The 55,782-nt window shown below is 58.6% G+C and overlaps 1 protein-coding gene across 1 annotated transcript; it reads left to right on the top strand.

Annotated features, from left to right (window-relative positions):
• The first annotated feature begins 10,421 nt into the window (after positions 1 to 10,421).
• Positions 10,422 to 53,428, top strand: EFNA2 (ephrin A2). Its single transcript, XM_064396163.1, has 4 exons — positions 10,422 to 11,082; positions 45,056 to 45,345; positions 49,493 to 49,558; positions 50,690 to 53,428. The coding sequence occupies exons 1-4, from the start codon at positions 10,961 to 10,963 to the stop codon at positions 50,809 to 50,811; spliced, it is 600 nt and encodes a 199-aa protein (XP_064252233.1). The 5' UTR covers positions 10,422 to 10,960; the 3' UTR covers positions 50,812 to 53,428.
• The last annotated feature ends 2,354 nt before the right edge of the window (positions 53,429 to 55,782 follow it).

Raw genomic sequence — 55,782 nt, 5'->3', positions numbered from 1 at the left:
CAGACGGGGTGAGTCGTCTCTACAAGAGCAAAACAAGCTCCTGCCCAGCCCCTGCCTCTTCATTAAGTCGATTTGCATTCCTAATCTCCATTTTCCGTTATTATTTTCCCCCTTGTGCGGAGTGCGGGAGATTTGCATAAAGTTCCTTTTTTCTTGTTTTTGTTCACGCTCAAGGTCAGAGACTCGGTGAGACACTGACGAAAACAATCCCCTCCTCACCCTCCTTTAATTCTTTGCAGAAACATGTCCTGGGGATTTTAACATAACAATTGCTGGGGAAGGAAGGGGGGACCCTGCACGCAGCCCGTGGTGGGGGGAACCTAAATTCAATCCTTGGAAGGGGGAGACCCCAACAGAGCCCTTTCTGTGCTGGAAATGAGCTGCCCAAAGGAGAGATGCAAATCCATGACAAGGGAAGGGGGAGATAGATCTGGGAGCAGCACCAGTCGTGCCTCACCCTGCTGAAATGGGAGAGCTGGTCCAGATCTCTGAGCCGTGGCTGGAGCAGAGCCTGTGCCAAACCCTCTCTGAGCTGGGGGCACCCACCAGCACACCCAGCTCCTGTGCCCTGGCCAGGGCACCTTGGTTCCTCTGACTCCATGTGGTCACAGGGAATGGTGCTTCCCTGGGATACTTCTCCAGCTCATCCCATTTCTTGTCTGGAATCCTTGGAGTTGAGGGGTGCCCTGTTTGGGGATGCTTGGGACACCCTGGGCCCTTGCAGTGGGAGCTCTGGGATTGATTTCTGAGCTCTGAAGGGATGGTTGTCTCTCAGAGGGAGCCCAAATCATCTCGTTCCTGCTGTGATGCTTCACAATGTTCCTCATGGTTCCCACAGGGAGCAGGGCTGGGTGATGGGGCTCAGGCATCGCTCCCACCTCCAGGTGTTGAGACAAGGACAGCAGCCCCTCCCAAGGAATCTGGTTTCCCTGTGGCTGGTTAAAGAAAGAAGGAAAAACTCTCAGCCAGCTGCTGAGGGGCTCGTGGAGCAGCCCTTTCCCCTCCATAGAACAGTCAGCTTTCTGATTTCCAGATTTTCCTGATTTTCCTGGAGCTGCATTCAGGGCCTGGGATGGGGCACAGGGGATGCCTGAGCTCTGCGTGTGCCCAGTGGGTTCTGAACCCCTTAAAAGGGGGAAAATCCCTTTTTAGCCCTGGGGTGTTTGCAGGTTTCTGCTGGATATGGGAAGGAGGGAGTGAGGAATTGGCTCCTTTTCATGTGATGGTTTTAACGTGTCTAAATCATGCAAATCCCGGGGTTTGGGCATGTCTGAGGCATCCTGGGGGGCTGCTGAGTGACTGCATGGTGGCAGATGGTGGCCTGGGAGGGTGGTGGCCCAGCTGCTCCCAAGTGACCTGGATGGGAACGGGGAGGGATTGACTTCAGGAGCAGAGGAATGTCGGACGGCCGGGCTGGCAAGAGCTGGGTTTTGTCTGGTGCTGTGAGCACAGAAATATGTCTTATTTCCCAGAACTGGGAGGTGCTTTTTTTTTTTCCCGAGGATGCTCCAGGGCTCTCAGCTCCCGTGATGTGAGTGTTTTCATGCCCCTTTAATGCTTCACTAAACAGTTTGAGCTGCCGCCTCTTAATGCCCCAGCAAAGCACTGAATGCTCCGGAGCGGAAAGAGCAGCAAGGAAGGAGGGTGATGGAAAAGAGAAGAAACGAGGCTGTGAGGAGGCACAAAACCAGGGAAAAGTCACCTTTTCTCTTTCATATTCCTGGTCCTGGCTGTTGTGAAGGCAGCTGGATGTTGAGGGTCCCCCCAGCTTCTGCTGCTCCCCCAGGGAAGAGCTGGGCTTTGCTCGCCCTCTCCCTGCCCTTCCTGGGCTCTGTCCCACACCAGTGGGCACATGGGGGGATAAGGATGGTCCCTGGGCCACTGGAGGGGACCCTGAGGGGGTTTGTCAGGATTCTCCTGACCTCTGTCTCCCCTGGGCCGACATCCATGGGATTGGATGACCACCACGCTGGTGATCCCAGCCTGCTATCCTCACCGGGTGTGTGCTTCCCAAAGCTTGGGAGAGGCCAAGGACCGGGGGAAAAATTAAAAAAAATCAAGTTTTAACCCACCCAGGGAAAGTTTGGCCCTGCTCGGAGGGGAGCTGCCGGCTCTCCTGCTCTTAATTCAAGTCACTGCACTCCCTGCACTCCGTGTCCCCTCCCCGGCACCGCTTGCCCTGCGGTTTGATCCGTGAGTAGCAAAGGTACCGCCTCGGGCTGCGACATCGGCATCCTCGGTCGCCATAGGAACGGGAGCTGGGGGTCCCGTCCCCCCGGGGGCTGAGCTCCAGCGAGCCTCTGAAGCTGGGCTGTGCCAGCCCGGGAGGGAGCTGTGCCGAGCCCCGGAGCACAAAGACAGAGGTTATTGGTGTCAAAGAACTCGCGGCTCCGGAGGCTGAGCCGTGGATGCAGCTGCTCTTAGCAGAGGGGAGTGAAAACCGGGAGGAGGGAAGGGGAGAGCTGGGAGCCAGAGCCAATTATTGCCAGCGGGGTGGGAGGAAGAGGAGGAAGGTGATGGAGATGTCAGCGGTGGGGAGGATGAGGGTCAGGGCTCGGTTCATTACTGATCATGCAATCATTGAATATCCTGGGGGAAGGGATCCACAAGGATCATCGAGGCCAGGTCCTGGGGATGTGTTGGAGGACCTATTGCAGTAGGACAGGGGTGGTGGTTTTAATTAAAATAGGGTGGATTTAGACAAGGTATAAGGATGAAATCTGTCCCTGTGAGGGTGGGGAGGCCCTGGCACAGGTTTCCCAGAGCAGCTGTGGCTGCCCCATCCCTGGAAGTGTCCAAGGCCAGGTTGGACATTGGGGCTTGGAGCAACCTGGGACAGTGGAAGGTGTCCCTGCCATGGCAGGGGGGTGGGACTGGGTGATCTTTAAGGTCCTTCCATCCCAAACCATCCTGGCATTTTGTGACTCATGGAATCAATTAGGTCAGAAACGACCCTTAGCATCTGTGCCCCTGCCCACACAGCTGCTGTCCCCGATGAGTGGGAATTCAGCAGGCCTGGGGGTTTGAGCCTTGGCTGGGGGCAAAGGCAGCTCCTCCCTGAGGGGACACAGCCCTGGGGCCGCTGCCGGTGGTCCCCACTCCCCCACCCCGGTGAGTGACGTGCAGAGCTGCCCGCCTCCCTCCAACCACCTCCACTTCCTAATTGCTGACAGTTATTTACTGTAAAGACAGGAGCACACGCACCACCGGCTCTGACAACCCGTGTCAAAGCCCCGCCAGAAACTATCGCTTTACAGCTTTATTTATTGCCCCTTTTTTTTCCCTTTTCCCAAACAGATCTATTCCCTCTCCCCTCCGGGCGCCGCGCTCCTGCCGGCGGCCGTGCCGCGCCGTGGGGCTTCCTGCCCAGAGCCATCCCAGAGCCCCCCCTTTCCCGGTCCATGCCTGGCTGGGCGCTGACAGACGGGTGCAAACGGAGGCTGGCGGAGCCCCCCGCACGCTGCCGTGTTTATTTGCTGTCTCTCAGCCCCTCGATGTTCAAACATAATTGGTTCTGCTCGGCGCAGTAAACACTGATGTGTCGCATCAGCGAGCCGGAAGGGCACCTACACGCAATTAAAATAATTGGGCGCGTACCTGGCTCTGATCCCCCCCTCCCCGACGCTGCTCTCCCTTCATCTCCTCCTCTCCGTCCTTTGTTCAATCCTGCCAGCCCATCCCACTCCTCTTGGTGCCCATTCTCTGCCAGTGCGGGGTGAGGGGGTGCCCCACGGAGTCCCGCACTGCTGGCCTTGGCCTTGGCACGAGTGCAGGATGAGTTCTCCGATGAGGGAGATGAGATTCCAGCCCAGACCCATGAAATATAATGAAGGCCCAAGGGACTGTACCAGCTCCTCAGTTAAAAATGATGCTGTTATATTTAGACAAGGTAACTGGAGGCCCCTCCGGACAGCGCCGAGTACAATTTTTTGTTTAATGATTCCATAATCTGATATAATATCGGGCCTGTAAGACATAATGAAGACCTGGGGGAGTTTACATCTTCGCAGCTTTAAAGGGTCCCTGCTCGGGGACGCGGCCAGGTGGAGGTTTGAACTTTGATGCAGTCAAACGTGTTTTTCTCTGGGTTTGTTTGACATGATTGAGGGAATCCAGCAGCCACGGGGAGAGGGAGTGGAGCAAGTGCAGCCGTGCTCACACCAACCCTCAGCTGGTGCTTGTGCTGAGGAGGGGCACTGGAAGAGTTTGGGGGGCTGGATTTGCTGGGATCTGCACAGAGGTCACGGTGGTGGGGGCTTCAGGAGATCACGGTGGTCTTTGGGAGGTTGTGGTGGTCTTTGGGAGGTTGTGGTGGTCTTCAGGAGGAGGTTGTGGTGGTCTTTAGGGGCAGTGATGCCTCCAGAGTGGAGCAGCCAAGCCCCGCTGTGGGCAGGGCAGAGTGAGGGTGCTTCCACCCCAACTCAGCCTCTGCTTTTGCCAACCCCTGGGATGGAGCTTTTGGTGCTTTGAGCTGTTTTGGGGATTCCTGCTCCTGCAGCAGCTCACGGTGGGTCCTCTGGGAGCAGCACCAGCAGTGCCAGGCTGGGCACAGCCATGCTCCCTCTGCTTCTCCCACCTCTCCCAGGGTGAAGCCCAGCTCAGCCCCACTCCCTGTGCCATGATCCATAATCCAGAACTGAGAGCAGCATCAGGGCTGCTGGCCCCAAAACTGGCAGAACAGGGCTGGCAGAGCCTGTGCCACGCTTTGCTGAGCAGTTGATCACAGGCTGATCACAGGATGAGGGTCAGGATTAGGGTGAGGGTCCTTTGGTGGCGGCCACACAATGGAGTGACTTTTCCCCCAAAACACACAGCGGCACCAAACACCTCCAGGATCAGCATCACCAGTAAATCTCCCGGCTGTGTCCATTTGGGAGCAGATCATGGATCCTCACCTGGAGGAGCTGGTAGTGATACCTCCATCGTGTGCTGAGTCCCGAGCTGGATGCTCCGGGACTGCTCCTGGTGTGTTTGTCTGGGTATCCGTGCCGGGAGATAACCTAATCCCATTTAGCCTCGGAGAGAGCCGGCAGATCCCTCCCCTGGGAGCCAGCCCGCGGCGGGGGGTGGTCTGTAATGAATTCCCATCATTCCAGCACAAAGGGAGCTTACAGGAGCGCTCGCCGCAGAAAATATGAGGGTCGCTGCCCTATCATCCCTCCGAGACATCCGTCGTAGTTCAGTGATTCCCGGCTGCTGACAGGCAGCAGCCCTGGGAGGCAGAGCCGGGCCTCGCCTTCCCGGCTCTTTCCCGCCTGGAAAATGCCTTTTTCTGCCAAACGAAGGGATTTAACACCCTGCCTGGGGCTGTGCTCGCCTGTCACCCACCCGAGCAGGTGTGGCTCTGAGGACATCACCCCACGGTGCCCATTCTCCTTCACCCCGGCTTGTTATTCATCTGTATTCCAGCAGCTCCTGGAGGATCCCGATGGGAAAACCCTGCCCCAAGTCCTGTGGGAGCTGAGAGGTGCTTCAGCCACTGGGTGGAAGCTGGGGGGCGATGCTGTGGTGGTCTCTGGAGCCACCGGGGGTCTCAGTGACAGGGAGGCTCCAGGGAACCATTCCCCTTGCCAGGGCCTGTTCCAGCTCCCTGCTCTCCCTTCCTTCTCACCTTTATTTATTTAATTTATAATTTTTCTCCCCCCCCTTGTGGAAAACCACACGGTGGAACCTGCCACCTTCCAAGCCGGGTTTTCCTGCGGCTCCGTGGCTCGGCCGGGATGTCTCACCTCGGGAGCTGCCAATCCTTCTCTGTCAAGCTGTCAACCCGGAGCGCGGGCTGGAGCCGCTGCAATTCAAAGTGGATTAACTCCTCGGGCTGCCCTCCCTCCCCCCGCCCCTCCCCATTCCACTTGGGTGGGTTTTGGCCGAACAGAAAACGCTTTTCCCCAGCGCTTTCCATATTCAAAAAGCTCCCGGAGCGCAGCCGGATGGCAGCGGGGGCCGCGGGGCCGGTGGCCGTGGGAGGGGGACAAGGTGGCCGTGGGAGGGGGACACGGTGACACCGCGTTTTGTCCCTTTAGCGCCGTTAATGGCACTGGGAACGGTCTGTGCAGGGACCCCAGAGGGGCGAGGGGCTGCAGACCCCCCCCACAACTCCCGGCTGTTCGGCTGCTTGTCCCCAGCGGGCTGAGGGGCTGCGGGACTTGGGGGGGCTGCGATCTGCGGGGGGCTTTGTTCTCCCGGGTGTTTTCCCCGATCCGAGCAGGGCTCGGGGCTGTGTCGCATCAGCGGCCACCCGAGTGCGCGGTGACAACCCCGGGGGGCCGCGAGGGGCACCGGCACTAGAGGGGGGTATTGCCTAAGCAATGCGGTGCTGCCGCTCCGCCGCCGCCGCCTCAGCTTTGGGCCGAAACCGCAGGATTTTGGCCCTTGACGGTTTCCCGGCTGGTTTTCCAGGTGTCGACCGCGCCGCTATGCAGGTGCCATCCTGCAGCGTTCCCGCCCCCTTCGCCGGGGGACTGTGGGTTAATTCCTGCTGGGAAATTGCTCTGTGGACGCTGCTGGGCTCCGGTGCCACCGATGGCCGAGGGACAGCGGTCACCAAGTGCCACCGAGCCGAGGGGAGCCGCTCTCTCTCGTGGCAGCGCGGCTCCGGCGTGGGAAGGATTTATCCGCGGCTGGAATTTGGGGCTGGGTGTTTTAACGAGCATCAGATGAGGCGGCGGAACGCGCCCGGTGCTGCTGGAAGGTGTGAACGGCCCCGGGCGAGGCGTGTCCGTGCCCAGGCTGCGGGAGGGGTTTGGGTGTTCCCGGTTCCCACCCTGAGCCGCGGGCTCTGGCTCACTCCCACCCCCCTGAATGGGAGACACTGCCCGAAGTCCCGGGGGCCAGGCAGGAGCTCCAGGTGTGCCCACATTTGGGGTATGATTGTGGGGTTTTGGGGTTTTGCACGTCTGTGGCAGCTTACTTGGTATCCTGAATAAACTGGGAGCTCAAGGAACGTGGGAGGATCCAGGGAGCAAAACCTGGGAGCCAGAGCTGTGCCAGTCTGGCCACACGGATGGGTGTCCCCAGCGCTGCCCCCCAGCCCCTCCAGCCAGGGATGGGCCCCTCCCTGGCCTTTGGGGGGTCGGTGCCTTTGGATGGGATCGGAGTCCATGGATGGGGACTGGAGCCTGTGGGTGCCAACAATGCCAAGGATCCCTTGGCTGGGGCATCAGCACCACCCTCTTGTGTCCACGCCGGGCATCTGGATCCTGCTGCCAGCTGGGATTTCCCATCACACCGATCCCTTCCAGTTCAGGAAGTTCAGGGACCCGCCCAGGCCCCTTTTTTTTCCTGTTGCAGCTCCATTCCCAGCAGCCTGGCTCTGCTCTGTGCTGGTGCTTCCTGGCCCTTTCCCTGCAACGCCTCACCTTTTTAATGGGAAGGGTTTTTCTATCAGTAGCAAATATTTTCCATAATTTCCTGGCCGATCCAATTAATGCAGAGGAAAGCGGGTGTGAATTATCCCTCCCTGCATCCAGCCTTGCCCCCTGCATGGAGCTGGGGGCTGGAAATTGCAGGATTTACAGTAATTAAGGCAAATCGTTGGTTTTCTTTGGTTAGAAAAACAACCTGGTGCTGTTTGGAGAAGCCAGAAAAATCCTGGAAAAGGTTTTCCTTCCCGTTAACCAGGAGTGGGGAAGGAGAAGTCGTTCCATGCAAAGCAGGGCTGGGCTCTCCCTCAGGCTGGGACTGATCCTGGCTGGGAGGGAAGGCACTGGAGTGAGCGTGGGGCTGCTCCTGCCTGATCCCAATGGATCACCCTGTTTTCCAGGGAATTTCATCTGGGATCCCACGCAGCTCCAGTAGAGCTGGGCTGGGATGCACTGGGATGCCCTGGGCAGAACTGGGATGCACTGGGCTGAGCTGGGAAGAACTGGGATGCACTGGGTTGAACTGGGACGAGCTAGGATGCACTGGGCTTAGCTGGGATGCACTGGGCTGAGCTGGGCTGAGCTGGGATGCACTGGGTTGTGCTCAGCTAAACTGGGATGCACTGAGCTGAGCTGGGATATGCTGGGTTGAACTGGGCCAAGGTGGGATGTACTGGGCTGATCTGAGCTGAGCTGGGATGCACTGGGCTGAGCTGGGATGCACTGGGATGCACTCAGCTAAACTGGGATGCACTGGGCTGAGCTGGGATGCACTGGGATGCACTCAGCTAAACTGGGATGTACTGGGCTGAGCTGGGATGAACTGGGAATCTCCATCCAGCCAGTGCCCATTGGTGACCTGGCACCCCAAGGCGTGGCTGACCCCTCGGCCAGCACGGTGCCCTTTGGATCATCCCCGTTCCCCAAACCACAGACACTGACAGGATTTCTCTGTGGGGTGCACCTACAGATTTTGCCACGACCCTGGAGCTGCCCCTGGAATGTGGCTCTGCCAGAGCTCACACCGCTGTCCCCGAGCTGGGAGAAACCATGGGAACCACGGCCGAGCCTCCTGGAGAGCCCAGAAAGGCTTTTAGTGGCTTGGCTGGAGAAATGGAAACAAATGAAGTTGACAGACAAGTGTCCGGGTTTACGGCAGCGTCCGCTGACAGGAGGGAGATTGGCTGTCGGGGGCTTGATGGAGACGGATCCTGATGGGAGCAGGGTGGGGAGATGGATAACCTTGATGGAGCTGCGGCGCGGGAGGATGCGCCGGCAGCATTATTCCGAAATAATTTGGTTTTTGTTTGTTTTGGTTTGGGGTGGGAGGAGGGATGCTGAGCCCCGCAGTCCGTGGAGTTTTTCCTAAACAGATTTGCTAAATAAATAATGAGGAGGATCCATATTTTATTTATATCCCACCTCTCCGTGTGGCGCTGGAGGTGTTTTACACTGGGCCGCTCCCTCCCTTTTAGCACGGACAAACTCCTAAGAGCTCGTGAGACGGAGATGGATTTGCAGGGATATTTGGATGCTGAGCAGAAGGACAGGCAGCGGGATGTGCTGGAACTGCTCCTCCTGATGGACTTAATGGGCACCTTGGTGCTCTGTGAATCCAACTGGAAGTGCCTTTGCATATGGAGGCACCTGAGGAATTCTGGTGGCAGCCAGCTCTGGCTCCGAGGGGCTCAGGGGGGACCTGGGAGATCACTCCAGGACACCCAGGGGGACATTCCAGGGTCCCTGGGGAGGAGGGTCAGGAGTCTCTCTGTGTTCACTCATCCTTCTGAAAGAGTTTTTGGAACTTGGGGGGACTCTGGGAGCAGAGCAGGTCCTGCCCAGCAAGGACCAGCTCCCCTGGACAGCCCGAGAGGAGCGTCCTTGCTCAGGGATGTGACTCCAGGACCGTGGGGTGTCCAACCTTGGCGATGTGGCTCTGGCTCCGTGGGGTGTCCTTGTTCAGGGACGTGGCTGGGTGGTACACCTGTGACCAAAAATCCCACTGGGTTTTCCGTGTACTCCCCAAAGTCTGTCCTCCCCAGCGCTGGACATGGCCCCGCAGCAGCTTCAGGGCTCTGTGCTATTCCCATCGCTGTTTTCCAAGATTTCGACAAAGCAGAGTGATCCCTTAATGCAAATTATTGTTTAATTTATCCTTATGTCAGAGGTGAAAAAATGTCCCTGCAGAGGGTGGGACTCTCCTGTCACCGTCTGTCTGTCTGTCTGGCACCTGTGGGTCGCAGGACATGTCCCTGTCCCTGTCCCCATCCCCATCCCTGTCCCCTCCAGTGCGAGCCCCTTCCTAACATTTCCTGCCCCCCGGGCACCCCAAACCCCCCCATCAACCCCCCCATTCTCAGGGTAATGGACCCCCCGACCTTCCTCCCGCTCCCAAAGCCCCCCACCCAACCTTGTGACCCCCCCCCTTAAAAAACCCCAATCCCCTGCCAGTGCACCGCTCCCCTTTCCAAAGCCCCCCTGCTTTGTGTGACCCATCCCCTTCCAAAGACCCCCCTCCCCGGCTGCTGTGACCCCCCCATTCCAGAGCCCCCAGCTCCACCCCATTCCAGAGCCCCCCAGCCTCCCCCTTTTCCAAAGCCCCCCTAGCCCCCCCTTTTCCAAAGCCCCCCAGCTCCCCCCATTCCAGAGCCCCCCCAGCTCCCCCTTTTCCAAAGCCCCCCAGCTCCCCCCCATTCTAGAGCCCCCCAGGTCCCCCTATTCCAAAGCCCCCCCAGATCCCCCCTTTTCCAAAGCCCCCCCATTCCAAAGCCCCCCCAGCCCCCCCGGGTGCGACCCCCGCCCCTCCCAGAGCCCCCCCAGGCTGTCTGTGCCCCCCCCCATGCAGATCCCCGGTACCGCTCCGTTCCCCCCCCACCCCCGGTGTGACCCCCCCCCCCCCACCCCCGCAGGGGCGTGGCCGCGGGGGCGCGCGGGAGCCCCGCCCTGGGCCCGCACCGGGCGCGCGCGCGGCCGCCGGTGGCAACAATGTGTGAGGGGCGGGGCGCGGGCGGGGCGCGGGGCGGGCCCGGTACCGGGGGCGGGCCCGGCGCGGGGGCGGGCCCGGGGCGGGGGGCGCGGGGGGCGCGGGCGGCGGGCGCAGCATGGCGCGGCGGCACTGAGCGAGCGGCGGCCTCCCGGCCCGGCCTTTGTCTCTCCGCTGTCCCCGGGGCGGAGCAGCCCGCGGCGGGGCCCGGGGCTGAGCCCGTAGGTGCGGCGGCAGCACCGGGGGCTCGGCACCGGGCGGCGGCGGCGGCGCCGCGGGGCTCGGAGGAACTTGGCCGAAGTTGGGCGCGGGAGGAGGTGCTGGTGGTGGTGGTGGTGGGGGGGGAAGGTTCCCGGTACCGGGGCGATCCCGGGGCGCCGCGGGAACCGGGCCGGTCCCCGCCGCCCCAGCGCGGGATGCGGCTGCCCCGGCGCCGCCGCACCGCGGCCGCCCCCGAGTCCCCCCGCTGACGGCGCCCGGGGCCGCGGGCGATGGTGAGGGCTGGGCGCCCGCCCGCCGCCGCCGCCGCCCGCCGCCCGCCCGCCGTCCCCGGCCGGCCCCAGGGCCCCGCCGCCCCCTGAAGCGGCCGGAGCCGCGCCCGCCGCCCGCCGGGACGATGGTGCGCTGCGGGGCGGCCGCGCTGCTCGCCGCGCTGCTCGGCGTCTGCGTCTGGACCGACGAGACCGGGAAAGTTATCTCGGACCGGTTCGCCGTCTACTGGAACCGGAGCAATCCCAGGTGAGGCGGGGGGCGGCGGGGGCGGCCTCGGCGCCCGAGTTCCAGTCGGTGTTTTTTCCCCCCGTGTACACACCCGCCGAGCGCCCGCTGCCGCCCGGTGACAGCGGCCGCCGCTGTCGGGGCCCCCTCGAGCCCCCGGTGGGGTCCGGTGAACGGGCTGGGCGGCCCCGGGGAGGGGGGTGGTCCCCGGGGCTCCCCCCCCCCGAAAGCTCCCGCGGGGCCCCGGGCGGAGCGTCCCCGGGGGCTGCGGCAGCGCCGGGAGCATCGCCGGGCGCGGGGCGCGTTCCCGGGGGCGGCGGCGGCTGCGGCTCGGCCCCCCCGGCCCCTCCGCGCCCAACTTCGGGGAAGTTCGAGTTCCTCCCCCCGGTCCCTCTCCGGGGGTGAAGGTTCTGCGAAAAAAAACCCGAAATCCTCCCAAAGCGGCGGGTGCGGCTGCGGGGGAGTCGGGAAGAACGATTTGGGGGGGAAATGGTAAAAACGGGCCTGAGGGGGGCACGGGGCGTGCGGAGCCGGGGGTGGCCGGCCCTGCTGCTCCCGGGTCATTCCCATCCTGGAAGTGCAATCCCCACAGCTGGGTTCGTTTCCAGACTCCAGTTGGAATTTCAATTTTTCTGTGTGTTTTTTTTTCTCCCCACCAAGTGTTTTTTTTCTTTGGGGGCAAGAGTTTTGTTTCTGTCGTATTTCTTTGTTCATGATTTTAAGGAACCCAAAACTGCTGGTGAGTTGGAAGCAGGAGGAATTCTGCTCTGGGAATGCTCAGGTGGTTGGGACCCTTGGGACCCCCCGCTCTCCCTGTTGGGGACACTCTTTGGGGTTTATTTGTGGGGGTTCCTGTAAAAACAAACACCAGCCATCAAATCCCCGTTTCCCCCCAAATTCCTCAAAGTTCTCCCAAGCCTGGCAGTGTCTGTGAGTGGTGAGGGACGAGCTTGGCCGGTGCAGCCCCTGTGGCCCCCGGCTTTGGGCTCTCCTCTTTTCTGGGTCAAGCAGGGGGTTCTTTGTCCCCCTCAATCCCTGCGTGACAAGTGGCCTTGTGGGGCACGGCGTGGCCTGCTCCTCGTCCCCAAGGCTGCCAGGGACATGAGGCAGCTCCGGGTGCCTCATCCCCTGCTGCCATCCACGAGGGGACCCTCGGTGCCACCTCCTCTCCCTCGGTGACACCAGTGCAGCTGGGTGAAGTTCCTGGCGGCGTTTCGGCGCTGGGACGTGCGTGGGGCCAAGGACCCCCAGCAGCACCTGGTGTCCATCCAACCCCCACACGTCCCTTTGGGGGGACCCACCCGTGCCCCTCTGCCCGCCCCAAAATCGGGCGAGCCCGTGCCTTTGTGCCTTGTGGTGGTTCCTTGGCGGTGGTGCCTGCGTCGTGGGCCGCCTGCGGTGCATATGGATTTTATTATCTCCCTCACATTTTTGTGGGGGATTGTAAGAGCCAGGGAATTATATTTTTTTTCTCCTAATTTTTTTTTTTTTTTTTTTTTTTTTTTTGGTTTTTGCCCACTGCGAAGTTTTTGATTTCAGCTCTTGGTGCTCCCCCCCAAGCTGCCTCACTCTGTATTTTTGTTCTCCCAAATACCAAACGTGTGCGGGGTGTCCCCCCAGTCCAACTCTGACATCCTGGAAATGAGGGTGGCTGGGGCGGTGGCTGGGATTTGGCACCCAAAGGTTCTGACGTTTGGGGTTTGGCGCCCAGGGGTTCCTGGGCATGGGATTTGGCACCCAAGGGTTCCAACGGTGGTGCCAAGAGGCAAAAGCAGCCCCTTGGCCACTGGTGACGGGCGTCCCGGGACCCAGCACCGCTGATGGCGTCGGCTCCATCCCCTTCGCCCCCTCGTAAGAACCCGCCGAGAATTTCTCCTCGACAAATCCACGGTGGATCATTATTCCATATATATTTATACATTTCTAAATCTGCTGTTGGCAGGGAAAATATTTTCGAGGAGTGGGGGGAAAATAAAAATGGAGTGGAGGGAAGCGCGAGGGGCTGGGAGGGGAGAGCAGACAATGGCTGGTGGGTTCAGCAGGCACGTCCGCAGCGCCTGGCTCCGGGATGTGACCCAAATTTCCCCAATGTGGGAGCGCCCCGTGTCGCCAGCGCTCCCCGCCTGCGCCTTCGGCTCTCGGAATTCGAGGCAATTTATTAGGGGTTGCAAAGATTGAAATTGCCATTGAGTTTCCTGCTTATTCCCTTTTTGAACCCAGCGGTGGGTTTATTTTTTCTCTGGAGTTACTACAAGACCGCCTCATTCTTAAAAATGAAGGGAAAAATGTATTTCTGTGTGTTCTGGTCGCTTGTTTTCATTCTTTTCTCCCCCCACCAACACCTCATTTAGTAAAGGGGAAATAAAAAGGGGTTTAAAAAAAAAAAGGGGGAAAGACCCAAGGTTAAAATGTCCTGTTTGAACCCACAGACCTTCTCTGCCGCTAAATATTTTTTCTCAGGTTTATACAGCAATCTATATTTTATAAAAGACAGGAATAAATCTCCTGGTCGATATGATTTGCCCAGATTAGAATAATTCTATATTTCATAATTGGGGCTAAATTAAAAATAAGTGGTACCTCGGGATGCTGCAATTTCCCTGTTCTGTGGAGAGATTTAACCACTCGCTGTGGATTTACAAGGTTTATTTTTATTTTTAAATGATTTTGTAAGGATGCGCTAGGAAAACGTTTGGCAGGATGGAACTCCTGGCTTATCCAGGAAAAAAAAAATGAAGGATGATGAAGGTAGAATTATATAATAATGGGCAGTTTTGTTACCATGTGGAAGTGTGGGTTTTTGCTCCGTGGCACGTACGGGCGCTGCCGACGGTCGCTCGCCGGGTGTGGATCTGTTGGCCATGGCTGGGCCGGTCATGGGTGGATCCATTGGTCTTGTCCGGGTGATGTGCCCGTGGATGGGGACCTTGGGGCTCCTCCCTGGTCTGGCACTGCGGGCAGGGGTCTGCCACGACACCCAGGGCTCTTCCCGCCGTCACTCCGTGTTTTCTGGTGGTGCGGGAGCTGCTCACCCGTAGGATTCCAGGGTGGATTTTCCTTGGGAGCCAGCCAGGTGGATTTGGGTGTGCTGGAGTGTCCAGCATCACCAGCGGGTTGGGGTGTCCAGTTTTGGCCCCCATTCCCCCCCACCACCACAGTGGGTTTAGGGTGAACGTTTCGGCACGCGGCACCGTGCGACAAAAAATCAGGGATCTGGGAAAACCTCCCTGCTATGGGGGAAAGGGTCTGTGGGAAGGAGTGACCTGTCCTCAGAAGGTCCCCAGGCCTGTGATCCTGCCCCGTGGTCTCGTGGCCATGCTGGAAACCCCTGGGAGGCCAAGGAAGGATGAAGGGTTTGGGATTTGTTGCCGTCCCCCGCTCTGCCGACAGCCGGGTGGCGGGCAGGGAATCGTTGTTCCTGAATGCTGGTCGGTGTTCCTGCAGCAATCCCGTGGTCACTGCCGTGTGCCTGGATCCACGGCAGGAATGTGCAGAGTGACAGGGGTTCTCCTCCCTCCGTTCGTGGCCCAGATCCCCGGGTCCGGGCGGGATCGTGCCCGTGGCCTGGTTTAACGTCGAGGTCACGGCGCTGCCTCCGAGCGGTTCTTTTGCTGATTTCTGTATTATTTTTCGGTGTGGTTTGTGAGCACAGCTGGGATTTCTGTTCTGCTCCTCTGCACTCCCCAATCCCGGGATCGAGAACCAGAGAAATGGTTTCTGGCTGGGGGATTTACAGAGCCAGGTGATGCTCAGGGCCGGCGGTGGTGACAGAGCAGGACTTTAGGGGGGAAAGGTGCCTCTGCCATAGTGGTGCTGGAGTTGAGGTGAGTGGGGCACAGCTTGGAGGTGATTTAGATCATGTTCCCAATCCCATTGGATTTTGTGCCCCTTTTTCCTGCATTCCCATCTCCTGGAGCTGCAGCCCCGGCGCCTGCCGGTCGCTGGTGCTTTGTCCAAGAGCCACGGTGGCCGTGGCCAGGAAAGTATGGCTGTGACTGTGACCCACTGACCACCCAAGCCAGGGCCAACTTGCCCACCTGTGTGTCACGAGGGGCTGTGGCCAGGCCGCTGGTGGCTGCATGTCCCACTTCTCCATCAAGGGAGTGACGAGGATGCCACATCTGTTTTTTCCAGGGGAATTTGGTGCTGCAGAGGGGTGGCTGAGTGAGAGGGCTCAGCTTGGGCGATCCCACCCAATGTCTCCATGTTGGATTGGGGCTGGATCCCAAAACCTCTGTGTCCTGGCTTTGGTTGAGACTTTTGGGGTCACCCTCATTGCTACGTGTCCCCAGTTCTCTGCGTCTCCCCTCCCTGCTCCCATGGACATCATACTGGGGCCCACATCAGCCCCTGAAACAAACCTGCCCTGTTTCCCCCTTGGAGCTGTTTTAATGTGAATTTTCACCCTGGCACTCGGGTTGTTCCTGTATCACCATCAGCCCGAGTCCCCTCTCGGGGTGTTTGGGTGTGCCAGCGCTCGGCCTCGTCCTGTGCAATTGCTGCTCTTTTAGTTTTCCTCCTTCTGTTCTCCCTTTGTGCCGAGATCACTCCCAGCCCTTCCCACCCCTCTTTTCCAGCCCGTTAAGCCGTGTTAGCAATTCCTCACCAGCCCAGGGCTGCGGCGAGTGGTTAATGGAGAGCAGACACCACCGGGCCGGCGTCGCTGACAGGATTCTCTCTCCGTGCCCGTCTCCGTCTCCGCCTGTCCCTTTCCAGGGACCGCAATTACATTCCCTGCTGGTTGCACATTTGGTATCCAAATGCCGGCCATGCGCCGCATCCTAATGCGAGGATGGGCTGGGGGCGTGCGGAGCTGCAGGAGGGTCACACGGCGCCCAGGATCCCCCCTGGATCCTGGGGTGTCCTGGGCGGGGGGGACACGCAGAGGGTGGGCAGTGGGAGCAGTCCAGGGGGTGAGAGATGCCCTGGGGTACCTTGGAAAGCTTTGGAGGTGCTGCTGTATAAAGAAAGACGCGTGTATTTATATATATATATATATATTTACATACAAATATGTTTATATCTATTATATAAATTATCTGTTTATTTACATATGTGGGTGTTTATTCACACACACACGCCCCCCCCACAAAAATACACTTTACACACACAAATAATCCAATGCCAAAACCTCCCCTGTCTGGCAGTGCTGTGCCACCCCTGTGTGACATTCCCCTGGAATTCCTACCTGGGGGCTCCAGGATCTTCCTGGCTGTGGGTTTACCTGGCTCCAGGGCTGTCTGGCTGTGTCCATCCCAGTGCCACATCAGGAGCTGGCTGGAGCCATACCTGCTTGTGCCTGACAAGGTTCAGCTGCTGGGTTGGCTGGAAAATTGCAGCAATTGTTCCTTAAATAGCTCCTCGTTCCTGATGGTGACAATTTCGGTTCTTTTGTGTTAGGTATTAATCGTGATTTCTGAGGCTCCGTTTTGATCCAAGCTGGTTTTCCCCACTTGGGGCAGAGATCCTGCCCCGCTTCCTTGGATTTAATGGGATTTATGGAAGCCGAGCAGCTCGGAGCACTGTTACCTGCAGCCCCTCAGAGGTGTTTCAATCCCTTCTCCCCCTTTGCCATGACCCAGTGCTCATCCCGATACCCGGTCGCTTCCCTCTGCTTGGAGATCCAACCCAAAACCAGGACCAGGCCCTGTTTGGTCTCTGCAAATCCAGGAGGAAGCACCGTGCTTCCAAGGCTGGATTATGGCTGGGAATCAAGATCTTGGAGCCCTTTCCCAATCCAAGCAATTCCATGATTCTCCAGAGCTGCAGAAGTGCTGGGATTAGCCAGCGGCCACTGTGGCCTTTGCCAGATGAATTCCAGAGGTGTTTTTGAATCCCTCCCCAAAACCAGGGCTGTGTTTAGGGGTATCTGTGGTTCCAAACTCTTTGCCACCAGCCCAACCCTTCTGGATTTGGGGACCCCATGGCTGTCCCCACGGGCTGGCCGGGAGCCGTGTTGGGGGAATGGCGCCCATGGGGTGTGGGATGCTCCAGGGCTGGTTTGATCCCGGCAGGAAAAGCGGGAAGGGATGAAACTGAGGGCAGGGCAGTCGGATGGAGCCCGTCCGGCAGCTCCAGCCGTGTCCCTGCTCCGTCCTGGCTCCTTCCCGGGTGGTCACAGTGTTGTTATTTATTTATTTCTCCTCCCTCTTTCCCCCTTGGCTTGTTGCTGCCGCTGTGCCTGGGCTGCTAAAGAGCTTCCCATTGTTCCGGAGCTAATTACCTCCTAATGAGGCTCCCGGCTCAAAAGAGCGGAGCGGGGGCTGTGGGGGGATGTGAGTGGGCTGTGCTGGGAGGGGGAGAGGGCAGGGCTGGGGTCACCGCCGGGGTCACCCGAGCTGTGCTGCCCGACCGTGTGAATTGGGGCTGCTGCTGGGGAGATCCACGGCCATGGAGCTGCCAGCCTGAAGCTTCATCCTAAAGGGCGGCTGGGAAGTGGTTCTGCAAAAATTTTCTTGTTGAGCCCCAAACCCGTGGAGAAATCAAAGCCCTGTGGATTTTGGCAGGGCGGGGTGATGCTGGTGCTCGGAGCCTGGGAGCATTCCCAGCATTTCCCTTGGTGTGACACCTCCCTGCCAGCCCTGTCTGGGACAGGTGTCACCTTCATTTTGAGCCGGGATGATGGGAGAGGTATTCAGAAACAGGGATTTAGATTATTATTTTTTTTAATTTCTCCCCTTTTCAATTTTTTCCCTCTTCCCGTGTTTGCTTCCCAAGGCCCAGCGGAGCAGCGAGTGATGCTGCTGGGAGAGGAATGGCCACAGGGCTGAACCTGTCCTGGTGGGGCTGGGCTATGGAGGGATACACACGTGCTGTGGTGGGATCCTTTGGGATACACCTGTCCTGGGGTGGGATCCCATGGGATAAACTTGTGATATGGTGGGATCCTGTAGGATACATCCCTACGCTCCCTCAGCGCATCGCCTCTTCCCGACCTCCCAGTTTTCCTCTTTCCTTGATGTTTCCAGCTTCTCCGGCCTTGTTTTGTGGGATTTTCCCGTTTTCCCTGCAGCTGTGAACCTCCAAGCACACGCGTGTGTCTGTGCAAACGCCGGAGCTGCCCGTGCCACGTCGATCCCACCAAACACCATCGCGGTGCTGGACCCGGAGCCACTGCTCCCTGTGGGTGCCAGTACCTATTCCCAGCCCTGGTATTCCCACACCAGTATTCCCACCACCTGTATTCCCAGCCCTGGTATTCCCACACCAGTATTCCCACCCCTGGTATTCCCACTGTGCTGCCGAAGCGTTCCCAGGATCCGCAGAGTTTTACACCATCACTCGATATCTTTTTTTTTTGTTTGACCCAGGAATGGACTTTTTGTTTCAGCTCCTTCTCCCCAAACCCCGAAGTCCCCCAGGAATCCAGCTCTGGATTTTGGATCTTTTGTGCCAAACCCAAACCTCTCTCGGCTTAAATTCCCAGCGCTGCTGACTTTGGGGAAAAAGGGGAATAAATGACTATGGGGTTTTTAATGACTGGGAATGGGGAAGCCCCATTCCATCCCCAGCTTCCTCCTCCCACCACATCCCAATTGCCTCCTCCATCTATTTCCTTGGCGTTCAGCCGAATTTCCCTGGAAATATTTTGCTGTTTCCCCCAGTGCAACCAAGTTTTGTCGGATTTTTCTTTTTCTGTCTGCAGAAGAGGAGGAATTATCCGTCTCGGTTTATTTTTCCTTGAACATTACACGGGAGCAAAACTCACCCATGTGCTGGGAAAGAGATAAAGTGTTTAGACAGCAAATACAAATATTCCAGAGCACTCAGCCCGGCTACAGCTATTCCTGCCAGGATTCCGGATTCCGTGCCATGTCTTCCAGGGGGGTTTTATTTAGACTGTCTTTTTTTTTTTTATTATTATTTATCAAAACCCCTATTTATATTTGCAGTAAAATAAAATCAGCCTGACCCTGTAGAGAACTCGAAAAATCCCAATTCTTTCCTTTTCCAATCCTGTTTCCACTGAGGAAAGAAAGCCCCTGGACCTCGTGCCCTGCACAAAATTCAACCGCGACGGGATTATTTCAGCGGCTGAGTTTCTCTGCAGGTGCTGGGATGGTGCCGGCTCCGTGTGTTCCCCCCAAAAATCGGGATGCAGGGAAGCTCCTGCAGAGGTGGGGACGGAGCTGGGGGCCCCAAGTTCTTCCCAAAAATTTTTGGGGGGCACAGGCTCCTTGTGCCGCAGGGTCTGACTGCGCATGGAGCCCTCAAAAAGAGGTGTATTATTTTGATTTTATTTTGATTTTATTTTAATATTCAGCGATGGATGGGCTTCCGCTGCTCCTCAGGAACATCCCAGTCTCCCATCAATGTCCCAGCTCCACTGGGGACCCCGCGGGTGTCATTGTCACCCGGGTGCCGGGCGCGGGTGCCGTCAGGAGCTGAGGAAGCTCTTTCCCAGCCAGCTCGATAATCCCAATTATTATCTGGATTCTCGATCAGGGTTGCTTATTAAACTTGGCACCGCTGGCTTTGCCGTTCCGGCCGCCTGCCTCAGCAGAGGGATTTATCTCCTGCCGACGCGGGAAGGAAATTGAGTGGAAAAACGCGGGGCAGAGCCCCCCGGGACGGCGGGGAGGGCCGGGGGTACCCGGCTTCCGAAGGGCTGGGAGATGCTGGCACAGCCCCAGATCACAGAGCGGTGCCGGGCTGCGTTGGTGGAGCTGCCTGGGCCGTGTCCGTGTGTCCGTGTGTCCGTTTCCATCTCTCCATCCTCACCCTGTGGTGGCGAAGCCGCCCTGTTCTGGGATGGGCGTTTTTATTCCAAGGTTATTTTGGAATGGTTGGTGCTTTTATACAGTACAACAGCCGTTATTTTCCCTTTTCCCTGAAATCTAAAGGATCTTTTGTCACCGTTCTACCCCTTCACCTCAGGAATATCAGCTTTTTTCCAAATCCAGGTCTTTCCGCTGGAATTTCACAAACCTTCCTGGTTTGCTCACCGACCCCTTCTTCTTACATTGTGCCCACAAATTGTGTTTTATTTTTACCCAACACTGCACTGGAGCTGCCTGAGCCAGGGCTGATGTGCCGACCCTTCCAACGGGGCTTTTCCCAAATTTTACCCGATTCTCAGCACCGATCGAGCAGGGCATCCAGGGGAGTGGAGTGAGATGGGTGAGAGGCTACTGGGAAGAGATTTTCTCCTGGAGCATTTCTCTCCCTCCTGGTGTTTGGATGTTTCAATTTTCCTATTGCTTTGCTCCGCTTTTTCCTACCTTTCCACCATTTTTCTGCATTTTAAAAAACGTGTACAAATCCTGTAACTGGAATTCCCTCTCTTTGTGTGTCCGGCCGCTCCCTCGCCCCTGGGTGAGCTCCTGGGATCCCCATTTTAGGGTGGGGGCTCTCCCCCGTCCCCTGCCCATGCTGCTGCTGTGGAATTTGGGTGAGGGCTGGGTCGGCTGCAAAATCCTTTATTTGGGAAATTACTGTTATCCTGAGCCTTGCAAGGTTCTTCCCTCAGGAGCAGCCTCCTGCTCCAGGGCTTGGTGTCGATCTTGCGAACGCTCCAGGCTCTCTCCTTAGCTTTTTCAAGATCTTTCATGCTGGGTGGTTGGGAGAATCTGCTGCTCTCTGGCTCTGGCTGAGGGACTCGGGATGGAGCCGTGGCCCTGCCAGGCTGTGCCTGTCACTGTCCCCGTGACCGTCCCATTGTTGGAGAACCGCCGTCGGGTACGGCACCAGCACACGGGAATTCTGGCACCTCTCCCGGCTGTAAATGCTGGTGAAAATGGTGCTCCTGTGTAGTTTCCAACAGAGAATCCAAGCCTGTCTGAAACAGAAATGGCTTCTGGCTCTGAGCTCCATCCACGTCTCCGTTGGATCACACAGGGTCGCGGGGGTTGGTTTGGCCAGAGCCGCGCGGTGCCGAGTCCTGTGGAACACCGGGATCGTGTGCCCCACCACGGCCCTGGCATTGCTCCTGACCCTTTGAGGTGGGATTTAAGGCTAAATTGGCAGAGTTGGAAGCAGGTTTGGGAACAGGGATTGCTTTTGCAGGACGTGTGCTCTGGAGGCAGCATCCAGCCCAACCAGTGCCGGCCTTCCTAACGCTCATTGCCGCGAGCGACCTTCGGCTCGGACCAGCTCCCGGCTTTCCCTGCCTGCTCTTCCTGGCATTCCCAGCTTCCCCCTCTCCGTGGTGGTTCCTGGGGTCAGTGGACCTCAGTTCCAGCCACCCAACCGCTGCCTCTCCTGGCTCACCCTGCCGCCATCTGCAGTTTTCCATTGTTCCTTGGCTCTTCCCGACATTGGGATGCGGAGTGCCGGCAGCGGGGGAATGTCCGGGGCCCAGTGTCGCAGCTGGGATTTGGACTCCAGGAAAATCCAGGAAAATCTGGACTCCATTTCAAAGCTGAGTAATGATAATCATAAATCATAATGTTGTCTTTTATGATAGAAAGCTTTGGATCGGGAGCAGGGATTCTCGTCCTGCAAGCTGGGGGTGATCCTGGATCCGGCTTCCAGCTCATTAGCCGGAGACAAATGGCTTCTCCCTCCCCCAGCCTCAGTTTCTCCGTGGGTAAGGTGAGGATTGCTGCCAGGGGCTAAATTAGGGAATTAATGTTGGTGGAGTGATTGAGAGATGGAGAAGGACACGGCTCTCACAGCGCCATGTCCTGCTGCACAGCGCGTCCGCCCGCTCCGGGGCTGGATGTGGGAATTTCAGGTGGGAGCAGAGATTGGGATGTGCAGTGAAGTCCCTTGTTCATGTCCGCAGAGCCCAGGGCTCCGTGAGGAGGGACTGGAGCCCCCCAGCTCTTTCCACACTGGTTTGGGATCTGTGTGGGGACACGGTGGCTCACATCTGTGGCTGATTCTGGTGTGCATCCCACGTCCAGGTGGTTTGGCAGCGCCAGAGCCCCATTCATTCTGGCCTCTTCCAGCATGTCCCTCGCTGCCCCAAAATCCCGGTGTCACCGAGACCCCATTCCCATGGGAGGGGAATCCAGCTGGATGCATTTTTGTGACTTTTTTATATTTTTCCTTAAACGTTGTAATATTTATCCACCTTATAAATCACTTGCTCCAGCTGGAGGGAGGATTTATGGGTGCAGGTGGGAGGAACGCGGCTCTCAAGATCGACCTGCTGGAATGGTTTTGTGGTGATGGTCACAGCAGCAGTTCTGGCCAGGGGACAGGGCTCCAGCTGGGAATCCTGCCTGGGGATGTGATGGGAGCAGGGGTGGACCCGTCTGGCATGGCCTGAGGTTGGCACATCTCTGGTGCCGCGTGGGGTTTTCTCCATGCTGGAAAGTGGCACCAACAGCTTGGACCCCAAACCATTGTCTGCTGCTGGGGGACAACTGAAAAAGGGTTTCCAAAGCCTTTTCTAAGCCCCTCAAAGGTTTGTTTAAAGCAAGGGCTTGCTTTCCTCCTGTGTCACGCTGAGGCCATGGGAATGTCACTGGGGACACGGGAATGTCCACAGGAGGCTGCTGATGATGCTGACCCCGGGGTGAGGGGCTGGGGGGTCTCAGGGTGGGGATGCTCAGCCCTGGGGAGACCCAGCCGGGGCTCTCCCTGCTCCCTGGGGGCCAGGCCAGCTCCAAGGGGGATTTTCCCTGCGCCGGCGCTGCCCGCAGCAGCACAAACGAACCAAGTAATTGGCAACATGGAAATATTTTGTGCTCATTAAGCAGTGGGAAGCGGTGGGTGAGGAAGCGGCGGGTGAGGAGTCTGGGCTCTCTGGCGGGGCTCTCCACTGATATCCCCCAGAGCCGTGCTCTCCAGTGGCACCCCTGGTGACCCAGGGGAGGGAACACCGAGTGGGAGCACCCTGGGGTGGGGGGTGGTGGTGGGAAGGAGGTGAAGGAGCCAGATCCCGACACTGCCCAGCCAGGAGCTCCGTGTGTTGGGACAATGACAAACCAGGGGAGCAGGGGGATCCGGGCTGCTGGACAGGGACATTTGGGAGAACCCCTCATTTCTCTCAATTCCCATCAATCCCACGGATTAAAACTTGAAACATCAGATCTCAGCGGGTGCCTTGGAGCTCCCCAGCCCCAGCACTGCACATTCCCAGGAGCGACACCACGGGGAACCCTGGGGGGCTCCACATTCCCTCCACTCCCAGCAGGGGAAACGAGGGGCGATCCCTGAGGATCCTGTCCCTGTTCAGGGGGTCCTGGAGGGGTCCCCCCGCCATCCTCAGCCCTGAGCACGTGCTGGCAGTGCCAGGGCCCTGGTGCTGTCCCCAGCGCGACGCGGGGAGCCCAGCGGTGCTGCAGGCGGGGGAAGCTTTATGGCTGTAGTTAAAGTGACTTTATGATATTGTATCTGAACAATTGCCGGCTATTATCCGGATCGATGCCGCGGGATTGAGACGCTGGTTGATAACCCAGGCAGGGCTCTAATCGCTTTTAAACCACGCAGGGTCGGTGGGGCTTTCCATAAAACCCCTCGGTGGTTTCTGTTTTAACTCCCTGCCCCTGGGTTTGGTGGGATTTTCCCCCAGGATGTCCCTTCGGGGATGCGGGTCCTGGTTTGTCCCTCTCCACCCCGCTCTGGGTGGGGGTCAGGATGCTGGGACCTGGCTCAGGATGCTGGAATCCAGCTTTCCTGGGCTGCAGGATGCCCAGCACTGCTGGGTGCTGTCCTGCTGAGGAGCGAGGTGCAGATTTTGGGAACCTGTTCCCACCTTTGCCTGGTTCGCAGCGACCTTGGGCGAGTCACGTCACCTCCGTGTGCTTGCTTTTCTGCAGCTGTGAAACGAGGACAATGATACCTTTCCCACCTCGCAGAGGGGTTGGGAGGCTTAATTAGTTAATGTTCGTAAAGTGCTTTGAGGATTAATTAATATTGTGACTCTAATTTTTTCCGATGGCGAAACGCCACTTAAATATCTCCGGGTTGGTTCCTTCCTCCCTGACCCTATAAAGCAAATCCACCCGACAGCATCACTGCTCTCTGCAGGAGCCATGTGGGCCTGTCCCTGCCAGGAGTCACCTCCCCAGTGCTGAACTGGGAGGCACTGGTGGAGGGGCACTGCTATGGGGGTGTCCCAGAGCGTGGGGTGCAGCTCTGCATCCCAGATCTGCATCCCCAGCGTGTCCACCTGGCCCTGATGCTCCTTGGCCAGGCTTTCCCTGCTAGCAGCCATTCCTATTTTGGGATTAGGCCACTGTCACCTCCTGTGGCACTGCACATCCCTGCCCTGCCTGCCTGGGCACCTCTGGCAACCTCGACCTGCTTGGAGGCTTCTGTGGGAAACCACTCCCGGCAAATCCCAGGTCCTGGTCTGATCCCACCTGGCATTTTGGGGGCTGCAGGGCCTGGCTGGGGGGTGGCCAGTCCCTGGTGGGTTGGGGACACTGTGCTGGGCAGGATCCAAAGCTCTGGGCAGCACAATCCTGGTTTTCCTGGTGGGGAGAAGCCGCTGGGATCACACCTGGCTGGCAGGCGTGGGAGGGCAGCTCCAGTGTCCCCATTCCCGTGTGCCATTTTGGGCAGCTTTGGGTTCCTCCAAGGTGGTTTTTTCAGCCGTGGCTCTGCTCCCCTGTGCTCTCCTGCCCCGTGTGAGCCCAGAGCAGACGGGGACAGCAGAGGGTCCCCACGATGGCAGTGCCATCCCCCGGCCCCTTGGGGTGTGAAACTTGGGGTTAGCTCAGCTCAGTGCTGGGACGGTCTCAGGTCAGCACTGGTGGGAGGTTTCCTGCTGGGAGCAGCCAAGGGAAGAGCTGAGTGTGTGTCCCAGCTCTGGGTGACCCCAGAGATCCCAGCCCCAGGGGTGTTTGGCCCTGTTGGAGATGTGGGAATTTCGAGAGGGGCTGGTGAAGGGAGCAGGAGGGGAGAAGGTCCCAGGCTGGGGGGACACGATGGAGCCCCCAGGGCTGGAGAACCAGGGACAACAGGAGAATTCCCAATTGTGGAGCACTGGAGGGAATTGGGACCTGCCGTGGAGAGAGGAAGAGGAGGAGGGAGGTCTGGAGGGAGCCACAATCCTCTTCCATGGAGCTGGAGGAGGAAGAGTGTCTGGGCCGGGAGAGGATGAGCCAGGAAGGTCCAGCCCTGCCTGATGGCTCCTGGCCTTGTCCCTGCTCAATGGTTGCTGTCCCTGATTGTCACCAAGCTCTGTTGGTGGGAGGAGAGGCAGATGCAGGGTCTCAATCCACGGGGTTTGGGACAGGACACACCGACATCAGCAAGGACCCTGCTCCATGCCGTTAATGACATCCCGGCAATTAAACTGGAACTAATGCAACGATAAAAATAACCCACTGTCCTTCTGCAGTGCTGCATCCCACAAGCTCAGAGGTGTTTAAAAACCCATTTAACGCCGGATCCTGGGCGTGGGGTGCCCAGGGTGGCACCAGGATCTGCGTGGCCACGACTGGGTTTTCCAGCCCTGACCCAGTCCTGGCCTTCTGCAAGGTGTGAACACCCCCAGTTCCCTCCAGTGCAGAGAGTGGTTTACCAACTGCCACGTTTTAAATAATCTAAATTACATGAATATTTTATTTTTCTTCTTTCTAGAGTTGTTGAATTCCCAGGGGTTGGTTTTCATGCTTTTCTCTGTAATGGAGGAGCAGGAACGCATTCTTTTAATGGTAATTGAGATTCTTGCATCCTTGAGGACTTGGGAGCTGGATGGGCTTTAAAGAATGGGAGAGGGGAGGAATTTGGGTTCTGGCTGCTCAAATGGGTTTTTGAGGTTTTTAGGTGGTTTTCCTCACTCTTGTGGCAGGGCCAGAAAGCTGCATCCCCATCCCACTGCCCTGGGCACCCTCACCAAAGCAGGAGATGTCTTGAGGTGGTGACAGGGACCTGTGGGTGTGGCGTCCTTTGGGAGACCCCTCAGGAATGGTGGTGGGGGTGACCTGTGTCGTGCACCCCATTGTTGGAGCCGCCTGTCAGCCCTTCCCATGTGCACCCAGATATTGGAACTGGGTCCTCCCTTGCTCGGGTTTGGGGTTTTTTATGGCTTTGTTGCCTTCTGACTGGCATGGTGAGTGTCCAGTCCAGAGAGCACCCATCCTGGTGGGCACCCACCCCTGTTCTCCTGCAGGGAATTCTCCTGGACTGTGGGAGGGGTGGCTGTCCCTCCTTCACCGTGCATGAGAGCAGGGTGGTTTTTGAAGGGGATGAGTACAGGGTGGAGTGTGGCTGTGCCAGCCCGGGCGTCCTGTCACTGTGAGTACCCAAACGCCACGTGCAGGAGCACCACGGCAGAGCTGGCATTGCCACCCCGTCCCCTCCCGAGCTGCCTGGTCCCTCTGCTGCCCGCGCCATGCCGGGGTGGATCCTGGCCCTGCTGGCACTGCTCCATGCTGGCCAGAGCTGGTCCCCAGCAGGGCCCTGTGGGGCGGTGGAAGGAGCTGCTGAGATGGGGGAAGCGGTTTCCGGCTGCTGGGGGAAACATCTGGATCCAATTCCCTCTCCACGTGCAGCAGCCAGGCTGGACCCACTCCTGCCTCACGGCATGACAGGAGCAGCTCTGCTGCAGAGGGGCACAGAGGGTCCCTGTCCTGGCCTTGGGAGCCCCACACCAAGTCCCCTTCCTAGTGGGATCCACAGCATGGCATCCTTATCCCAGCAGGAGCTCCACCACTGCACCCTGATCCCACTGGGAACCCCACCACTGCACCCTGATCCCAGCAGGAGCTCCACCACTGCACCCTGATCCCAACAGGAGCTCCACCACTGCACCCTGATCCCACTGGGAACCCCAGCACTGCATCCCCATCCCACTGGGAGCCTGGCCACTGCATCCCCATCCCAATGGGAGCCCACCACTGCACCCTGATCCCACTGGGAACCCCACCACTGCATCCCCATCCCACTGGGAGCCCGGCCACTGCATCCCCATCCCAGTGGGAGCCCGGCCACTGCATTCCCATCCCAGTGGGAACCCCAGCACTTCACCCTCATCCCAGTGGGAGCCCAGCCACTGCACCCTGATCCCACTGGGAACTCCACCACTGTGCCCTGATCCCTGTGGGAGTCCCACCACTGCACCCCTGATACCACTGCACCCTGATCGCAGCAGGAGCCCCACCACTGCACCCTGATCCCACTGGGAGCCTGGCCACTGCACCCTGATCCCAGTGGGAACCCCACTACTGCAACCTGATCCCACTGGGAACCCGACCACTGCACCCTGATCCCAGTGTGAACCCCACCACTGCACCCTGATCCCACTGGGAGCCTGGCCACTGCACCCTGATCCCAGCAGGAGCTCCACCACTGCGCCCCGATCCCAGTGGGAACCCCACTACTGCAACCTGATCCCACTGGGAACCCGACCACTGCACCCTGATCCCAGTGTGAACCCCACCACTGCATCTTCATCCCAGCAGGATCCCCACCACTGCACCCTGATCCCTGTGGGAACCCCAGCACTGCACCCTGATCCCAGTGGGGTTGTCCACCACTGCATCCCCATCCCATCAGGACCCCCACCCCTGCACCCTGGTCCCATCAGGACCCCCACCCCTGCACCCCCTCCCCGTGGCACCCCTGCCACCCTGCCCTGCAGCTCCCCCTGTCCCGCTGCCACCTCTGGGGGCTGCCGGTGCCCGTCCCCAGCGTGCTGCCACCCCGGGCGGGGGCGGGGGGAGCTGCTGCCCGCCGTGCCTTTTGTCAGCCTCAGAGAAGTTGACCTTGAAGCGCGCTGGCAGAGCCCTGCAGCTTAATCGTGTTAGAGGTGTCTGACTGCGGCTCGCGCGGCTCTACCTGAGCCGCATCAGCAAGGGGGACGCGGCGGGCTCGCCGCCCCGGCTCAATAATTGATGCGTTTTTCTCAGCTCCCCCTTCCGTGAAAGGAAACCCAAGTGCTGGGTGGATGGCAGGGCTGGGAGGATGGCAGGGCTGGGAGGATGGCAACACTGGGAGGGTGGCAAGATTTGGGAGGATGGCAGTGTTGGGAGGATGGCAAAATTTGGGAGAATGGCAGGCTAGAGAGGATGGCAAGATTTGGGAAGATGGCAAGATTTGAGAGGATGGCAGTGCTGGGAGGATGGCAGGGTCAAGAGGGTGGCAGTATTGGGATGGAGAATGGAGGATTGGGATAGGAATAGGGGGATGGCAGTGCTGGGAGGGTGGCAGGATTGGGGAGGATGGCAATGCTGGGAGGATGGCAATGCTGGGAGGGTGGCAAGATTTGGGAGGGTGGCAGTGCTGGGAGGGTGGCAGGATTGGGGAGGATGGCGAGATTTGGAAGGATGGCAGGGCTGGGAGGATGGCAGGACGAAGAGGATGGCAGTATTGGGATGGAGGATGGAGGATTGGGATAGGAATAGGGGGATGGCAGTGCTGGGAGGATGGCAACGCTGGGAGGGTGGCAAGATTGGGAGGATGGCAGTGCTGGGAGGGTGGCAGTGTTGGGAGGATGGCAAGATTTGAGAGGATGGCAGGAATAGCAGGATGGAAGTTTGGAAGGATGGCAGGACCACGAGGACGGCAGTGGCAGTGACATGGGATGGGAGTGGGGATGGTGAGGGGCTGGGTTCCCTGTGGGTGCTCTCGATGCCACCCTGTGTGGATGGGGATGTGCCAAGGGTACTCTGTGGTCATGGGGAGACACGCAGAGGTGGGAGCAGCCCCTTGGGTGCCCTCCTGCTCTGCCCAGCTTCCTCCCCATGAGAAGACCCCACACCACATTCCCACCCGCTTTTTTTAGGAATCTGCAGAAACCCTCAAGCCCTGCATTCTCATGGAAGCACCGAGCAACCTCACAGCCAGCATCTCCCTTTTCCCGTGAGCACCTCCTGCCCCAGAGCCTGGCACAGCCCCCTCAGTGCCCCCACCACAGCCCCCTGGGCCTCCCCTGCTCCCACCTGGATCCCCTTCACCCTCGGTGACCCTGGACCCCTGTTGGGGACCCTGGCTCTGGGTGCCCCCCAGCTCAGCCCCTTCACGCCGGGCAGGGTTGTTTTGCTTCCACACAACCCTTTCCTCCCTGCCTCCCCCTTTTTTCCCCCCTTTCCCCTCTTAGCCAAGCGCACAGGGAAGGGGAGAGATTTTAACCTTCTGCCTGGAACCAATTAAAAAGGTCTTTCCACAGAGACGAAAGTGCTCGTGCACCTTTGTGTGCTGCGAGCGGGGGGAAGAAAGCAGAGGCGGCCTTTGAAGGGGGGATGAGGTCCCTCCGCTGGGACCCCTCCGGGCTTTCAAAGCCTGCGTTATTTCTTTATTTTTAAATAGCCAAATTAAAGTGCCTCCCGCTTCCTCCCCTCCCCGTTTGCGCGGCAGCACGTGGCCCCCGCCGGCTGCCAGGGGGGCTGCGGGCACGGCTGGTCCCGTTCAGGGTGTCCTGGGCACCGGGAGGGGTCAGGGCACTGCCCTAAACCCGGCCGGGACCCCTGGGATGGGGCAGAGCATCCCTCCTCCCTGCAGAGGTGGTGCTGAGGGGGTTCTGGCTGAGGCAGGGGGGGCACACTGGACCCCAAACCAGGGCAGCCCCCCTGCTCGTCTCAGGGCAGACCCCCTGCTCATCTCAGGGCAGACCCCCTGCTCATCTCAGGGCAGCCCCTCACTCACCCGGGGCAGCCCCTGACCCACCTCAGCACAGCCCCATGACCAGGGCAGCCCCCTGCTCACCTCAGTGCAGCCCCCCCTCACCCAGCAGAGCCCCCCCAGACCCAATTCCATCCCTTCCTCGCAGCCCCTTGAACCCGACCAGCCGAACGCATGAGTGGGTTCCTTCAAAGACCACCCCCCCAAGCCCTGTGCCCCCCCTCCCCGCCGCCCCCTGCCCAGCCCCGTAAGCCCCCGCTGAAAGGGCCGCAGAACAAAGCACAGGAAGGGATTCCGGTGGTTTCCGCACGGACCTGAATGTGGAGTCGCTCAATGGAAGAGGAGCCACGAGGCGCCGGCGCTTTTCATCCCCGCATCCCGCATCCCGCTCGGGCCGCGGGGGCGCGGACCCGGCGCTGCCCCCCCGCGCCCCCGGCTCCTTTCTCCTTTATTTTATTTTATTTTTTAAATTTTTTTTTTTTTTTTTGGTATAGTAGTCTCAGATTTATTTTTCCACAGTGTAATTCTGAAAGACAGCAGAGATGAATTATTCATTCCCCCTCTCCGCCTTTGCATACAATCCCTGCCGGGGAGAGGGCCGTGGCGAATGCGTTTGTGTGCAGGGCTGGGCCAGGGGGGGTGGAAATCGATGGCTGAGGTTTAGATTGGGTGATTTTTTGGGGCTGGAGCGCGTGGGATGAGGCCAGGAAGTTTCTAGTGGGGAATTGTTCCTTTCCCAAAGCTGCCACAAAGTGGAGGGTCCCGGGGTGTGGGGGCTGCTGGGTGACCCCAGGCTCTGGGTTTTGTGTGCATCTGGGGGGCTCCAGGGTGGGCACCATGGTCCTGGCTTCACCCCTCACCCACTCATGATTCTGGGTGAAAAGAGGGGGAGAAGTAAAAAAAAAAGTAGCCTTTTTTCCTAAATTTCTCCTAAATGAAATGCTCCTTTAACTCAGCCTGGATGTGAAGCCAGGCTGAGGATGAGGAGGGATTCTTCAAAGAGCAGGATGGCTTTGGAGACCTGTGGCTGGTGCTGCCTTCATCCCCATCCCTCTTCATCCCTGTCTTGCACCCTCGTCATTCCAGAAGGATGTTCCCCCTTGTGTACCCCCTCTCTGTGCCCTTCCCTGGGGACACAAGGGCAGCTGGTGCCGCCGCTGCCCCCTGGCATGGCCGTGCCTGGACCTTGGAGCTGGCTGCCAAAACCTGGCAGGGGAAAAAGGAGGGGAGGGGAGATAAGGGGGTAAATCTGTGCGAGGGGAGGCAGCACCCCGGGCAGGGCTTTAATCTGATTAGTTTTGGAGTGAATGGATGAAGCGAAAAGGCTTAAACCCCGGTGAAAGGAGAGGGGAGGATGGGGCCACGGAGAAGTAAAGACCCCGGCGGGTTGCACCAAATCAGGTCAAATTTGGCCGGTGGGACACAAGGGGAAGGAATAAGGAGGGGGGAAGAGTCAGGCGAGGAAATCACTGGATCTGCTGGCACTGTGACCTCACAGGGACCGCTGGGCTCCGTGCCTCTGTTTCCCCCTCCTTCCTCCCCATGAGAAGACCCTACACCACATTTCCACCCGCTTTATTTTAGGAATCTGCAGAAACCCTCAAGCCCTGCATTCTCATGGAAGCACCGAGCAGCCTCACAGCCAGCATCTCCCTTTTCCCGCGAGCACCTCCTGCCCCCTCGCTGTGCCCTGTGCCACCGGGAATGGCGACAGGGACCCGCTGGGTGCCGGGGAGCTCCTGCAGCCCGCGGGGCTCCCGGGGGATGCTCCCCGCAGCCCCCTCGGCGGGGGTGGCCGCCTCCCCTCCCTCCATCCCCTCTCCAGCCCATCGATCCTTGCCCCGATCGATGGGCGCTTCCCTGCGGGCGAGGGGCGGTGCTGCCCGGCCGGGCAGGAGAAATGGCTTTTCACAGAGCCTGGAGCGGGATCCAGCATCGATCTCTGGTGCCTCGTCAGAGATCAATTAGGGCGGTCATTAGCCGTGCCCGGAGCGCAGCGGGAGCCCGGGCTGGGAGGGGAGAAGGGAAATGCCAGGCTGGGCACGGGATGCTGCCCAGCTCACCCATCCCGCCCTGCGCATCCACCCTGCCTCAGTTTCCCAGATCGGAACTGAGGTAAAAGCTGTTCCAGCGTGACTGGCGGTCCCGTGATTGTCCCGGGGCTGTGAGAGCCTCGCGGCTGGGCTGTTCCTGGCTCATCCTCCTGATGGGGATGTTTGTTTAGCAGTCCCTGCAGAGCCATGGCCGGAGCTGTCCAAGGAGCAGGAAGGAGCCTGGCAGGAGCACGGCTGTCCTGGGGGCTGACAAGTGACAGGGTGTTCTCAAACACCAGGGTGTGTGTCCGTCCCACCAGGGTGTCTGTCTGTCCCTCCCGGGTGTGTGTCCGTCCCACCCGGGCGTGTGTCCATCCCAGCTTAGGGAAAGCAGCCGTGGGAGGCCCCGTGGGACCGGAGTGCGGAGGAGCAGGAAGGTGACCAGGTCATTGTCCTGCTGGGAGGCCACGTGGAGTGGCTGAGACCACCCAGGCACTGATGAGGGGACTGGACAGAACGTCCTGGACAGGAGAGCACGGACAGGGACCCCCGGGCAGCCCTGGCTGGGAGAGAGCCACAGGCAGGCACTCCATGGTGGGAAAGCAGCAGTGGTGCCTGCAGGGGAGTGAAGGGTGCAGGACCAGCATCACCTCTTGGGTGTGAGTTTTTAAGGCTCTGAAGGACCTGGTGGTCCTTGGCATCTGTGCAGGGACAGGTTGTGAGCAACCTCTGTGTCCCCCTGACCTGGCATCCCCCTGACTCAGCATCCCCCTGACTCAGCATCATCCCCCAGCCTCACCCTGTGCCCGTTTTCCCCTCTGGCTCAGGGTTTGTGCCCACCCAGCTGCGCTCCTGGCAGCAGAGGATGGCAGGAGCAGCCATCACAGCCCAGCTTTTGCCATCCACCCTCGGTGCCACTGCCCTGTCATCCTCCTCTCAGCCAAACCCCAGCTGGAGAGCAGCTCTGAGCACAGCAAACCCTTGGGTTTGGGGAGGATGACCTGGAACAGGTACTGCCTGCAGCAGCCGCCTCTGCCCGCGAGCTGCAGCTTCTAAGAAACAGAAAATGAGGAGAGTTTCAAAAAGGAAAAAAAAAAGGAAAAAAAAAAAAAAGAAAAAAAAAAAGGAAAAGTTCCCCGATTACATCTGGTGAAGTGACAAATCTGCCAGGCAGGTGATTATTCTGGGTACGGACGTGCCGAACACAGATGCCGATAGGATTAAAGGGGAAAGGGGGGGGAGCTCACCCTGTTAAACCAACACCTGATAAAAGAATAAACCAGCCCGAGGAATAAATTCCCGGCGCTGCCAAGGTCGTGCGGCGCCAGGCCCGCTACCGCTGCCGTGGGGAAGGGACAGTGTCCGAGCTCCGGGGTGACCCCTGGGGCACTGGAGCCCCCCACGCCCGGGCACCCCGGCGCTGCCGCAGCCCCCGCTCCCGGGAGCGCCCGTACCCGGCATGCCCTCGGCTGCCTGGTTGCTTTCCAGGCACGTCCCGGGCATCCCCTTGGGATGGCGCAGAAAATTAACAGCAGTTCAGATCTGAGGAACTTTATGACACGTGTATGATAGGACTGAACCAGGGCGTAATTGAATGACGGATGAGCTTCCAAGAGCCACATTTCCAGGGAGTAATGAAAAATAGAAGTGCTATTGACTAAAGGAGCTTTCGGCGGCCGGGCGGCACGGCGCGGGATGAGCCGCTGCCGGCGGGGGGAATGCATCAATACGGCGAGTAATAGCTCAGTTATTATAACTCTGGAAATGTCATTCAGGCCTAACCAGAGAACACTGGCTATTAACTAGCCTTAAACAGAATGCGCCGGGCGGGAGCTCGAGCCGCCAGCGCCTGATAATTATTTTACTTCTTTTCATGGCTCTGTCGCCTTTCCCACTGCAGGGAGCCTGGCCTGAGTGGCTGCAGCCCCGGGGGTCGCTGTTCCTGCCTGTGGCACTGAGCCAGGCCAGGCTCCTTGGGAGCTGCTCCAGGGCAAGGCCCCATCGCACCCAGTTTGTCGCTGTCCCTCGCAGGGATTGCTGGCGTTGCTCTTGTCACCTGCAGCTACAAGCTCAGGGCTGCAGGCTTTGTGCACAAGCCTCCCTGTGTCCCTTCCTGCATCACTTCCCATGCACATCTCTTCCTGCATCCCTCCCTGCATCTCTTTCTGCATCACTCCCCATGCACATCCCTCCCTGAATCCCTCCCTGCATCCCTCCCCATGCATTTCCCTTCTTGCATCCCTCTCTGATTCCCTTCCTGCATCCCTCCCCATGCATTTCCCTTCTTGCATCCCTCTCTGAATCCTTCCCTGCATCCCTCCCCATGCATTTCCCTTCTTGCATCCCTCTCTGATTCCCTTCCTGCATCCCTCCCCATGCATTTCCCTTCTTGCATCCCTCCCTGAATCCCTCCCTGCATCCCTCCCCATGCATTTCCCTTCTTGCATCCCTCTCTGAATCCTTCCCTGCATCCCTCCCCATGCATTTCCCTTCTTGCATCCCTCCCTGAATCCCTCCCTGCATCCCTCCCCATGCATTTCCCTTCTTGCATCCCTCTCTGAATCCCTTCCTGCATCCCTCCCCGCATCTCTTCCCTCATCCCTTCCCATGCACATCCCTCCCCAGTGTTCTTCCCCTCATCCCTCCCCACATCCTGCCAGTGCCTCTGCCCAGACATCCAGCCGGCAGCGATGGGATCTGGGCTGGCAGAGGCCGGCTCAGGGCCCGGTGCCCTGCGGAGCCCTGAGGTGTAATGAAAGCCCAGGGGAGAGTATCGAGTGATCCTAAATGGATTTTCTCCATTAGCTCAGCCCCATCAGCCGGTTATCCCCTCCTGGAGCGCTCCGGGGCTGCCGCCAGTGGCACTTAGAGTGCTGCCAGCACCTGCTGCCGCAGCACAGCGAAGCGCCCACCTGCTGGCACCGCCACCGGGGACCCATCCTGCCGGCCCAGCACCATCCTCCTGCTTCTGGAGCCCCTTTTTGGGGGGCAGCGTGCCTGTGAGAAGGATGGTGAGATGCAGGGGGGTCTCACCAGCCTTATCCCTGGGTACCCCAACATTCCACCCTGCCGTGGGAGAGGTGGTGGCGAGGGGGGCACGGCAGGGTGAGGGAGGGCTGGCTCCTTCCCACAGGCAGCCGCTCCCTGCTTGGCAAGTTCATCATTAGCCAGGAAATAATTAATTGTTGGGCAGACAAAAGGCGTTGCTCGGCCCCCCCGGAGACCCTGTCAAAGGGAGCTGTCAGGGGCGGGTGTGATAAATGACGGCAGCCCCGCGCTGCCGGGACAGGGGGACAGTGGTGTCCTTTGGCTGGGGGTCACCACGGTCTGGAGTGCCCTGGGAATGCCAGGGTGGCACTGAACAGAGGCTGTGGGGTGACAGGCTGCCCCGTGCCATGCTGTGCCCGTCCTTCTGAGCTGTGGTGCCCTGCTGGGCACGGCGGCCGATTTCCTCCGCGTCGGCGTTTTCCCGGTGATTGCGGGGCCAGCGCTCGCCCGGCTCCCGCCGATCAAATTACTGCTGCCTCTCGCCCCAAATTCCCTGCCAGTCCAAGAGCTCCAAGGTTAAAGAGTCACTGTGCTCCTGCCAACCCCCGCCCTGCTGCCACCCATCTCACCACTGCCCCGAATTCAGCCGCCAGCCGAAAATAGTGGCCAGCGAGTGAAATGATGCACCAGTCCGTGTTTATCCGTGTTAATTTGTGTGTCTTCAGCCAGCTGGGATGGGGAATGTGCTCCTTCTTTGTCGCTCCTGCTGCTGGACCCACGCCATGCAGGAAGATCCAGCCCTGGGGCAGGGAAACTGAGGCACGGATGCGGTGGGTGCTGTGGTGATGTCACAGCAGGATCGTGCCATGTCCTGGCTGTGGCTCTGGGATGAGACCAATGGAACAGCTCTGGGGAGTGCCAGGACAGCGGCTGGTTTGGCTCAGACACCGGAGTGTGACACTGATCTGTCTCCTTGGTGGCCTTTCCTGCTGCCACCCGAGCCCTCACAGCACCAGGGACGCCCAAAATCCCCCTCCAGCCTGGTGACAGTGGGACTGGCAGTGTGGGTGCCCCTGGCAGGGCTGTCCCTCACCCCCAGGACAGCGGGGACGTGACAGCAGATGAGACACGAGTCTGGCACCGACGCCGTGCCGCTGGTGACCCCAATCCTGAGGCTCTGCCTGCATCACGCCACAACGATGTTGGGGCTCGGCCGAGCTAACGAGGTCACCCCTGGGGGGCTGTTTACCCCATCCCCCGCCGGAGACCCCCAAAGGGCGCCTTGATCCGGCTGTCCCCGCGGGCGGCGGGGGGCCCGGCTGTCACCGGCTGATAACCCCCAGCAGCTCCGTCCCGTGCCCGTTATCAGCGCCCGCCCGCCTGGCCAGACGCGGTAATTAGGGCGCTCAGCGTGAGCCACCGGCGCACGGATGAGCACGCGTGATCCCGCGCGCGGCTGGCGCGTGCCCGGCGCCCGGCTGCGAGGGACGTGCGGCGGGGACGTGAGCGGGGCTGGCGTGCACAGGGCTGAGTGTGCACGGGGGCACCTGGTGTCTGCGGGGTCACCTGTGCCAGGCTGGTGGCCATGGGGACACGCTGGATGGTGATTTGGGAATGGATCGCCTCCCTCTGGAGATGGTGCCACTGTCACCTCACTGTCAACCACCGTTGTGTGCCCTCCTGCCACCTACTCTGCCCCTTGTGCAGCTGTCTGGGTCTGCTGGCCCTCGCCCTGATCCCTCTTGGACCCTCACTCCTCCCCCTGGGCCTGGCACATCTGGGTGTCCAGTGAGCCCCAGTGCTGGCATTGCCGTGCCCATCCCATCGTGCCCATCCCATCGTGGCCACCCCCGTGTGCCCATCGCTCTGTGCCACCCTGCTGTGCCCATCCCACCACGCCCACCTGGCCGTGCCCCGTCTCCCGGCGCTGCTGGCACTAACACAATTACCGTGACACTTCCCAGCCCTCGTTTCTCCGTCAGTTTGAGTTTCTGCTCTGATTCGATTTGCGCGGAGCCGGCCGCGGGCCCGGCTGGCTGCCGCCATCCCCGGGGCCTGCTGGCTGCTGGCACTCCCTGCGAGGGGCAGCCGTGGCCAGAGACCCCCCCGGTGCCATCCCAGCGCAGTGGGCAGCGCGTCACCGAGGGCTGGCAGCAAGGGGTGTCACATCCACGGCGTCACATCCGTGATCTGTGTGGCTCCTGGTGCCTCGGTAGCTGCTCTGCTGTGGTGGCAGAGCTGTGCTGGGGTGTGAGGGCAGTGCCAGCTCCCAAAAATGTGTGGGGAGGGACGTGGGGCAGCAGGACCCGCTCTGGATGGGTGCCAAGGGGAGGAGATGACGATGATGGAGTCTGGGGCACAGAGGAGTGCCAGGGTGGGGTCTCAGGGTGGCCTGGCACGGGGCACTGAGGGGCCTGGGGGTCACTCACCCACAGCCCAGCCCGGGTGCCCCCTCAGTCCCCATCCCAGGGGCTCGTGGCTGGCACCACTTGGTGGCCTCAGCCGGGGCTGGGCTGTGGGAGAAGGAGCTGGAGCAGGACCTCTGCGCCGCCCCACTTTATTATTGAATTTAACCTACAGTCTTCCTTACATGCCACAGTGCCCGTAACTAGTGCAGAGGCTGCTTTTATGTGCAAATGAGGCTTTTTTTTTTTTAATCTTTGACAGAGAATGTGCTGTGTTTACATAACAGAGGGCCCTGGTACTCTGGAGAGGGCCACTGACAGTGCTGGCAGGAGATGTTAAGAAAGATCTAACATTTCTGATCTCTGTTTAGCCAGAGGCGCTGCGAGGCGGCGGGAGCAGCAGGGGAGGGTGGCTCTGGGGTGCCCAGGAGAGCAGCCTGGCTCTGCCTGCCCGGGGCTCCGGGGCCAGCAACCTGGGGCAGAAGGGATGGAGCAGCTGCAGGAATGGGGTGGCACCACAGAGTCACGATCTGGGTGTCCCTGTGCTGCGATGGAGACCCCAGACCCCTCTCTAGGGTCTCCAACCCAGTGGTTTGGGACAGGGCTGTTCTCCTGTTGTTGGTGGTGCTCCCTGAGGTTTGGGATCATCCAACAACCTCAGGATGACCAAAAAGTGGTGGTGAGCCCAAAGCTGGTGGTGAAGCAGCAGCCAGGAGCTGAAGGGATGAGCTGTCCCAGCTTCCCTCCGTCATCCACTGCCACCAGCACAGGGAAAAACTCCTCCTGCCAGGTTAAGTGGAAAAATGACCAATATCCTGCGGCCTGCCAGGTTCAAGCGCATTAATTCCAGGGAGTCGGTTAATGGCAGTATTGATTAGTCTCAGCGCTGGGCTAACGAGCATCCATGCTAATGAGGGGTGAATGGTGGGAATTGCAGCAGCTGGAGCAATTCCTGGGAGCTTTGGTTGTGGGGCGAGGGTAGAGCTCCCCAAAAAGAGGCTCCACCTTCCTGGGGAGGGGGTTTGTCCCCCTGGATGGGCTGTGGCATGTGGAAAATGGAATATTTGTGTGCCAAAAACATGATTTCCGGCTGACACGTGGTTTTTTTGGAGAAGAGGGTGATGTCATGAGTCTGGGAGAAAAACCTGTCTGATCCATGCTTGGCATCGTGGCAGGGTCCATCCACCCAGCCTGTCTGTGTCTCTTGGGTCATGTGGAACTCCCAGCTCCTGGTGCATCCGTGGGGTCGTGGCTCTGGCTGGGTTCATCCCAGGCACTGTGAGCTCCAGGGTCCCACTCAGGGAAGGAATCTCCTGATCCCACTCCCATGCACGGCCCTGTGGGGCTGAGGGCGAAGCCACCCTGGCTCTTCCTTGGAAAGTTGCTCAGTTTTTGAGCTCTTTGCTTTTTTCTCTCTTTTTTCACTGCCAACACTTGAAAGGCCCCGTTCCTCCTCCACTGTCTCCATCAGCACCCCTGGCCCTCACTGCAGTCACCCTGTGGGGTGGTGACATCCCAAGTTCAGCTCTGCATTTCCTTTGTGCAGCTTGGCAAAAAAGTGGAACAGGGAGGGAGATTAACTTGGAGTTTGGAGAACCAAGAGCAGGTTTTGCTTTGGGGTGCCTGGGAATATCCTTGGAGTGGCCCCACAATGGGGTGCCCAGCCCTGGAACGGGGTACAGTGGTGCAGTGGGGTTCAGGAGATGTGGGGTACCAGGGGTGCCAGCCCCACAATGCGATACCTGTCCAATATTGACGTACCAACCTCACAGTGGGATACCTGTCCAATATTGAGGTACCAGCCCCACAATGGGATACCTGTCCAGTATTGAGGTACCAGCCCCACAGTGGGGTACCTGTCCAATATTGAGGTACCAGCCCCACAGTGGGGTACCAGGCGTGCCAGCCCCACATTGTGGTCCCAGGCACGGCCCAGTACCAGCTGTTGGGGAGGATCATTTCCCTTTTTCCATCAGTATCCCTGCAGCCAGAGGAGGCTGAGCCGCTTCCGCGCCGCTTTGGTGGGAATCCTCTCCCAGCTACCACGTGCCCAGGCCCCGCCAGGCTGGCGCTTGCATTTAAACAAATTTTATTTTCTTCTGTGTGCTAAAGCCTCCCCACAGCCCGCGGGATCGGGCTCGGCTCTGCTTCCGGATCCGCAATCAGGCTGAAATAACAGCTCCGGGGGTCCCCATTTATCTCCGCGCCTCTCTCCTCGTGCATCCCATCTCATCCCGCTCTGTCACCCCATCCTGTAATATCTCAGCATCTCCCTAAAGCAAAAGATGACAATAAAGTGTAAATGGGGAGTGTTGGCTCTGGAGCATAATGATGGCAATTTAGATGCCAGCCGTCATTTCCCCGCCGTTGCCCCAGGTAACAGGAGCCGCTGAATCCTGTGGGAACGCGGCCGAGGCGGGACGAGGTTACCTCGGAGGCTGATGGCTGTCCTGGGATTTTCTGTCATTTACCTTAAAAGGAGGGAAAGGGAAATATCCGTCAGTGGAGGTGTGAGCTCCGGCAGTGCCAGGCTGAGCCAGGCTGGGGGTGCTGCTCCCCTGCTCCAGCTGGGGCAGTGCTGGTCCCTAAGCAGCTCCAGGGATGCCAGGGCTGGGGAGGTGCCCCTTGGGTCTGCATGGAATTTGTTTTCATTGCTCACAATGCCTGCCCCAATCCTCATCCCATCCCTGTGCCCATCTCCATCCCTATCAGTGTCCCTGTCTCTATCCCCATTCCATCCCCACCCCATCCCTGTCTCTACTGCCATTCCCATGCCTGTCCCCATTCCTGTCCCTATACCAGTTTTTATCTCCATTCCCTTCTCCATCACTGTCCCTGTCTATCCCCCTGCCAACCCTGTCCCCATCCTGTCCCTATCCCTGTCCCCATCCCTGTCTCTGTCCCCATCCTTGTCCCCATCCCTGTCCCTATCCCTGTCCCCATCCCTGTCCCTATCCCTGTCCCCATCCCTGTCTCTGTTCCATTCCCATCCCTGTCCCATCCCTCTCCTTATCTCTCTTCCAATCCCTGTCTCTATCCACATTCTTATCTCCATCCCTCTCCTTGTCCCCGTCCTTGTGTCCATCCCCACCCTGTCCCCACCCTGTCCCCCGAGCAGCTCGGGGCTCTCAGCCGGTGTTAGCCCCAAGCCAGCTGCCGTCGGTGCGAGCCGTCCCCGTCATTCCCGATCCCGGTGATTGAGCTCCTGAGCGTGGAGCCGGGGGTTGGAGCAGAGATAAATATCGGCATTACAGCTGCCAGGGCCGGCGCCGCCGGGGTCACCCAGCGGGTCACCGACGGTGGCACTGCTGGGACCGGGCCCTCCCGGTGACAGCCCCGGGGGTTCCATCCCATCCCGCTGCTCCCCAAGGAGGGAATTGTTTCCCAGAGCGCCGGGAGCACCAAGAGCCCCAGCCCTGCCCGGCATTCCCCAGGGATGTGGTCGCAGCTGGAACCAATGTGTTCCCGGGATTCCCTGGCTGGAAAGCTCCGGGAAAGAGGAGAGGAAAGGGAAAGGGGAAAGGAGAGAGAAAAGGGAAGGAAAACTGAAAAGGAAAGGGAAACTGAAAGAGAAAGGGAAGGGAAAGAACATAAACATGACGGGCATCCCTAAAGCCGCTCCACTGTCTGGCTGGGCCCAGGGGAGCCCCTGTGCCCCCCGCCCCGTGCCCACCTCCCCGTGCCCCCCAGCCCCTGCCCGTGCCCCTCCTGCCCCCCACGCTCCCACTCACCCCCTCTTTATTTTTTTAATCAGAGGCGTCGCTTTCTGGCGCCGAAGCATTTCCCAGCCCCGCACTCAGGAAACCTCATTAACACAGATCAAAAGGAGCTTTTAATGATTTATAAAGGTGCAGCAGTTTGGAGAAATTAAATAATTTAGGTGCTGTGTGTACGGCGGGGTCCCTCTGGACCACATTACTGGCGCTCCGTGAGCCACGACGCCGTCCCCGCTCTGTCCCACCGTGGCACCAGGGACACACTGGAATCTCTAGGGACTGGAATTCGTCACTGCCACCCTCCTGGGGGCTGGGGTCGATGGGGACAGGGCATCCCCTGAATGTCATCTCATCCCTGCCAGCGCCGGGCTTGGCCATGGTGGGATGCTGGGATCCTCCGGCACAGCCTGGAGGGAGTTTGGGTGGTGGCTCGCTCTCTGCCATGGAAAATATTTGGAAACACAGTTAAAATCAACTTTGGCACTGCCGAGGTGGTGGGATGGGGTCTGGGGTGGCCAGACCCACTGGACCAAAGCGGGGTGCACTCAGGTGTCCAGGTGCATCCAGCTCCAGCTCCATCCCCTCCCGGCTCCGTGGTGACTTCTGCCTCGTGAGCAGGGAACAGGGATCAGCCTCCGGGACACTGGGACCGGCCCATGGCCCAAATTCCCCCTGGTGGCCCCGGCCGGCTCCTGCCCATTGTCATCCCGAGGGATGACGCCGGGCTCGGCAGCGATTCGGGCTGCCCAAGGAGAAGGAGAAGCAGATGGAAAACCGCCTTAAACGCTCCCGGCGTGAAGTCCATCGCCGGCCACGGACGTGCCAGGAGCCGGCCGAGCAACAGGATTAATGCAGAAAGGAGCTGCAGCAAGGGGTCGGTGGGCGCCTGCACCCCGGGGGCCCTTCCCTGCCACCCCCCAGCTCCGGGAGCCACTTTGTCCCCATTTCCTTGCAGGGCTGGGGGAGCTGGGGGGGTTGGCAGTGCTGAATTGCCCTTGGGTTGTGTTTAACAGCCCCAAAGAGGGCAGGAGGGCTGGGGGGGCTGGTTTGGGATGGGGGGGCAGGGGGGAGCTGCTGTGTTTTATTTTGCTCTGTAATAGGCTTATTACTCCTGATCACGCTGTGACTATTTGAATGAAGGAGATTTCGGGAGATGAAAGCGGAAGGGAGATTTTAAATCTCTCAGTGCCTGGCCCCGCAAGGACGGGTGCCCTTGGAGAGGGGGGGACCCCATACCTGGCCCCCTGCCCCAGTCCCCCCCTCGCCCCTGTGCCCCTGTGAGCCCCAGCAGGCCCCCAGTGGTTCCAAACCTCCTAATTTCCAGCCTCAATTTATTCATGGCCGGTTTATACCCATTTGTTTATGTGCCAACACCGTTCCTCAGCTTAAATAGCTCTTTTCCATCCATAATATCCCCCCCCCTCCCCGTATTCCAGTGGGCGCAATCATATCTCTTTTCAAGCTGTTCAGGAAAGAAAAATCTGAATTATTTAACCCTTGGGACACTGGCTGGTCGCGCAGGGTGTAGAGAGACAAATCTGCTTTGTTCCTGTGCTGGGTCGCTGCCCGGATTTGGGAATTTTGGGAGGATGCTGTTGTAGCTCTGAGGGGAAACTGAGGCACTGGCTGTGGTTTGGGGGACCAGGACGAGAGTTTGGGTGTGGGATTTGCTCTCCTGGTTGGGTCTGCCCTGCAAGGGGGTCTCCTCTGCAGGTGCCTCTCCTCTCAGAAGGGTTTTTCCCCTCCACAGTGAATATCCAAGAGGTACAAACTTGAGAAGCCAATGTGTTTCCAGCATGGGGTTGCCACCCTGCCCAGCGTGGTGTGGGGACACAGGGCTTGGGAGCTGCCAAAGGGGCTTCACCAGCTCTGAAATTTTAATTCTGGACAATTGAATTTTATTTAAATTCCCTCCGATGGATTCTTGATCCTGTTGTGGAAGGGGCAGGGGTGTGACGGTGCTGGGAGTTGTTAATTAAACCCAAACCTGATGGAGCCAGGCTCGTTGGGTGATGCCAGAGGGTGGGAGCATGGGGTGGGGGCTGCCAGGCTGGGGGGTGTCCTGGGTACACCCCTGGTGCTGGCATCATCCCCATCCCAAAACATCACACTGGGATGCACTGGGGGAGCCCAGGACCCCATGCAGAGTGGGGAGCACCATGCTGGGGGTCCCCACAGCCCCCCTCACCCAAAGGAGGGTGACTCCTCCCCACAGCCCCCCAAAAGAGGGTGACCCCCTCCCCGTGGCCCCCCTGCACCCATCTATGTCTGGGCCATTAATCATCTTTAATCAGCTTTAATTCAGCAATTTGTCACTCCCTCAAAGTGAGTTTTTCCCCAAAAATGTAATAATTATTGTTGCTATTATTCCCCTGATAGGTGGGGGCCCCCCCGCCTTTGCTTGGGCTTTAGTAACGATCATTAAAATAAATAATTTTTTTAAACAAAAGGCAGCGAGAAGAAGGTTTTTTTGTTGGTTTTTTCTTTAAATATTTTTTTATTGTTCTCCGTGCATTTGAAAATTGCTTCCCAGTAAATTCCAGCCCTTTGTATTAATTTTACATTTTCCAATGTTACCTTGCCAGGGGCAGGGTTGGCACAACTGGCTCGGGAAAGGAGAGGGAAGGAGAGGGAGAAACCCTGCTCCTTAATTAGCGCCTTCCCTGTGTGATCAGAGAGCTTATGAGGCAGGTAATGAGCTGGAGGGGGGCTGCAGGACCCCCCCTCCCCACACCACCTCCCTTCTTCCCCCCCCTTCCCTTTTGGGGGTCACTCTCCACCACCATCCTGCTGCAGGGATGGGGGTGCACTTTGGGGTGTTTTGGGTGAGCTGAAGCCATCTCAGCAGCTGCCACAGCCTCAGGGGGTGTTTGGGACCCCCAAAATGCTGCTTTGGGAGGTTGAGGGGGTTGTGGTCACTGTCCCCAGCCCACCAGGGCTGTGCTGACCCCTCCTGCCACTGGCCAAGCCCTGGAGCTGTGGGGTGACCACTGTCCCTGGTGGTGCTGACGTTTTTGGGGGCTACCAGATGGGGGGAACCTTAAATTGATAGGAAAAATCCTCACTCAGTGAGGAGGGGAAGCCAAGCTGCCAGGGGGGAACGGTGAACTCGGCCTTGAGCTCCACCTGCTGTGCTGCTGGGGGGGTCTGGAATTTGGGGAGGGGCTCACAGGGGTGCCCTGAGGAGCTGCAGGGGGGTGCTGGCATGTGCCACGGAGTTCCTCAGTGCTGCTAATCCCTTAATCTCTGGGCTGGTCGGTGCCAAGAACACCAGTGACACCGGGATCGCTGCTGAGCTGCGGCGATGCCGGCGCCGCCGGGAATCTTCGTTTCTCTGTGGTTTCCTGCCAAACGGTGCCGGCTTGCTGGCATGAAACAAAGAGGATCTGGGTTAGTCTGGAGGTTAATGGGGCTGTTGGGGTTGGGTCAGGCTTTGGATCACGGAGAGGTGAGGCCCTGGCATGGAGAAGCTGTGGCTGCCCCAGCCCTGCAAGGGTCCAAGCCCAGGTTGGACATTGGGGTTTGGAGCACCCTGGGACAGTGGAAGGTGTCCCTGCCATGGCAGGGGGGACTGGATGGGCTTTAGGTCCTTCCCACCCAAATAATCCTGGGATTCCATGGTCCTGTGTTCACCTGCCCCTCCTTTCCCACTCGTATCCGATAGTCCTGGATCAGCTGGAGGAGCACTTGATCTCCTGGGAATGGCTCTCCTTGGCTCATTCCGGCAACACAAGGAGGATTTTCAATCCCAAAAAGAGCAGCTTGGCAGAGCCCCAGCCCAGGACACCAAGCAGGGCACAGAAACAGAACCACCCACGGGGATGGGATGAGCTTTAAGGTCCTTCCCACCCAAATCATCCTGGGATTCCACGGTCCTGTGTTCACCTGCCCCTCCTTTCCCACTCGTATCCCGGGTCAGCTGGAGGAGCACTTGATCTCCTGGGAATGGCTCTCCTTGGCTCATTCCTGCAACACAAGGAGGATTTTCAATCCCAAAAAGAGCAGCTTGGCAGAGCCCCAGCCCAGGACACCAAGCAGGGCACAGAAACAGAACCCCCACGGGGATGGGATGAGCTTTAAGGTCCTTCCCACCCAAATCATCCTGGGATTCCATGGTCCTGTGTTCACCTGCCCCTCCTTTCCCACTCGTATTCGATAGTCCCGGATCAGCTGGAGGAGCACTTGATCTCCTGGGAATGGCTCTCCTTGGCTCATTCCTGCAACACAAGGAGGATTTTCAATCCCAAAAAGAGCAGCTTGGCAGAGCCCCAGCCCAGGACACAGAAACAGAACCCCCACGGGGATGGGATGAGCTTTAAGATCCCTTCCAACCCAAACCTCCAAACGGGCGACAACAAGTCCGTGACCCTCTGACCCAACACCTCCACAGGTTCCACCGCGGGGACTACACGGTGGAGGTGAGCATCAACGACTACCTGGACATCTACTGCCCGCACTACGAGGAGCCGCTGCCGGAGCGCATGGAGAGGTACATCCTCTACATGGTCAACTACGAGGGCCACGCGTCCTGCGACCACCGGCAGCGCGGCTTCAAGCGCTGGGAGTGCAACCGGCCCGACTCCCCCAACGGGCCCCTCAAGTTCTCCGAGAAGTTCCAGCTCTTCACCCCCTTCTCGCTGGGCTTCGAGTTCCGGCCCGGCCACGAGTACTACTACATCTGTGAGTGGGGTGGGGGGATCCATGGGGTGGTCCTGGTGGTGACACAAAATGCTGCAGAATCCCCCCTAAAAAGCGCCGTGTCCAGCTCGAGGCAAACATCCCACAGGATGGGCATGAGAATGACCAGGATTGTCCAGAGGTGCTGGTCCCATCCCGGTGGAAATGGCACCGGGAATGGCCCCAGCCCCAAGAGTGTTCCCATAATCTCCTGTGTATTCTTGTGCTCTAAAAAATATTCCCGTGGTGCCACATGGAATTCCTGTGCTCTCCCATGTGATTTCCATCCTCTCACATATGTTTCCTATACAATTCCTGTATAATTCCTATATATTTCTATAATTTCCTATGTAATTCCTGTGCTCTCCCATGTGATTTCCATCCTCTCACATATATTTCCTATATAATTCCTATAATTTCCTGTATAATTCCTGTGTATTTCCTATTATTTCCTGTATAATTCCTGTATATTTCCTATAATTTCCTATGTAATTCCTATGCTCTCCCATCTATTCCCATGCTCTCCTATGTATTTCTGTGCTCTCGTGGAATTTCTGTGCTCTCCCGTATAACCTGTGTTCTCCCATGTAATTGCCATGTTCTCACATGGAATTCCTGTGCTCTCCCGTATACACCTGTGCTCTCCCATGTAATTGCCATGTTCTCACATGGAATTCCTGTGCTCTCCCATGGATCCCTGTGCTCTCTCATGTAATTCCCATGTTCTCACATGGAATTCCTGTGCTCTCCCATGTAATTTACACCCTCTCACATATATTTCCATGCTCTTACATGGAATTCCTATGCTCTCCCATCTATTCCCATGCTCTCCTATGTATTTCTGTGCTCTCGTGGAATTCCTGTGTTCTCCCATGTAATTCCCATGTTCTCACATGGAATTCCTGTGCTCTCCCATGGATCCCTGTGCTCTCCCATGTAGTTCCCATGTTCTCACATGGAATTCCTGTGTTCTCCCATGTAATTCCCATGTTCTCACATGGAATTCCTGTGCTCTCCCATGGATCCCTGTGCTCTCCCATGTAGTTCCCATGTTCTCACATGGAATTCCTGTGTTCTCCCATGTAATTCCCATGTTCTCACATGGAATTCCCGTGCTCTCCCATGGATCCCTGTGCTCTCCCATGTAATTCCCATGTTCTCACATGGAATTCCTGTGCTCTCCCATGGATCCCTGTGCTCTCCCATGTAGTTCCCATGTTCTCACATGGAATTCCTGTGCTGTCCCATGTAATTCCCATGTTCTCACATGGAATTCCTGTGCTCTCCCATGGATCCCTGTGCTCTCCCATGTAGTTCCCATGTTCTCACATGGAATTCCTGTGTTCTCCCATGTAATTCCCATGTTCTCACATGGAATTCCTGTGCTCTCCCATGGATCCCTGTGCTCTCCCATGTAGTTCCCATGTTCTCACATGGAATTCCTGTGTTCTCCCATGTAATTCCCATGTTCTCACATGGAATTCCCGTGCTCTCCCATGGATCCCTGTGCTCTCCCATGTAATTCCCATGTTCTCACATGGAATTCCTGTGCTCTCCCATGGATCCCTGTGCTGTCCCATGTAATTCCCATGCTCTCACATGGAATCCCTGTGCTCTCCCGTGTAATTCCCATGTTCTCACATGGAATTCCTGTGCTCTCCCGTGTATCCCCCTGCTCTCCTGAATCTGGGCTCCCTTTCTCACCCAAACCTGAACTGCCCGGCCAGCTCTGGAGGAAACTCCGGTGCTGGCTGCAGGACGAGGGATCCTGGCAGGGAATTTCCACTTCCAGAACATCTGCAGGGACAGAGGAGCCCACAGGAAGAATAATCCAGCAGTGCTGGGAGCAGGTGCTGGGATAAAACCCAAACCCAAGCGAGGCAGCGCGACCCCAGCCCCGGAGCCACGGCCACGCTCCTGCTCCTTATCATTCCTCCTCTTTTTCCTAAAGCAGCTGTTTTCAGCCCACTTAATTTGTTCCTTTTATCTATATTAAATTACCATTTCCCCCTCTCTCTTCCCCCCCGTGAAATGTCACCGGCGCAATAACTGCGGCCACAACTCTCTCTGTCTCTCTTCCCCCCCAACAACCCCCCTCCCCGCTTTTATTTTATTTTATTTTTTTTTATTTTTTAATGTCGTTAGGGAGAGATTACACAGGAGTAAATGGGAAGCTGATCATTGCTAACCCGGTTAGAATTCCCGTCATGCGGAACATTAGAAATTATGCCTCTTTGAGGAACCGTATTTAGCAGACATGAAAGAAAAGAAATTACCTCCTGCTCGAGCCCACGGATTGGAATCCATTAACCCGCGGGCACCGGGACACGCTCCTGCCTCCGGAGCGGGTCAAGGGCACCAGCTGGCCTGGGCACGGAGCGGGGATGCAGCAGGGCGGGGTGGGATTCTGCGGGGTGGGATTCTGCGGGGTGGGATTCTCTGGGATGGAATTCTGTGGGTTAGGATGTTGTAGGATGAGATTCTGTGGGATGGGATGATGCTGGGTGGGATTCTGTGGGGTGGGATTCTCTGGGATGGAATTCTGTGGGTTAGGATGTTGTAGGATGGGATTCTGTGGGTTGGGATGATGCTGGGTGGGATTCTGCGGGGTGGGATTCTCTGGGATGGGATTCTGTGGGTTAGGATGCTGTGGGATGAATTGCAGCAGGACAGGATAGGATTCTGCGGGATGGGATTCTCTGGGATGGAATTCTGTGGGTTAGGATGTTGTAGGATGGGATTCTGCGGGGTGGGATGATGCTGGGTGGGATTCTGCAGGGTGGGATGATGCTGGGTGGGATTCTGTGGCTTGGATTCCCTGGGATGGGATTCTGCAGGATGGGATTTTGTGGGGTGGGATTCTCTGGGATGGAATTCTGTGGGTTAGGATGTTGTAGGATGAGATTCTGTGGGTTAGGATGCTGTGGGATGAATTGCAGCAGGACAGGATGGGATTCTGCAGGATGGGATTCTGTGGGGTGGGACGATGCTGGGTGTGATTCTGTGGGGTGGGATTCTCTGGGATGGAATTCTGTGGGTTAGGATGCTGTAGGATGGGATTCTGTGGGGTGGGATGTTGTGGGGTGGGATTCTGTGGGATGGAATTCTGCGGGATGGGATTCTGTGGGGTGGGATTCTCTGGGATGGAATTCTGTGGGTTAGGATGCTGTGGGCTGAATTGCAGCAGGACAGGATGGGATTCTGCGGGGTGGAATGATGCTGGATGGGATTATGTAGGGTGGGATGCTGCGGGATGGGATTCTGTGGCTTGGATTCTCTGGGATGGGATTCTGTAGGATGGAATTCTGTGGGTTAGGATGCTGCGGGATGGGATTCTGTGGGATGAGGTTCTGTGGGTTAGGATGCTGTGGGGTGAATTGCTGTAGGATGGGATGGAATTCTGCGGGATGGGATGCTGCTGGATGGGATTCTGTGGGGTGGGATGTTGTGGGATGAGATTCTGTGGGATGGAATGCTGCTGGATGGAATTCTGTGGGTTAGGATGCTGTGGGATGGGATGCTGTGAGTTAGGATGTTGTGGGATAGAATTCTGCTGGATGGGATGCTGTGGGATGGAATTTTGTGGGATGGGATTCTGTGGATTAAGATGCTATGGGATGGAATTCTGTGGGATAGGATTCTCTGGGATGGGAGTCTGTGGGTTAGGATGCCGTAGGATGGGATGCTGTGGGATGCCTGTGGTCCCGCTCAGTTCAGCACTTTCTCCATCCCTCCCATGGGGTGCAGCGCCAAAAAGGAAAAGAAAATGGGAGGGTAAAAAAACCCCACCCCCATGGAAGGCTGGCAGCAGCTCTGGAGGAGCTGGGATGGGGCTGGGATGGAGGAGTTGGGGTGCTCATGGTCCTGCTCAGCTCAGCACCTTTTCCTTCCCCCCATGGGGTGAAGTGCCAAAATGGAAAAGGGATGGGTAAAAAAACCCTGATTTAATTTAAAAAAGAGAAAATTAAATCTCTTTATATATATATAATATATAAAATAATCCCATTTTCTCATCCCAAGAGGAAGAATCACCCCAACAATTACTGATTCCTCCCTCTCTCCCAATGTTTATTGTTTTTATTCCGTGCCTTGACCCAGTTTTGCTGCTGTCCCCACAATCCACCCCCTTTGTCCCCTTCTCCCCCTGCAGCCGCGTCCCCCCCGAACACGGTGGACAGGCCCTGCCTGAAGCTGAAGGTTTATGTTCGGCCAACAAGTAAGTGAGAGGTTTGGGGGGTCCCTGGGGGGGTCCCCAAGTCCTTCCCCGTGGGTTGGGGGCGAGTGGTGGCCTTTGGGTACCACCCCAGTGTGACAGGGATGGGGACAGGGCCCCTCAGCTCTGCTGGAGCCATCTCAGCACTGCCCAGACAGAGACGCAGGGAAAAAAATAAAAATTAATAACAATAATCATCCCTGCTCAGTGGCTACTTTTCCAACTCGCATAAATCAGCCATTTAAAAAAAAAAACAAATTAATAATTTTCTTCTCCTGTTAACGTGTAATTAGCAAATGGCAGCGGCTGTCCCCGGGGACAGCGGAATGTCACCGGGTAACCGATGGCTCTCGCCTCCCTTCCTTTGGTGGCTTTCAAATAAAACCCAACAGAACAGAACCATCTGTAAAAACTCATCATGTTCCGTTCAGGATGATGGGGGAAAAAATCTCTCCCGATATTATTTTTTAGTGTTTTAATAATATTGGGATTTTGTTCTGTCTTGTGGAGGGGAAGGGAAGGGGGAGAGAGGCTGGGCCTGGGGGGTCCCTGAGGGGGCACCCCTTGGCTGGGGCTGGCCCTGGAATGAGTCTGGAAACTTCCCCCTGGCACGAGGGACCCTCTGGAGCTGGGGGCACGGGGGATCAGGTGGGTGGAGCATCCCCAGGCAGGATCAGACTGATTTTCCTGCATAAAAATCCAAAATCCAGCGACAAACTGGAGCGAGCTGAGCCGGGGAGTGACCACATGGGGTCCCGTGTGTCCCCCCGTGTGCACGGGACCCCCGGGCAGTGTGCCAGGGGTGACCGTGCCCCCCATCCCTGGCTGAACCCCGGGGACAATGTCACCTGCCCGTGGCACACGGGGACATTGTCATCCCGGGACTCCGCAATCCCGGGAAAAGGGCAGGAACCGGAGCACCCTCGGCATTCCCACCTCACCGCACTTGGATGTCCCCTGTCACATCCCCGGGGGGTGACAGCTCTTTTGGGGAAGCCGGGATTTGGGGAGGGCTCAGCGCCCCGCTCACCCCGCGGGAATTCTGCCGCTGCCGAGCATCCCGCGCCGCCGGTGCCAGCCCGATCGCCGCCATCCCAGGCGCTCACCCTCCCTCTGTTCCTTCCTTTTCCGCAGACGATTCCCTGTACGAGTCCCCGGAGCCCATTTTCACCAGCAACAACTCCTGCTGCAGCCTCAGGGTGCCGCCGGCGGCGCTGGCGGTGGTGCCGGTGGTCTGGACGCTCCTGCTCTCGTAGCACCGACCCCGACCCACCGGGAGCGGCTCCGGGGACGGATCCCGCCCGCCCCCGTGGCCTGGATGGTGCCCAGGGAGGGTCGCTGCTGCCGCCGAGGATTTTGTCGCCGCCCGCAGTCGCCGCCGTGGCGCGGCTGTCCCGCCGGGAGCGGAGCCGGGCTGTCCCGGGGAGCCGGTCCCGAGTCTCCATCCCTGCCCTGCAGCTCCGGCTGTCCCGGTGGGGCGTTGCTTTTTACATTTCTAGACCAAATACAGAGTCCTCGTCCGTCTGGGTGTTTTTTCCTTCGTTTTTTTTTTTTTTTTTTTTTTTTTTTTTTTTTTTTTTTGTTTGTTTTTTGTTTTTTTTTTTTTGGGTCTGTTTTGCTTTTGCTCGGTTTTTTAAAAGAAAAAATATTTTTATTTTTATTTGTTGAGTTGCTCCCGTCGGGTCCCCCTGGTGCCAGACTGACCCGCACGGGCCGGGCTCGAGTCCCCGCTGAGCCCTCGTTGTCCCCACCGTGGGCAGAGCCACCGGGAGCACCGGGAGCACCGGACACAGCGATGGTGCCACCGGCTCCGTGGGCACGGACGCCTTCCCAGCCCGGCCACAGGACGTCACGGGGCCGGAGCCGCCACCCCCGGCCACCCCCTGCCCCGGGCACGGGGGGCCTGGACGGACACAGCCCCCTCTGAGCACCGGGGGGGGTCACCCTGTCCCCTCCGCTCGGGCCGCGGGTGTCACCGCCGTCCCCATGGGACACCGGGAGCAGCACAGGAAACTGGACAGCAGGCAAGGACAGCACTGGGGACAGCCTGGGGACACTGCGGTGGCCGACGTGGAGAGCACTGGGGGTGCGTGGCCAGCACGGGAGCACCGGGGATGGCACGGGGAGAGCGGCGAGAGGCCAGCCAGGAGAGCACCGGGCACAACTGGCACGGGGAGCGGCAGGAACGGCCAGCACCGGGAGCGCCGGCGGCACGGAGAGCGCTGGGGACGGCTGGCACTGGCACTGGGAGCGCTGGGAAGGCTGGCACTGGCACGGAGAGCGCTGGGGACGGCTGGCACTGGCACTGGGAGCACTGGGGACGGCTGGCACTGGCACTGGCAGCGCTGGCACGGCCGATGGCTGGCACTGGGAGCGATGGGAAGGCTGGCACTGGCACTGGGAAGGGCTGGCACTGGCAGCACTGGGAATGCTGGCACTGGCACTGGGAAGGGCTGGCACTGGCACTGGGAAGGGCTGGCACGGCCGATGGCTGGCACTGGGAGCGCAGGAATGGGCGGCTGGCACGGGGAGCACCGCCGGGCGCTGGCAGCCGGCAGGCCGGGCTCGCCCAGCCGTGGGCATCGCCCCGAGGGCGTTGGGCCGGGGCAGGAGGAGTGCGTGCCGTGGGTTTTCCTCCTCCGCCCTGCTCCGTGTCCCCCCGATGCCTTGGGGGGCACAGGAGCCCCCATGGCGGGGGCAGCGACCGCGTGCAGGACCTTCCTGGCGCTCCCCCATTGTCCCCCGACATTCCAGGGCTGGGCTTGGGAATTTTTCCCTTTTCCTTTGCATTAATAAGTGAAAACCACCCCACCCCCCCCTCCAAACCCCCAATCCGAGGTTGGCCGTGACCCCAGGGCTGGCAGATCCCCAGGGAGGGGTCACCCCGCAGCCCCGGGGGCTGACCCCTCCTCGCCTTAAATCTGGGGCTGTCCCACCCTGGGGAGGTCCCGTGCCCACCCCCCAGCAGCCAGGGGTGCTCGGTGGTCCCGGGGGATGCCAGAGGTGGGCTCAGACCTGGCTGGAGCCCCCCCATTCCGAGTGGATCCCGGCCCTTCCTGCAGTGGGGGTCGGGGGGGCTCCATCCCTGTACATACAGCGCTATACTGTGAGCGGTTTTTTTTATGTATTGTTGAGAATGGATTTTATGGAAGGGTTTATCTTATTTTTATTTTATTTTTATTTTTTAGACTAGGAAGCTGGAATCTTGCAATAAGCTCATCCCGACCATCCAAAAAAAAAAAAAAAAAGGAGAAAAAAAAATTTACAAAAAAAAGAAAAATTACAAAAAAAACCACCCCCCACATAATTAAAAGAAAAAAAAAAAAATTGCATTCCCTGCCGTCCCTGTCCCTGTCCCGTGTGTCCAGACCAGGTCGTGGTTCCCGAAGGTGACAGAAGCATTGTGTTTATGGGGGGGGGGATGCGGGGGGCACCTGCCAGGCTCTGACGTGGAGCCAGCAGCACCCGCCTGGCCTTCGGTCTGTGTTTTATATATATATAGATTATATATATAAATATCTATATTGTGTACAGCGACTGTGGGAGAGTGGAAGGACGGAGGCGGCGGTGGGGGGGGGCTGGGGGTCCCCTGGAGCAGCCCCCCGTGCCCGGGCCGTGGTGGGGGAGGGCTGGGGGTCCCCTGGAGCAGCCCCCCGTGCCCGGGCCGTGGTGGGGGAGGGCTGGGGGTCCCCTGGAGCAGCCCCCCGTGCCCCCCACGCTGTCCCCCCGTGCTGGTCCCGCTCCGTCCTTCGACATTTCCGCTTTCGTCCTCGACGTCGTGCTGATGGTAACCGGATCTCTCACCCCCACCCCCATTTGGATTCTGTATTTTTTTATAATAAAATACAAATAAATGTCGTGTGAGGGCCTTGCTTTGAGGAATCACTTCTCCCTCTCCGTGTCCAGGGTTGTGTCCCCCGAGGGCTCCAGCTCCAGGGGTCCCTCCTTGCTCCCTGTGCAGCCCCTTTCCCTTGGTACACCAGGGCTCTGCAGCCAGACCTCTCTGCTGGGTGGTGTGTTAATTACAGGAAGGACTTAATTAGCCTGTTAATTAATAATAATGGATATTAAATTAATTAATGTGCAATTGTTGATAGTACTTAATTATAGGAGGCGAGGCTGCCTGGCGGGTGGGCGCTCGGGGCTGGCAGCTCCCACAGCCCCGGCTCCTCACCTGCTGCTGCCTCAGTTTCCCCAGGAATGAGGCACCAACAGGTGACATCCTGGCGGGCCACCAAAGCCAGGACAGGCTTCTCTGAGGTGGCATCGTGAGCATCCTCTGCCTCTGCTCTTTCTTTTCTAAAATCCCAAACTTTTTTGGAGCAGCCCGTGCTCCTTCCTGGCATTTTATGCCTATTCCAGCATAATTAGCAGCAATAGGAACAACCCGCTGGTAATTAATTGAGGCTCCCACAGCTGATCCGAGCTCTGAAGTTTTGCCACCAGAGGGTGAAAGACTAATTTTGCTTTTTAATAAGGACCATCTGTGTGCCAGGAGCGGGAGCGATGCCACCCACCACCGGGGACGTGGGTGCCACCTCCAGCTCCGCCGTCAGAGGGAACCACCAGCAAAAGAGCCTGCCAGGGATTGACCAAAAAATGAGTTTTTAGACCCGCTCAGGAGGTTTTCTGAGACCCGGCTCATGATTTTTTCAATGCTGGGAGTTGGAAATAGGGAGGTAAAAATAGCGAACGGGCAGGCGAGGCTGAGACGGATCATCGTTAGTAATTAATTAATGGAGTCGTGGGGCTTCAGGGCCTGAATGGGATCATTTGGAGCCCGTCTCTTCTGCAGAGGCATCGAGGTTTGATGTGAGGAGTGGTGGTGATGGAGAGCTGGGCCTGGATGCTCCGTGTAGGGCTGGATCCTGTAGGGCTGCGGGTCCCCATCAGGGCAGGATGGAGCTGGGTCATTGCAGCTGATCACTGGGGCTGCTTCCCTGGGGCTGCGGTCCTGTCCCAGCTGCTCCACAGCTCCAGCACCCCCGGGGATCCCCAGCCCCCGTGGTGACCCCAGAGGTCTCCGCTCCTGCTGCTCCTTGCAGCATTTCAGCATTAATTGGGTTTTTTTTATTTTATTTTGTCCCTTGGAGGCAGTGGGTGCTCCGTGCTCCGCTGGCCCGTGGAATATCCCACCTGGTGCAACATTCCAGCTGTGGAGAGCACAGGGGTGCAGCTCCCTCATTCCCAGTGTTGTGGGCCAGGTTTGCACCGTGGGGAGGCTCAGGATGGTCCCCAGCTCCCTCCCTCCCCTGGTCCTCACTCCAGGGACGTTCAGCCAGGCAAGGAGGTTCACCCATCCCTGCTGGGCTTTCCAGGGGCATTGTCCCACTTTGTGCCACCAGGTGCCTGTTCCAGCAGGGATGCCACTGTGGCTCAGGGCAACCACGGCCCTGTGTGCCAGGGGAAGGTTCACCAGGAGGCCAAACCCTCCCCGGGGCTGCTCGAGGCAGAGCAGGGAGTTGGGAACATCCTGGGGTGAAAATAAATTTTTCTCCAACACCCAGCTTCAGTTTGCTCCATTGAAATGAATTCCCAGTGGCCAGGCTGTCCCCTGGCCACCCAGGAGCTGGTGGTGCTGCAGGGCTCAGGCTCCCGGGTGAGACTGGTGTCTGAGATTGGCACAGTGGCCACCGAGGATGGCACAGTGGCCACTGAGATTGGCACAGTGGCCACTGAGATTGGCACAGTGGCCATCGAGGGAGGCACAGTGGCCACTGAGATTGTCACAGGGGCCACCAGCCCCTCTGGGCATTGCAGCAGGGCTGGGGGGCTCATCCCTGCTTCCCCCTGTCCCTTCCCTCGCAGGGGACCGCGACACCACCGTGTGCTCACCGCGGGCTCACCGCGGGCTCACCGGCACCTCCCGGGCTCTGTCACATCCCTGCGGCGGCTCCTGGCCCGGACCCAGCCCGCAGGGGATGCGGGATGTCCCTCCTGTCCCCGGGATGTGCCCCCTGTCCCCGCGATGTCCCTCCTGACCCCGGGATGTCCCTCCTGACCCCGGGATGTCCCTCCTGTCCCCGGGATGTCCCTCCTGACCCCGGGATGTCCCTCCTGACCCCGGGATGTCCCTCCTGTCCCCGGGATGTCCCTCCTGTCCCCGGGATGTCGCTCCTGTCCCCGCCGGCCCCTCCCCGCCTGCCCGGCCATCGCTCTCCTCCCGTCCTTATCTCCCGATAGGTACAAGCGGTACAAGCAGGAACGCTCCCGTAACAAGCTGCCAG

The sequence above is a fragment of the Passer domesticus genome, chromosome 21, assembly GCF_036417665.1.
Source record: "Passer domesticus isolate bPasDom1 chromosome 21, bPasDom1.hap1, whole genome shotgun sequence".
In the NCBI taxonomy this organism is placed as follows: Eukaryota; Metazoa; Chordata; class Aves; order Passeriformes; family Passeridae; genus Passer; species Passer domesticus.
The sequence above is the reverse complement of the archived record's forward strand: the minus strand, read 5'-3'. Positions and strand labels throughout refer to the sequence as shown.

Coding starts and splice junctions, on each gene's coding strand:
- EFNA2 (XM_064396163.1), top strand. CDS start 10,961: ATGGTGCGCTGCGGGGCGGCCGCGCTGCTCGCCGCGCTGCTCGGCGTC. Junction 11,083..45,055: donor TGGAACCGGAGCAATCCCAG/GTGAGGCGGGGG, acceptor ACACCTCCACAG/GTTCCACCGCGGGGACTACA. Junction 45,346..49,492: donor CCACGAGTACTACTACATCT/GTGAGTGGGGTG, acceptor CTCCCCCTGCAG/CCGCGTCCCCCCCGAACACG.